The sequence below is a fragment of the Phacochoerus africanus genome, chromosome 4 (genome assembly GCF_016906955.1).
Source record: "Phacochoerus africanus isolate WHEZ1 chromosome 4, ROS_Pafr_v1, whole genome shotgun sequence".
Taxonomy (NCBI): Eukaryota; Metazoa; Chordata; class Mammalia; order Artiodactyla; family Suidae; genus Phacochoerus; species Phacochoerus africanus.
Window position 1 is genome coordinate 58,969,824 of NC_062547.1, and position 72,089 is coordinate 59,041,912.

The 72,089-nt window shown below is 40.4% G+C and overlaps 1 protein-coding gene across 2 annotated transcripts; it reads right to left on the reverse strand.

The window, feature by feature from the left end:
* Window positions 1–21,033: 21,033 nt before the first annotated feature.
* On the reverse strand, window positions 21,034–37,427 carry BTNL9 (butyrophilin like 9). 2 transcript variants are annotated; one of them, XM_047776399.1, is made up of 12 exons: window positions 37,238–37,427; window positions 37,064–37,122; window positions 33,201–33,320; window positions 30,953–31,297; window positions 29,381–29,662; window positions 26,779–26,907; window positions 26,594–26,626; window positions 26,286–26,306; window positions 25,480–25,500; window positions 25,221–25,247; window positions 22,824–22,850; window positions 21,034–21,953 (listed from the first exon to the last, which is right to left on the reverse strand). In XM_047776399.1, the coding sequence occupies exons 3-12, from the start codon at window positions 33,295–33,297 to the stop codon at window positions 21,382–21,384; spliced, it is 1,554 nt and encodes a 517-aa protein (XP_047632355.1). In that variant the 5' UTR covers window positions 33,298–33,320; window positions 37,064–37,122; window positions 37,238–37,427; the 3' UTR covers window positions 21,034–21,381. The 2 variants fall into 2 exon arrangements, with proteins under 2 accessions (XP_047632355.1, XP_047632356.1); XM_047776400.1 differs by lacking the exon at window positions 30,953–31,297 and having other exon boundaries at window positions 21,143–21,953; window positions 37,064–37,427.
* Window positions 37,428–72,089: the final 34,662 nt, after the last annotated feature.

Here is a 72,089-nt window from a genome sequence, read left to right on the forward strand (position 1 = left end):
TTTCTAGAGAATCTGTCCATTGATGGGAGTGGGGTGTTAAAGTCTCCTACTCTGATTGTATTCCCATCCACTTCTCCTTTTATGTCTGTTAGTATTTGTTGTAGGTATCTGGGTGCTCCTATATTAGGGGCTTATGTATTGACAATTGTAATATCCTCTTCTTGTATGATCCTTTAACCTTTAAATAGTGCCCTTCTTTTTCTTTATACCCTTCATTTTAAAGTCTATTTTGTCTGATATGAGTATTGAAACTCCCGCTTTCCTATCTTGTCCATTGGCATGAAATATCTTTTCCCATCCCCTCACTTTCAATCTATATGTGTCCTTTGCCCTACGTGAGTTTCTTGTAGGCAGCAGATTGAAGTTTCTTGCTTTTTTATCCAATCTGCCACTCTGTGTCTTTTGATTGGAGCCTTCAGTCCATTGACATTTAAGGTGATTATTGATAGATTTTTTTTATTGCCATTTAAAGCTTGTTTTCCTGTTTATTCTATATTTCTCTTTTGTTCTTTTCTTTATTTGGTTGGTTGGTTTCCATTTATTTTATGCTTGAGTACTTTTCTTTTTGGTTTTTGTAAAAGTAATGTTTGGTTTTGATTTGTGGTTGCCCTTTTTTTAAGTACGTTATTCCCTTCCTGTATCTGCTGGCTCTCACCTGATAGTCATATAGGTTTGAACACATCATTAAAATAAAAAAGAATCTATAATTTCTTACTTTTCTTCCCCTCATTGAATTATTTTGATGTCTTTTTTTAACATCTTCATGCTTAGTTCTGTATGCTGGCTTATTTAAGTGACTACTTTCCAATTATGGTTTCCTCCATCCTAGTTCTTCCTGTGTTTTTTTTTTTTAATTTAGAGAAGCCCTTTCAGTATTTCCTTTTGACTAGGTTTCGTATGGCTGTACTCTTTTAGCTTTTGTTTGTTGGAGAAATTCTTTATTTCCCCTTCTATGTTAAATGATATTCCTGTTGGGTAGAATATTCCAGGTCGCATTTTTTTTTCCTTTCAGCATTTTAAACATATCTTGCCATTCTCTCTTGGCCTGTAGTGTTTCTATAGAGAAATCAGCTGTGGCATTTTCCTTATAATTAATGCTTCACTTTTCTCTTGCTGCCTTTAGAATCCTATCTTTATCTTTTGCCATTTTTTTTTTATAATATGTCTTGTGCCTGTTCAGGTTCAATATGTTTGGGGCCCTCTGTGCTTCTTGTACCTTGATATCAGTATCCTCTAGATTCAGAAAGTTTTCAGCCATAATTTCTTCAAATATATTTTCAATACCCTTTTCTTTTTCTTCTCCTACTTGAATTCCTATTATGCATAGATTGGCCTGCTTTATAGTATCCCATAGATCTCTTATATTGCTTTCATGTCTTTTCATTTGGTTACCTGCCTGCTGTCCTGACTGGGTGATTTCCATTATTCTATCTACCATGTCACTAATTCGTTCCTCTGCATTATTCATTCTGGTCTTTTTAGCTCACGTTGTATCTCTGTACATGAATTTTATAGTTTTTCTTGGCTCCTCCTTATATTTTCTAGTTCCTTTCTGAGGGAATCTGCATTACTGTTCATATCCTCTCTTAATTCATTCAATATTTTCACTATCTCCCTTTTGAATTGAAAGTCTGTCTGACCACAGAGGTCTGTTTCATGGTTGACTGCTTTAGGTGACTCCTCCTGTTACTTTAACTGGAAATGGTTTCTGAGCTTCTTCATCTTGCTTGTGTTTTTCTTTTTCTGTGAATTTGGGGAAGCCAAACTGTAGTTTGGCACAGTCCAGGGTGGGCTGGTGGGTGGTTTCCTGTGGGTGGGCAGGGGTGCCTGGAGCACAGCGGGCTGGTGGTGAGCTTCCTGCCAGCGTGGTTGGGGGCGGTCCATGGTGGTTGGCCAGTGGCTTCTGGATGCAGGGGGTGGGTGTGATGTGCCGGGAATGCTCTGCTCTCTCTGAGCTGGCAGTGAAGTGTTCACTCTGGGGAGCAAGGAGTTTTCCATGGTGGCCCACCCCTCCTACTCTCCCCTCCCCAGCAATAGCATCTTGTCTCTCCTGTGGGTCCAAACCTTCTCCTGGGGTCACTTTGTCATGTCTTTCCACTCCCAAGCCCTTAGCATATTGCTCTCCCCACCTGTGGTGCACTGCTCCCTAGTCCCTTAGGCTGTCTCCACACTGTCAACCCCAACCCGCTCCCAGGGACTGACCCCTGGAGCCTAAGTCTCAGTTCCCAGCCCCCATCTGAGCATCTCAGGCTGTGGTGTCTGTGCCAGTGGTTCAGATGATCTGTTCATCTCTCACTCTGCTTTTCCATTCTCAGACCTGCTGTTTCACTTTTCTCAGCTTCTCGGAGATCCCTCTGACTCAACTAATCTTTCCATCAGTTAGGTGGCTTCCAAGGGCATGGGTTACCTACTCCTTCACAGCTCCCTCTCACGAATGCTAGTCCCATCCTGATTCCTTTTCTTTATATATATATATTTTTTCTTTCGTTCTACCCAGTTATGTCAAGAGTTTATTACCCTTTTTGGAGGTTTAAGTTCTTCTGCCAGCATTCAGTTGATGTACTTTGCAAGGAGTTTTACATGTAGATATGTTTTTTTGATGTGTTTGTGGGAGAAGGTGAGCATGGCCTCTTACCCCTCTGCCATCTTGCCTCCTCCCTCTGAAATAATTATTATAAATCAACTATAGTTAAACACAAAATAAATAAATAAAAGGTATTCATGTAATTATGATGGTAGCTAAAGTTTGGAACCATTGCCTGCAATGACCTCTTCCCCACTCCCCTCAAATCCTGGGTCAAGGAGAACAAAGTGAAATGACCCACTAATTCATCTGGGAAAACAGCAGATTGCAGTGTAGCCTTCTCTTTCCAGGACACTGTTAACAAACTGGAGAAAGGCCCAGACACTCTCTAGGTCTTGATCAGTGACTTACTTAAAATTCATCCATGGGAGTTCCCACTGCGGCTCAGCAGGTTAAGAACATAGTGTCTGGGAGGTTCAGGTTTGATCCCTGGCCTCACTCAGTGGGTTGAGGATCTGGCATTGCTACAAGATGGAGCATAGATCACAGAGAAGGCTCAGATCTGGTGTTGCCATTGCTGTTGTATAGACTGGCAGCTGCAGCTCTGATTCTGCCCCTGGCCTGGGAACTTCCACATGCCACAGATGCAGCCATAAAAAGAAAAAGGAAAAAAAAGTCACCCAGGATGATTTTGGTGGAGAATATTTAAGGGTCTACCTCCAGAGGTAGACTCCCTCAGGCAGGGAGTCAGGAAGTCATTTTCCAAAAAGCTCCCAGGAGACAGTGACGCAAACGAGCCCCCCACATTTGAAGAAGCACCAATTTGAGGTGCTGTTCTCTCTACATGTTTAGTTGGGTCCCCTGGCAAAACCTGCCCCAGTGCCTTCTCAGTAAGTAAGCACTTTTTGGTCTCTCTTTAAAGCTGACTTGGCCATGCTGACTCAGTTGTCTATCAACAGCTTTCAGCTGCCTTGTGGTATGGGGTGCCTAGAGAAAGGAAAAGTAATAAATCCCAAGGGAAAAACTTCAGTTACCACCTCTTACTTCTGGTAAGAACAAACAAAGGTACAAAACTAAATTCTTCCATCTTTTGACTTCTCCCTAGCCCACCTGACCAGTCCTTAGCCTCCAGCCTCTTCCATCTCCAGGCCTTGACCCAGTGATAACTCCACCCTCTTCCTTGAGGCCATTTTCTACCCTCCTCTGCCCTCTTTGTAACTGTTACCTGTTTTTTACCCTGCATTTCCAGTCAGTGACTTTAGTTTCCTCCACCTTTATCTTACTTTACATTTTGTGGCTTCAGAGCCATGTTCCCCCTGCTGATTTAGCAGGAGAAGTTGGCATCTTTTCTCAATTATTTCTTGAAGCAGAAAAATCATCAATGGAGCAGTAGAAGTGGGGAGGGGAGGAGTCAGGTACTATCTCTGGAGTTTGACATACATCAGCCTTCAACATGACCTAGCCCTAGAGGAACTGCTGAGATTTTTCTGTTCATTGTTCTAGAACTCTCCATACAGGTTATTAAAAAAAAGCTTTGTTTTGTTTTTAAGCTTTTAACTCTAATCCCCAAGGGCCATCCTCTGCCTGTGTTCCTCTTGTAGCTCAAAGGAGCAGTAGTTGATGGTTCTAAGGGTGAGGCAGGACAAAATTTGAAAGACAGGGAGACTCTCGCTTGTGCTACAGTTGGGAAGCTGGTACAAATGGAGAGCTAATGGGAACTTGGCACTGGACTGTCAGGCCCCAAAAAGGAGGGACGTGAAGGAACAATTAAACTGTTCTAGAGAAGTGATTGGGAGATCAGGTGTCACTCAACTAAGTCTCTTTTGGAAGGTACACAGCACCTTCACTCCCAGAAAACATCGGACCTATTGCAGGACCTCTGTTGAGCACAGCTGCCCTTTAGCCTCACTTGTCCTTTTCCACCTATATACTCCTTGCATACCCCATATCCAGCCCAACAGAACTGCTAGGAAATATACTGGGACCCCAAAATTTCCCTGCCAGTTGTAGTGACCATCACCCCATTGCTCCCCTCCCCACAACAGTCTGATCTTCTAAAGTAGATCCGCCTGAGTCAGAATCACCATGACCCTGTTAAACCTGCAGGCTCCAGGGCTCCTCTCCTGACCTCCTGATTCAGGGTGTGTTTGGGGGGTGGGGCTCATGGATCTGCATTTATGACAAGCCCTTGGGAAGTTCTGAAGCATCAAAGGATAAAGACTAGCTCCAGCACTACTTGCTGTGGTGGCTCCCGAAGCTCTTCCCACGCTGCCTGTTCCCTTGCTTCACCTGGCCCAGGGCCTTTCTTACTTATTTGCCATTGTTTCCAGCTGTGTTTTTGTAACTTGGACTTCTTGAGACTAGCATTCATCTCTGGTCTGCAGTGCATGGTCCTTAGTGAGCTCTGGTCTGTGCTCTTCCTTCTGGCCACACCAAGAGCAAATGCCTGATAAAGCCTTTCATGAAGGCTTGTGGAGGAGGTGGGGAGAAAGGGCTGCAAAAGAAGCACAGGCTGCTGTGTTTATAACAAGGTGGATCTACGCCATGGCTCAGGGTCCCTCTGGGGTGGAATATCCAACAGCCCTATACACTTCCACAGTCTGGAGGATCTGCTGAACCTGCAAATTAAACATGTGAGTGACCGCACCTGGAATGGGCAGGGGCCCTCTCAAAAGAAGATATTGAATTACTCGTGAAAATTGTTCAAGTTGGACATGAATGTGATAGGATTCAGTCTGAGGGTCTGCATGGCCAAAAACCACCCAAACATCTCCAGGGTGGTGGGAAGGTGGAAAAAAGTGGCCAGGGTAAGATTTGATATTCAAGCTCTAATTGAGCTAGGTGACATTTACTGTTCCCCAAACAAAACATAAAATTCCTCAATGTAAATCCGGCTGCATTGTCCAGAGCACATTCTGAATGGTTTTGGAATGAGATGATGGTGATCCTACTTCATTCTAGAGGACAAAATAGACAAGTCCTAAAATGGGCTGGGAGATTAGGAGGAAGTTAATACCACAATTCAGGTGCCAGTGATGGTGTCTCAGACCAGGTGATAAGATGTGGTGCAATTCTGGGTTTATTTGGGAGGTAAAGCTGGTAGAGTTTTCAGACAGGCTAGGCTGAAAGGTGACAAAGAGGAGTTAAAGCTGGCACTGAGTTCTTGAGTGATGGGAAAAATGGAGTCAGAATTACCTGCAAGGGTGGGGAGCAAGCTGGTTGGCAAGAGGGTGGGACGTCAGATGTTCACTTGTCTCCAGATCACCTTTGGAGTGCCTCTTAGACATCCTGGTTAGTCTCACTGCCCATCCAAGCCACCATTCCCTTTTGCCTTAACCTGAGAAATGAATTTATGACCTGCCTCCCTACCTTCACCTTTAAAAAAGATTTATTTACAGTGTTGTATTAATTTCAGGTGCACAGCACAGTGATTCAGTGATTATATATATATATATATATAATTTCTCATATTTTCTTTCAGATTCTTTCAGATTTCTGTATAGGTTATTACAAAATATTGAATATGGTTTCCAGTGCTATAGAGTTGGTCCTTGTTATGTGTTAATCTCAACCTCCTAATTTAACCTTTCCCTCCTTAACACTTTGGTAACCGTAAGTTTGTTTTCTATGTCTGCGGCCTAGTCTCGCTTTTCATTCTCTAACTTCTGTATCCTGAAAGAATATTGAAAAGTGAAAAATCTGATTTGAATTGTGGTTGTGACCCAACCGCCATGGCCTCCTCTTGCCCTTTGGGGAACATCTGACTCTCTTCTTGTGTTCCCAAAGCCTCCCTGTCCTGCCCACAGACCTCCTCCAGCCACTCATCTTACCCCAACCCTGCTATAAATTTCAGGTTCTAGGGAGCTTCCTTGGTTCTGTGGTATGGACTGGACCTTTCCTTGCCAACACCTATTATCTCTTATCTTTTTTTTCTTTTAATGGCTTCACCCAAAGTATATGGAAGTTGGACCAGGGATTGAATCTGAGCCACAGCTATGACCTGTTCTGTAGCTGTGGGAAGGCCAGATCCTTTATCCTACTGTACCAGGCCAGGGATCAAAATCATACTTCCACAGTGACCAGAACCCCTGCATTTGGATTCTTAACCCACTGTGCCACAGTCATAGCAGGAACATTTTTAATTGGCTTTTTTTTGTCTTTTTAGGGCAGCACCCATGGGATATGGAGGTTCCCAGGTGAGGGGTCGAATTGGAGCTGTAGCTTCCAGCCTACACCAGAGTCACTGCAACCAGATCTAAGCTGCATCTGCTACCTACAGCATAGCTCATGGCAACGCTGGATCCTCAACCCACCGAAGGAGGCCAGGGATTGAATCCATGTCCTCATGAATATTAGTTGGGTTCATTACTGCTGAACAACGATGGTAAATCCTGGATCGTTGTTGTTTTTAAGTTAATTTTGGATGTTAACCCCTTATCCAATATATGGCTTGCAAAATTTCTCTCCCATTCTATAGCTTGTCTTCTCCTCCTGTTAATTGTTTGTTTTGATGGGCAAAATTTTTTGAGTTTGATGGTTTTGCTTTTCTTTGTCCTTTTGATGTCATGGAGCTTCTTCCCTACACTATTTATTCCCCAGGAGTTTTGTGGTATCAGGTTTTTTCATTTTTCTTTTCCTTTTTGGCTGTCCCTTAGGATATGGAGTTCTTATGCCAGTGATAAGATCCCAGGTACAGCTGCTACCTAAGCCACAGCTGAGGCAACACCAGCTCCTTAACCCACACTGCTGGGCCAGGGATCGAACCTGTGTCCCATTGCTTCCAAAACTGATCTCATTTGGTGCTGATTTCATTGCACCAAATCGGGAACTCTGGCATCAAGTTTTATGTTTAGGTCTTTGATCCATTTTGTGAATAATGTGAGATAAGGGTCCAAATTTATTGTTTTGCATGTGTTTCTCTGTTTTCTCCAGAATAATTTGTTGAAGAGATTGGATACAAGTCCTTTATCAGATATGTGTTATCCAAATATTTGCTACCAGTCTGTGACTTATTTTTTTTAACAGTGCCTTTCACATAGAAGTTTTTAATGAAATCCAGTGTAAATTTTTTTTCTTTTATAGATCATGCTTTTGGTGTGTATCTATTACCAAACCAATGTCTCCTAGACTTTCCCCTATGTTATCATCTAGAAGTTTCATAGTTTTGCATTTTAAATTTAAGTCTATGATCTATTTTTAGTATTTGTGAAAGGTGCAAGGTCAGTGTCTAAATTCCTCCTCCTTCTCTTTCTCCTTTTTTTTAACATGTGGATGTCCAGTATCTTTGCTTGTCAAAGTTCATTTGGCTATATTTGTGTGGGTTTATCTTGGGCTCTCTATCCCTTCCATTGATTTATTTATTATTTTGCCAATATCAAACCATCATATTTACTGTAACTTTATAGCAGATCTTGAAACTGAATAGTGTCAGTCATCTGACTTTAGCAATTATTATTGTGTTGGTTACTCTGGGCCTTTTGTTTTTCTATATAAACTTTAGGATCAGTTTATTGATATTCACAAAATAGCTTTTTGGCATTTTGGCTGGGATAGCATTGAATCTATATATCAATAGGGAGAACTGACAGTTGAACAATATTGAGTCTTCCTATCTATGTACATGGCATATCTCTTCATTTATTTAGAAGCTGTCCAATTTCTTTTATTAAACTTCTTAAATTTCTTCATATAGATCTTATATCTATTTTGATAGGTTCATTTCTAAGTACTTTGTGTGCACTAATGTAAATTGTATTGTTATTTTAGTTTCAAATCCAGCTTTTTATTGCTGGTATATAGGAAAGTAATCAGTTTATTTATATTAACCTTGCATCCTGTAATCCTTCTTTATAATCACTCATTATTTTCAGGAGTTTTTTGCCAGTTCTTTGGGATTTTCTACATAGATAATTATGTCATCCTTGAACAAAGACTTTTTTTTCACAATCCGTGTGCCTTTTATTTCCTTTTCTTGTCATTATTACATTAGATAATTTCACTGGTTATAGGTCTCTAGGTTGGTGGTTTTTTTCCTTTCAATACTTTTAATATTTCACTCAATTCTTGCTTACATGGTTTGTGACAAGAATTCCGATGTAATATCAATTTTTGTTCATCTATAGGTAAGGTGTTTTTTTTCTCTTCTGATTTCTTTTTCTTTTTCTTTTCTTTTCTTTTTTTTTTCTTTTGACCATGTTATTGGCATGCAGAAGTTCCTGGGCCAGGGATCAAAACTGCACCAGAGCTGTAACCAGAGCCATAGCAATGACAATGCCAGATCCTTAACCAGCTAAACCATGGAGGAACTCTTTTTCTGGCTCCTTTCAAGATTTTCCTTTATGTTTTGATTTTCTTCAATTTGAATATGACATGCTTATGTGGATTTTTATTGTTTTATCCTGCATGGTGTTCTATGAGCTTCCTGGATTTGTAGTTTGTTGTCTGTTATTTGAAGAAAATTTCAACCATTGTTACTCCAAATACTTCTTCTGTTCTCTTCTCTCTGTCTCCTCCTTTTGGTATTTTTATTATGTATATATTATACCTTTTGTAATTGTCCTACAGTTATTGAATATTCTGTTCTGTTCATCTTTTTCTACTTTTTCTCTTTTTATTTCATTTTGGAAAGTTTCTTTTCACATATTCTCAAGCTCAAAGATTCTTTCCATAGTCTTGCCAGTATACTAGTAAGCCCATCAAAGCCATTCTGCATTTCTCTTTATAGTTTTTTTTATTCCTAGCAATCCTTTTTGATTCTTTCTTAGAGTTTCAATCTCTCTATTTACATTATTAATTGTTCTTGTATTGTTGTCCACTTTTTCTCTTCTGTTAAGAATTCTAGCATATCAATCACTATTATTTTAAATTACTGGTTCCATCATTCCAAAAATCATTTCTATATCTGAATTTAATTCTGTTGCTCTCTTTTATCTCTTCAGACTCTTTTTTTTCCATGTCTTTTAGAATGCATTATAATTTTTGTTGAAAACTGAACACAATATGTTGGGTAATAGAAATCAGGTAAATTGCCTTTCATGTGATGCTTTATGTTGATCTGACCAGGAATTACATTGTGTTTGCTGTTTGCTTTAGCTGTAACTATCTGACATATAAGTTTCCTCTAATGTCTTTATTTTTGTTTCCCCTGGAAAGTCCTTCTTAAATAGAGTCTGAGCCTTTCCATTTTTCCAACTATAATCCTCTGTTACTGTGCAGGAGTTCTGTTATTGTATTGGAGAGAAAGAACATTCTACGGTGCTATGATTATGAGTCTTTTTGAGGACCTGGGCCCCTCAGATAGGATCTTCACAAGTGCTTCTCAGCTTCCCCCCTTCTGTTTGACGGGAAGCTAGAGGGGGCCAGAGCTGACTAACTGCCCATCCCTAGGTCAGATAAAGTAGTTTCCCTTGAGTATTGGCCTTTGTTACAGAGAATTGGAGGAAGAACAGAGTGCTTTGGCTGATTTCAAAATGGTTGTTTTTACATTGTTCCTGCTGGAAGTGTGAGGGGATTTTCCTGTAATCTTCACTGTGAGAACTTAGTGTGGCTCCTGGAGGTAAAACTCCAGAAGGTGCGGGAAAGGCATTAAAACTGGTCCCTCCCCCACACCCCAGGGTTTTGAACTCTCAAGCTAGTCCACACTGTCTCTAGCTGTTGGTGAGTTACAGTTTATATTCCTACTGGTACTGGCTCTACCAGCAGCCTTCTTCTCTTGGGCTCCCTGTAAGCTGTTGTTTTCTGTATCTGCCTCTCTCTCCATTTTTCAGGGTAACAGTTTGCCTATGTCTTCAGTTCTCTCTCTGACGGATCTCAGAAGAGATATTGTTTTATTCAGTTTACTCAGTTATTTTCTTATTATAAGAATGGGAGTGATGCTTCTAAGCTTTTTATATTGCAGAGCAGAAATTAAAGTCTAGGTTACTATGCCAGAGCTTCCCTACTATGCCTGCCAACAGAAGGACCTAATTTCACCTTAAATGACCCATTTATTTTCAATGACTGTGGGATTTTTTCATGCTATAGATGTCTTCTCTTCCTTCTTTGACTTACTGAGAGCAGAAAGACAGTGATAGTTAAAATTGTGGTCAATACCTGGTCCTACAATGAGGTTGTGAACTTCCAGATTTGTAAAAGGCAGAACACAGGTGGGCCCCAGCTTGTGTGGGGTGCAACATTCTAAAACCAGCTTCAGGACCAACAAAGACTCTGGACAGTGCCTCTGTGCTGCCCAGCTCACCTGCTGCTTCTCTGTTTCCCAGTCTTAGGGCTCTAGCAGGTCTGTCAGTGACCAGCTCTTCTCCAAAGGCCATCTACAGGGAGAGTCTATAGAACATCCTGAGAAACAGCAGCAGTGACATTTATGGAGTGCCAGCAATTATGTGGTTTGGGACATCTATACAAAATCTTCTCAAAATTGTTTCTGGGAAATACCACAGTGAGAGTTCCTCAGCCTGATGCAGACTGTGGCAACAAGTATACAGGGGTCCGCTGGCTGGAGGAAAAAAAAACCCTGAGACTCATCAATGTTGGGGAGGTCCTGAGTCTTGGCCCCTGTGGGAGTGAGTTTCAGTTCAAGACTGGGAGCAGGCACAGTGACCAGACACAACGCTGACTAGGGTCAGGGTGGAGCTGCCAGTTGGAGAACTGGGGAAGGAAGCAGCAGAGTGGTGAGAATATGGTGAAGTCCCTACCCAGGGGTATAGATACAGAACTAGAGACACACATGCTGGGTAAGGCTGAGAGAGCACAAGCATTAATGTTTGCAAAAATTCTTTTAAGTTATTTTCAAAGATACCTTTTTTAAGAATCAGAATAGTTAACATTTGGAACACTTTCTGTATCAGTTTTTAGATGTCAAAACTGGCATGAAGCCTGAGAGGTGGCTCAATTCTGGAAAGTATCTTTTACAACTGGTTCAATGTGACAAATATTTTTAGAAATGAATTTGGGCTCACATGGTGAACACACACTGATAAGCTGAGGTATTCCAACATATGATATGACCAAAGTCTTAAAACGAAAAAGCAAACACTCACTGTCCTTAAAACATGCTATATCTATGTTATTGTATATTCACAAGTGAACCTGCTTTTTTTTTTAACCTGCTTTTATGTTTGCATTTCTTGTCTTGAATTTGTATGATTATGCTTTAGCTCTTCATAATTTCTCATTTTATAGAATTGATTTGTGTTGACCATAAACTATAAATAAAAGAAATAAAAGTGTGATATAAGTGGTTAAAAGAGGTCATTCCCTTTGGGGTGTGGGGGATGGGAAGGAAACTTGAGAGGGGATCACCAAGGTCTGGGAAGTTTGAATGCATCTAGTTAGGGCAATTATCCTCTCTAGAGGCGGGGTATTTGCCAATCCCTAAGCCAACTCTCAAAGAATCAGGTGTTTTTTAGTGATGCCTGCAAGAAGAGCTTGCCATCTTGTTTGATAGGATTGTTGCTCTACTCAGAGAAAAGGAAACTGGGAAATGCGGTCCTTGAAGAGATCATACCCAGCCTGTGCTCAGCAGGGCACACACATGAGTTTCCCATGAGCCAAAAGAACTTCTGGGAAGCTAGCCATATTGAGGCACTTTCCTGCATCCTTCCTAAGCATGCTCTTTTCCAGGTGAAAGGATCTAGAATTAAGGGAGTATTGGGCTATCCTGGCATGAACAGGGTGAAGCAGATGTTAGGGGTTTGGACAAAGCTGGGAGAACTAAGAATAGGGAGGATCCAGGGGAAGTTTTGGCTGCACCATAACTCTCACCACTTTTTCTTGCCTCAGTGCTGAAGGAGTGGGAGAAGACTGTGAAAGGGAGCAAAAGGAGGTCTCCATAGGCAGAATGGCCCCCTCCCACAGTAGGTCCCCAACTTGCTAGGGGTCAGAATTGGATATGACGTAAAATTTGCAAACTGAACAGGTCATTTAATAATCAAATTTGTGTGAACACAATGTGCTCTGTTCAAGACGCTATTGAGGGACAAGAAGGAAAGATTCCACAGAGGCAATCAAAGGCAGTGATTTTTTAATTAAAGTATAGTTGATTTACAGTGTTATATCAATTTCGCTGTATAGAAAGTGACCCAGGCATACACATATATACATTTTTTCTTAAATTATCTTCCATAATGTTCTATCCCAAGAGATTTGATGTAATACACTGTGCTATACAGTAGGGTCTCCATTCCAAATGCAATACTTTGTATCCATTCACCTCAAATTCCCCACCTACCCAACTCCCTCCACCCTCTGCTTGACATCCACAAGTCCGTTCTCTAATACTAAATGAAGTAAGTCAGAAAGAAAAACACCATATATCACTTATATGTGGAATCTAAAATATGGCACAAATGAGCATGCCTACAAAACAGAAACAGACTCAAAGGCAGTTCAGTGATTTGAAAACTATAACAGACTTGACAATATGTCATGTTATTACCCCATGGGCTTAAGATTGTTCAATCAGATGGTTTCAATTATACATTTCAAAAAGATTTTCTTGCTATTTTTTCCAATTTAGATGATGTGGAAGGAAAAGAGTCAGCAGCTTACTTTTTAAATTACAGAAGCAGTATATGTTCTTTGTAAATATTTATGTGTACCATAAAAGTTTACAGTGTCATAAATGCCCTGTGGTATGAATAACCATGCTAATTGTTCTCCTAGCAGCAAGTAGATGGTTCCAAACCTCTGCTTTCACATGGCTGCAGTGAGTGTCCTCTTGTATCTTTAGGTATTGGTATGAACATTTCTGTAGAAAGATTCCTGGATGTGGAACTGTTGGTCAGAGTATGTTCACATTTAGAAGCTGGTAGTCTTTACAAAAATTGACTTCCAAATGGCTGTGCCAATTCATAAGCCCTCAAAAATATGCCTAATCTCTGTGAATCTTTGTTTTGCTATTTAAGATTCCTGTGGAACCAATGATGACTTGTACATTGCTTTCAGTGTCTAAATACTCTTTCAGCTCTGGCAGTCTTTGTGAGTTAACTATCACAAAGTCTGCTTCAAGCAGGGGAAGCCTCACATCACAGGTGTGTTTTGTACATTGGATTGAGATCCATGCATAAGTGCTGTTTTCACCCTGTCTCATTGTAAATCCTGATCTCATTGTAAATCCATTCCAAGAGCAATAGTTTGCATCCATTTGAGGGATAGCTGCATGGACAATGTGAACATTGGGAAGAAGTGGAATATACCATGCGTATTTTTAGAAGCTTTCCATAGGGTCACTATTTATGGGCTAGAATTAGATGGGTGTGTATTCTGAATATTCCAGCCTTCTAGGTGGCTTCCAGCATGGCCTTTTGGTTCACAAAATATGTAGCTGAATGTCTAAGATTCCTTTCAATCTTAAGGCTGGGCTTCTCCATTATTTAAAATGTGTTGATGTCATATGGTATTTGTCTTTCTCTTTCTGACTTACTTCACTTAGTATGAGAGTCTCTAGTTCCATCCATGTTGCTGCAAATGTCATTATGAGAGAGGATAATGTGAGAAAAAGATTATCTATCTATCTATGTATCTATCTATCTATCTATATGTGTCACTTTGCTGTGCAGTATAAATTGACAGAACACTGTAAACCAACTATAATAGAAAAAATAAAAAACATTATTAAAAAATGTGCTGATGGAAATACTGGATTTTTTAGACAATTTATGTGGCCTTTCGTATCAGTTATATATTTGCTTTTGTTATTTAATACACGTGAATCATTTTTAAATTTGTTTTTCCACTGTACAGCATGGGAACCAAGATACACATACATGTATACATAATTTTTCCTCCCATTGTTGTGTTGCAATGTAAGTATCTAGACATATTTCTCAATGCTACACAGCAGGATCTCATTGTAAATCCATTCCAAGAGCAATAGTTTGTATCCGTTAACACTAAGCTCCTGATCCCTCCCTCTCTGCCCAGGGAAGCCACAAGTCTATTCTTCAAGTCTATGATTTTCTTTTCTGTGGAAACATTCATTTGTGCTGTATATTAGATTCCAGTTATAAGTGATATCATATGGTATTTGTCTTTCTCTTTCTGACTTATTTCACTCAGGATGAGAGTCTCTAGTTCCATCCATGTTGCTGCAAATGGCATTATTTTGTTCTTTTTTATGGATGAGTGTATATACACCACATGTTCCTAATCCATTCATCTGTCGATGGACATTTGGGTTGTTTCCTTGTCTTGGCTATTGTGAACAGTGCTGCAATGAACATGTGGGTGCATGTGTCTTTTTCAAGGAAATTTTGTCCAGATATATGCCCAAGAGTGGGATTGCTGGGTCATATGGTAGTTCTATGTATAGATTTCTAAGGTACCTCCATACTGTTCTCCATAGTGGTTATACCAGCTTACATTCCCACCAACAGTGCAGGAGGGTTCCCATTTATCCACAACCCCTCCAGCACTTATTTCTGGAATTATTAATGATGGCCATTTTGACTGGTGTGAAATGGTATCTCATGGTAGTTTGGATTTGCATTTCTCTAATAATCAGTGATGTTGAGCATTGTTTCATGTTCTTATTGGCCATCTCTATATCTTCCTTGGAGAATGGTCTAGTCAGGTCTTTTGCCCATTTTTCCATTGGGTGGTTGGCTTTTTTACTATTGAGTTGTATAAGTTGCTTGTATATTCTAGAGATTAAGCCGTTGTCCATTGCATCATTTGAAATTTTCTCCCATTCTGTAAGTTGTCTTTTTGTTTTCTTTTTGGTTTCCTTTGCTGTGCAAAAGCTTGTCAGTTTGATTAGGTCCCATTGGTTTATTTTTGCTTTTGTTTCTGTTGCCTTGGGAGAATGACTGGAGAAAACATTTGTCAGGTTGACATCTGAGAATGTTTTGCCTAAGTTCTCTTCCAGGAGTTTGATGATGTCTTATCTTTTTTTTTTTTTTTTGTCTTTTTGCCTTTTCTAGGGCTGCTCCCGTGGCATAGGGAGGTTCCCAGGCTAAGGGTCCAATCAGAGCTGTAGCTGCCGGCCTACACCAGAGCCACAGCAACACGAGATTTGAGCGGCGTCTGTGACCTACACCACAGCTCACAGCAAAGCTGGATCTTTAACCCACTGAGCAAGGCCAGGGATCGAACCCGCAACCTCAAGGTTCCTAGTCAGATTCGTTAACCACTGAGCCACGACAGGAACTCCGATGTCTTATATTTAAGTTTTTCAGCCATTTTGAGTTTATTTTGGTGCATAGTGTGATGGTGTGTTCTAGTTTCACTGACTTGCATGCAGCTGTCCAGGTTTTCCAGCAATTGTTGCTGAATAGACTTTCTTTTTCCTGTTTTATGTTCTTGCCTCCTTTGTCAAAGATTAATTGACCGTAGGTGTCTGGGTTTATTTCTGGGTTCTCTATTCTGTTCCATTGGTCTGTATGTCTGTTTTGATACCAGTTCCACACTGTTTTGATGACTGTGGCTTTGTAGTATTTCTTGAAGTCTGGGAGAGTTATGCCTCCTGCTTGGTTTTTGTTTCTCAGGATTGCTTTGGCAATTCTGGGTCTTTTGTGGTTCCATATAAATTTTTGGATTGCTTTTTGTAGTTCTGTGGAAAATGTCATGGGTAATTTCATAGGGATTGCATTGAATCTGTAGATTTCTTTGGGTAGTATGGCCATCTTTACAATATTTTTCCAATCCAGGATCATGGAATATCTTTCCATTTCTTTACATCTTCTTTAATTTCTTTGATTCATGTTTTATATTTCTCGGCATATAGGTCCTTTGCCTCCTTGGTCAGGTGTACTCCCAGGTATTTGATATTTTGGGGGTGCAATTTTAAAAGAATACACACAAATCTTAAAGGAATAGATAATCACTGTATATAGTCAAGGAACATGTTTTTAATGGTGTCACAAAACTTCGGTGAGTAGGACCCCAAAATATCTGCAAGCTCAGGCAAGCGATTATAGAAAATAAAACTCCTTTTCTCTGAATATCATTCATGGTAGATAAATAAGGCTATAATTTTATCATTATAGGTGGCCAAGCATATTCTCATAAGCCCAAAAATGTTTTATTTGTTAAAGAAGACACAATAGATGTCCAAATGACCTATGTAAAACTATGAAAATTCAGGTATGTGGAATTCCCACTGCAGTGCAATTAGATCAGCAGCATCTCTGCAGAGTCCAACACAGGTTGGATCCCCAGTCCCACACCGTGGGTTAAAGGATCTGGCATTGGAAAAAAAAGAGAGAGAGAGAGAGAGCAAGTTGCTGTCATGGCTCAGTAGAAACAAATCTAAGGATGAGGATTTGGGTTCAATCCCTGGCCTTGCTCAGTGGGTTAAGGATCTGGTGTTGCCATGAGCTGTGGCGTAGGTCACAGAATTAGCTCGGATCTGGTATTGCTGTGGCTGTGGTGTATGCCAGCAGCTGTAGCTCCGATATGACCCTTAGCCTGGGAACCTCCATATGCTGTGCACACAGCCCTAAAAAGAAAAAAAAAGGGGTCTGGCATTGACACATATGTAGCAGCTGTGGCATATGTAGCAACTGTGACTCAGATCTGATCCCTAGCCTGGGAACTACATATGCCTCATTATGGCCAAAAAGGGGGGAAAAAACCTCAGTGATGTGCTTGAGCTAGTGTCTCATGAGAGCTGATCCCGGGCATCTCTTCCCACTCTATCAATGAAGTCACATCAGCAGTCTGAAATCAGCCATAGTGGGAATATTTATACCATGGAAGTCAGAAAATGCTACAGATTTTTTCCCTAGAAAGTCAGTTATGAAATATTTTAAGGCATTCCCTAGGGCTCAGCAGGTTAAGGATCTAGTGTTGTTACTGCTGCGGTTCAGGTAACTGTAGTGGCACAGATTTGATCTCTGGCCTGGGAACTTCTGTATGCTGCAAACATGGCCAATATATATACACACACACACACATATATATATGCACACATGTGTGTGTATACATATATATATACACACACACATATGTATATATATTTACTTATCAGACACCACTACATTCATTTTTCAGTCTCTCTATTACTATATATTTGAATAAACCATTTGAGAATGATCTTCATGTCCCATTTATTACTCCTTAATATATTATTGTGTATTTTCTCAAAATTAGGACATTCCCATACATCAAAATCATGAAATTAACATTTATTCAACACTACGATATGATCCAGAGCCATTTTTCAAAATTTCTCTTTTTCTCCAAATAATGTCTCATGTAGATCTAGGATCCCATCCAAGGTCACCTATTACATTTGGTTCTCATGTCTCTTTAGCCTCCTTCAATCTGAAACAGCTCTTTAGTCTTGCTGTATCTTTTTTTTAATGACCCTGACATTTTTGAAGAGCACCAGGCAGTTTGTCTGATATATCCCCCTGATTTATTAATGGGGGGAAGGAATATCTTGAAAGTAATACTGTTGTGTTCTTCTCATTGTATTTTATCAGGAAATCACATAAATTTATGTCATATCTAATGATGCTGTGTTTTGTACTTCTAAAATAACTAGCATTTTTTTTTTTTATTTTTAGGGCTGCACATGTGGCATATGGAAGTTCCCAGGCAAGGGGGTCAAAAGAGATCTGCAGCTCCTAGCCTACACAACAGCCACAGCAACACCAGATCTGAGCCACATCTGTGACCTATGCTGCAGCCTGTGGCAATGCTGTATCCTTAACCCACTGAGTGAGGCCAGGGATTGAACCTGCAACCTCATGTCTTAACTTGCCAAGTCACAACAGGAATTCACAAATTAGTATTTCTTGTTAAGATACTTTGAGACTTCTGTTGTAGGGTAGAGCTTTCTCATCTCCCACATTTATTTGTTCATCATTAATTTATAAATGGGTATCTATATCAGTATATATAAAAACATAATCTCGGGTTCCTATTTTACTCAATCTGTAAGTTCCATTAATTACTTTGATGTTCAAATCTGGCTACTGGGAGTCCCTTCAAGCTGGCTTTTCTGTCCAACGGACATCTCCTCTCTATTCTTTGAGGACTTCCTTACATTCTGGTAATAGATGGTTTTTTATGCTATGTGTTTTTTTCAATACCCTCAAGTTTTTAACTCAATTCTCACACTGTTTACCTAGAAATAGTGTCAGATTTCACAGGTTAAGGGCTCAGTCATATAAGAATCCCCTGCTCTGTGCTTCTGGCCAACCCACTGTAAATTAGAAATTTCCAAGATTCACAAGACCCCTGCCTTGCGTTCTGTTAATTTGTTAGAGCAGCTCACAGAACTCAGGAAGAGTACTAACTAAATTACTAGTTTTTTATAAAATGACATAGCTCAGGAACCAGATGGAAGAGATGCATAGAGGAAGATGTACAGGAAGAGCCACAGAGATGGCTTTCTCTCTCTGAGCAGCTCTCCCTGCATCTCCATGTGTTCACCAACCTGAAAGTTCTCTGAACATCGTCCTTTGGGGGCTTATGGAAAGGCTTTATCGCATTTTCATAGTTTTTTAAATCATTGGCCCTTGGTGATTGAACTCAATCTCCAGCTCCTCTCCCCTCCCTGAAGTAAAGGTTAGGGTGTGGGACTAAGTTACAACCCTCTGATCACAGAGTTGTTTTCACTAGCAACCAGCCCCATCCTCAATGGCTTTCCAAAAGTTATCTCATTAATATAAGCTCAGGTGTGATTGAAAGTAGTTTGTTATGAATATCAAAAGAGATCCTTATCACTCAGGAAATTCCAAGGATTTAGGAGCTCTATTCTAAAATATAGGTCAAAGGCCAAGTAAATATTTCTTAGTATAACTCAGAATACCACACCCATCTTGTATTTTCTCTCCCCCAGACCTGGAGTCCACCATTTCTCCAAGGAGCCTTGGTTCCTTTCAGTGGTAAATAGTATCTAGTGGTTGTTAGATGTGCTCATTGGTATCAGGGTGTTATTGTTTCTAAGCCCTCAAAGCAAATGGAAGTAAGAACAATATGTATGTGCACTATCTATCTATTTATCTATCATCTATCATGGGTCTTCCATCTATTACATGGTAAAAGCCCTGAGTTCATAGTTTTTTCTTCATTCTCTCCTTTCCCTTTTCTGTATTTTTTGTATTTCTTCTCTCTACTGAAGAAAACTCTCATACACTTAGTGCATTTTCTTCTTTGCTCAACCCTTTGTTTAGCAATTCTTGTCATTATTCATTTTAATGTTCAAATTGTTCCATAATTGGTCAATGGAGCCCCTTTGACCTAGATCTTATGTCTTCTTGTTATGTCCCCATAGTTTTTGAGTACATGTTTGTACATTAAAGTAAAAGATGTTCCAGATTTACCCATACTTTCTCTGCTACAGCCCTGAAACCCATCATTTCTCTAACTTCATTTTAGTGGGGATTGACATTAAAAACTAGGATATATGGAGTTCCTGTCATGGCTCAGTGGTTAATGAATCTGACTAGGAACCATGGGGTTGCAGGTTTCATCCCTGGCCTTCCTCAGTGGGTTAGGGATCCAGCGTTGCCATGAGCTGTGGTTTAGGTTGCAGACACGGCATGGATCCTGCGTTGCTGTGGTTCTGGTGTAGGCCAGTGGCTACAACTCTGATTCGACCCCTAGCCTGGGAATCTCCATATGCTGCGGGAGCAGCCCAAGAAATGGCAAAAAGACCAAAAAAAATAAAATAAAATAAAAAAATAAAAATAAAATAAAATAACTAGGATATGAGCCCCCCGGTGAACACATTGTTTATGAAGTGTCATTGTTTCTAAATCTTTTCAGAGCTAGAATATATATACAAAAATATTAAAATATAAAAATCAACTAATACCTATAATCTTATCCAGTAAAATTTCTCCTCTTTCCCCTTTTCCAGTTTCTTTCATTTCTTCCATGTGAACACTCTGGCTCCAAACAATACTGAAATGGAGCAGGACTTTATGGTTCTACCCACCAATGTCCTATGCCCACATTTTGTCTGTAGAAAAACATTAACAAAAGAATAAGTTTAGCCAGAGAAGTGAGAAAATGCAGAAACAAAGGAAAACAGTCAAATAAGACCAAATAATAATAGTATAGCCATTGGATAAAGTCAAGGACCTTAGGTTCTTTCTCAAGAGCTATAGACAATATTCTGAGCCATGTCCATTGAGCTGTTTTGTAGATGCTGAAACCCCCACCATATGGAAGAAGTTAACTACATGATGACCAGTCTGTATTCATGACACAAGGTGCCACAATTCTGAGAACTGGCTTCAGAGAAATGGGGAGAAACTGACCCTGGAACTAAAAATTAACTGTACTTAAAACATTCAAGATGACGTTGATCAGAAGCCATGACCAGTTTCAAGATGACTTTCAGAGCTTACTGTGCTTCTGCATGTAGCCCCTCCCACCATCTCTATACCTCTGAAACTCCCCTTTAAACCTCTTGCCCACTGACTGTCAGTGGGAAGAGTCGACCTTTGGGCTTGAGCTGCCCCACTCTCTTCCCCCTCCCCCCTGGCCAGTTGCCAACCTTCCTTCCACCAAACTTGTCTCTTTATTGCTCTAGAGTGAGGAGCAGCCAGGTACACTTTCAGTAACAACATGAATATATTTTTATTCATTTGCTCAATCCTAAAACACACACAAATGAGGTTTAGAATTTCTTTAAAAAAAAAAAGAAAAGAAAATCATATCCATATAAGTACACATACATGTCTACATAGGGAAATATATTTCTTTGCCCCTTTTCTGTTTCACCAAGGCTTTTACAGCCTTTGCTGACATTTTGTCAGGGAACACTGAGGTTGGTGTATTTTTTCCGCTCTAGAGGAAGCGGAAGAGCAAAGCATTGGCTGTTATGCAGGAAGCTTCTCAGGACCCAAGCCTATAGCCATGAGAGTGCCTCACCATAGGCACAGGGAAGAATGTGCGGGCCCTTAGGATTGTAACCAGTTGTCACTGGACTCTCTAACTGGCAATGGGCAGATGGTGAGTGGATCTGGGTGTTTGCTGCCATCGTGGGCTCTAGGCCTAAAATATGCACAGAGTGTCTCGCTGAAGGTGTCAGTGAAGGTGAAGATGTGGGAGCCATCGGTCACGTTGAAGAAGGAAAGCTTTCCTGCATCACAGTCCAGAAAGATGCCCACGCACCGGGGTGGCACGTTCACGGTGAGCGCCACGCGGTGCGGGTCCAGAACAAAGTACTCGCAACCATTCCACAGCCCCATCACCCAGTAGCCATTGGCAGGGCTCAAGAGCACCGGACCTGAGCACTGCACCTTTGCCAGGCACACACCTAGGAACCAACGGCTGCGGTGGCCCACATGCACTTCCCAGTAGTGGCGGCCAGCAGAGAAGCGCTGCTGGCTCAGAACGCATGTCTGCTCCAGGAACTGCTGATGGTGGCCAGCCGCCGAGTCTGGTGCCATCCTGCGGGAGGACACGCGCTTGCCATCTTCTGAGACCTCCAGGCTGGGGTGGGCAGACCCAGGATCCAGGGTCACCTCCACTGCACAGAGGCACAGCGTTAGTGCCTGTGTAGCACAGTTCTGCCCCCAGGTACCCACCCGGTCCCCTCCCCTGACAGGCAAACCTATAGTTCTCTCTTTGGAGCAATCTGTAGAATAGTCACCCCCTCTCCTGGAATACCCCCTCTCCCCACTATGATACTGAAGGGGCATATAAGTCACTCCTTAGCTTTTGAAAGTGATAAGAGGAGTTCCATTTCATTCTTGAACCAGAAGGTTCCTGAATTCCATGATGCCTTGCAGAGCAGAGATGGAAATGCAATAGGTTTGGGGGATGGAGGCAGGCTGACTTTCCCCAACATCTGGTCAATGAGGAACTCAGGGCTGGTTCTGTTCCCAGTTGGTCTCTCCACTCTGTGTGACTTTAACATCACCAGTGAGCTCTGAGCCTCAGTTTTACAGCAATATTAGGATTTTAAGACTGAAGGAGATCTCTGAGATCATCTAGTCCATGACCCTGTACTCTGGCACCCTACCCCCGCAGAAAGCACACCCATTTGGTGGATGAGAATCCTGAGGATTCCTGTTAGATGATCTGGGAGGTTACTTACAAACTCTCTATACTCTTCTGTAGACAAGCCCTAGTAGCAGCCTTTTTCTTGGGAAATAAACCTAGCAAACCCCAGAAAGCTATGTATGTTGGGGAGCACGTGTGTGTGCACAAACATGTGCATGTCTGAGTGCATGCAAGCATGTACATGTACAGTCATATGTTGTGTGTGTGTCTGTGTGAAGGCTTCATACTTGGCTCCTGGGCAGGCCCTACCTCTAATCTCAGATCTGGATTCCTCCCTTTTGATTAAAATCCAGCCAACCTAATTCACAAGACACAGTTCCTCAGCTTCAGTTACCTGCATATTGTTGGGCTGCTCTCCACTCTGAAACCAAATAGAAAGGGAAAAGAGGATCAGAGATCTGATTCAATAACTCTGGAACCTTGAGGAAGGTTTAAGATTCATGATATAGGCTTCCAAACCAAATAATCTCATTCCCACCACGGTAGCTGGTTTGGATCCAAACTGGCCTGGTTCCACCATAGCATCTTCCTGGGAATTTGGGATCGGATTAGGGGGCTGGTGTCAGTGCTGGGTTATACCAAAGCTGTGTGCAGGCTGAGTTTGTACTGGGAAAGGTGGGATGACAGACACACAAGCAAAGAGAACAAATAAAACTGGGATACCTTGAAGGACGGAAACAAGGCCTCACTTTCTGACTGGCTTAGATCCCAAGAGGCCAAGCAGAGCTCAGCTCCTGTCCTAAGATGTCCTCAAGACAATCTGTGTTGTCCTTTTTCTTAACATGAGCCATTCTGTGTGGATTTCTGTTTTGTTTCATCTTGCATTTTACAATAGAGATCACCAAAGTCAAAAAATGCAAAAGCAACAGAAGATGTTTTCAGAGCTCCATAAATTTACAGCAAAGCCTTTCAAAACATATTTTGCACCAATAACCAGTAGAACTTTAAAAATACGCAGTTCTTAGAAATTGGCACAGCATTGTAAATCAACCGTACTTTAATAAAAAAAAAATATATAGTTCTTACATAGAGTAACTCAATTCTATAAAGATGTCAGTTCTCCCTAAATTTGCCTTTAAATTAAAAGCAACCCCATGTAAAACTACTTTTGGATCTTTTAGGAACTTCACAAATTTATCCTAAAATTTGTACATTAAAATGGAAGAGGAAATGGAGGCGAGCTTGTACTTTCAGGAACTTTAAAAGCCATAGCAGTAAAAACAACGAAGTAAGGTGGCCAAAAGACAAACCCATTAAGACATGGAGACTGAATATGCACTAAAGGTGATACCCACATCAATGGGGAAATAACAGATGATGTAGTAGATAGCATTGGGAAAACTGACTCTTTATATGGAGAAAAATTACTGGATTTTCACCTAACACCACATAAAATGGTGAATTTCAGGTGGACTAAAAACCTATGCATAATACATATAAAGTGAATAGAAGAACACATAAGAGAATATCTTCGTGACCTAAATGTGAGGAACATCTTTGACAAACATTCAAAAACACAGGCCATAAGGTAAAAATGTGATGATTAGATTTTATCAAAATAAATTTTCTTTTTAATAAGGGGCACTATTGGATAAAGCAAATAGCAGGTGACACAAGAGAAGGAATTCGTAATGTAAGAGTGAGGAGTTAATATCCTATATATCATATTACATAAAATAATAATAATATCACATGAGGGGATGACTACAAACCAAAAGACTCCATTCCCCAGCACTGACACCAGCTCCCTCCTACGAACCAATAAGAAAAAGTGATGCCATATGAAAAACTGGCAAAGAACATCAACTATCAATTTTCAGAAGAGAAAGCTCATAAATCTAGCTAGCATATAAGAAGATGCTTAAACTTCTTAGTGTTCAGAACAGTACAAACCAAAAGAATAATTACTCATCCTCATTTGACTGCCAAACAGAAATCTGGCTCTCATGGGATATAGGCTCATGGAGGCTTCATGCACTGCTGGTGCAGGATGATGGCACTACCTTCACAGGATCCTTTTATCCCACTTAGTGACATATCCCCCATGGGCCAGCAATTCCCCTCTTAGGTAAACATTCCAGAGAGCTCTCCACATAGGGCCAGGGGCAGTATGTTTGAGGCTATTCATTCAGCATTGTTTGTGGTGATGTGATGTTAGAAACAGGCTAGATGTCTACTCCAGCAAAGTGGCTGGCTAAGATGGAGTGCTCTGCAGCAAGTGGATACAGACCAGATTTAAATGGATATTAAAACACAATGATAAGTGAGAAAAGCAAGGAGCAGCATGAGACTGTAAATATCATTAAGTGCATGTGCACAAAACAGAAATTCACATTTTGCAAGAACACATACCAAATAAAGATACACAGACTGTTCACTTTCTGGGAAAAATGAAGGAAGGGTACAGGGAGAAATAGCTACATACAAGGTAACATGTCCACTCTAGAACCATGAATGAGAATTTTTGAGGGTGGGCACCAGGAATCCAGGTGATTCTGAGAATGTGCAATTACAACTGGCACCAATGATTTACCGTATGCTTATACCTCAGGACAATATAAAAATGAACATAATAGTAAAACTCAAATATAATGTACACCAGGTGACACAGATTAATACATGTGTGTAGCTGTGGAGTTAACCAGGATGAAGTGTAGCTGGTTAGTCAGAGTAGGTGACTGGGATGCTGAGATGTAAAGTGAACAGTGGAAAGAAAATAGACTTAACTCACCAGCCTGGCCTTCAGCTCTTCTCCAGTCTAAAGCAACCAAAGAAAAACAGAATTAGAATACCAGGTCCCTGCAGATTCCCTGCTCACATATCAAATTTTGTACCCACCCCTGATTCTCTCCCCTTTCTTCTTCCACCCACATAGCCATCAGAGTTCCAGTCTGGCCATCATACCTGGTTGAGAGATGAGAAGAACATACCTGGATAACCAGATGCTAAAAGGTGGACAAGAAGAAATATTTATAAGAGGGGTCACGTACCTAGCTCCACTTGAAGCTTCCCTGGAAACAGAACACATGAAGAAAACATCAGCCTTTGGATGGGAGAACCACTTTCCCAAGGAATTAGGCCACTAAGAAGAGGTTTCGTAGTCTTAAACCACTGCTCACCCCCAAACCCCATCCTAGCTGGAGCATCACCCATCTGCAGGATTCTTACACCACATCCTAGTCTTTGCTCTAAGGCAGAAATATACATAGGGCTGGGAAGAGAAAATAGGTATTGATACTGAGGAGCCTCTTTCAAGGGCTTAAGAGGCTACTGCTCAATTGCCCTGAAATTACAAGCTTTTCCAGCGGAGGAAGTAATGTGTAAGTTCTCTTCTCTTCCTTTGGATTCACTCTTCCCTCCGCCCCCCGTGCTTTCAAGGTGCTAACTTCCTCTGGGGAGAAAATTAGATTTGATAAATTACTTTCACTTTGGTGCAAATTAAGGATGCCTTCCTTCTCAGTGACATTTGCATTCAAAAGAGAAGGATATCCCAGGAAGATGAACCAAAAGGAGTAGACTTTTAATGGTGGAATTGTAACTGAATGGTATAACTCGCAGGAGAGGGCCTGGCAGAGTCTAACCAGAGGGTCTTAGGTCAGACTTCCTTAGCAGGTGCACAAGTCCGTTTGGGAGGGGAAAAGCACAAAGCTCAGATGGATGGATTTAGAATTAGATCACTGTCATCCATCGCTCTCCAAAGGAGGCCTAGTATCACTGAACCCCTGCTTCCACTGTGCACTGTATTACTCCTCCCTAGCCCATGGCCAGTACTGTGGGCATGGCCCCGAGAACTTACCCAGCTCTGCTCTGAGTTTCCCTGGAGAAAAAAAAAAGAAGAAAAGAGGAAAATCTCAATTGATCATGAGGCCTCATTCCTCCAAAGTGCAGACCTGGAACACCGTTTGCTCTGGAGAACCAGTCTGAGCTAAACGCAGAGGGAAAGCGGGCTCCAACGCAGGAGAATTGGCAGAAAATCTCCGCCACATTCCCTCTCTGCCCTGCTTCCAAGCCTCCCGGAAGTGACATACTTGTCTTCTTGACCCAGCACCCTTACTTCTGCTAGTCATAGATGTGGGTGAAGAGCATGTCTTTCACCTTGCTTACCTTTGTCCTTCTCTGCCTGCTTCTTCAATTTTTCTGAAAAGGAAGAAAGAAGGGGAGCGGACATGAGTGTGCACGCTGCCACTGGGCAGGATGGCCACTCCACGCTGCCCTCCTACAGCCACCTGCACCACTTTCCTCTTGAGCAAAGCTAGCTCCAGGAGAGCAGCTCCAGGACTGCTTGGTACCTTGGGATCTCCGTTGCTTCTGAAATATGTACAGCACCAGTTTCAAGAGAAGAGCCAGGAGGAGCAGCAGTCCCACCAGAGTCCCGAGGAAAGCTCTCTTCCAGGGAGAGGTTCTGGGTAAAAACACATCTGGAAAACATCCCACATGGAGTTGACTCAATTTAGTCTTCACTAAGCACTAAGTGACAAGACTAGTCTGGACTCTGTGTCCCAGATAACCTTCCAAGTGACTGGGTGGTCCTTCCTGGGCCCCACCATAGCCATCTGTAAAATGAGAGCCACTGTCAGACACCCTTGAAAGGTAACATCTGAGGAACAGTGGGGGACTTGAACTTGGCTAGGGTAAAGAGGAAAATACTGCAAACAGACTATGAAAGGAAGGGGTTGATGGGCCCTGCCCAGTCCTCCAGCTTAGAACTTCTGTGACCATGGCTCTGACCTCCCTCTACTTCTTCCTACTCTTGCTTTACGTCTGAAGGATATGAGAATCCAAGGTGTTGACATATGAAACCCAGTGAATAATTGCTGTCTACTGCCTGATGATTCCACGTGTCATCTCCCACTTCTTGCAAACACTTGGCTTCTACTTCTTATCACACCTTTGGAAGAAACATTACAAAGCCCTGTGGGGCTGACTCGCAGTTCCCCTCTTCATTCTCCAGGCCCCCTAGGGAGGATCTGCTCTGAGGTAGGATATGGCACAAGGGCAGTGGTCAGACAGTAAAGGAAAATGTGAACAAATGGAGTAGCTCTTTAGAAACTACTGTAACAATTTAATAGAATAATTATAAGAAATTGGTGCTTTTATCCCAGTGGTCTTTATTTTTTTTAATTTTTTTTTATCATGGTAAAACATACCTAACATAAAATTTTAAGCTTAAGGTTCAGTGACATTAAGAACATTAACATTGTTGTGCAACCATCACCGCCAGAACTTTTTAAATTTTCCTAAACTGAGACTCTGTACCCACTAAATACTAGCTTCCCATTCCCCTCACCTCCAGCCCCTGGTAACTTCTATTCTATTTTCTCTCTCTATGAATTGACTATTCTGGGTACCTTATAGAGAGAGAAATTATGCAATATTTGTCCTTTTGTATCTGGCTTATTTCACTTAGTAAAAGGTGTTCTTTTGGTGTTTAATTTTACTTTTCTAGCAGTGAATTCTTAGTGTCTTGGTCAAAAGTATTGTGCCACAAAGAATTGGTCCTTCACCACAGATGGTTTTTGAAGCATTGACCTAGAGGTTAAAGAGCTCAGAGTCCTATGCCTCCCTGACCTGTAGTCTCCACCTTGTCTCTCTGTTCTAGCCTCTCCCACATCCTTTCAGCTCCTCCAATAGCTACACACATTTCCACCTCAGGACCTTTGCACTTGCTGTTTCCTCTACCTAAATGGCCTCTACCTGAATGGACTCCCTGCAGATAACCACGTGATTCATACCTTTTGTCAAGGATAAACCCAAATTTAAAAATTGGATTTCCTCTGGTGCAAAGAGATGCCCCTTTCCCTTCTCTTAGAGTACTTCCTTTAGAAAATTTGTAAATTCTTTCTGTATCCCTTTGAGATATATATGAATCTTTTTGAGAGTTAAGTAACCTTCTTGCCATATTTACAACCCAGGGATGTTTTTCTTAGGCGCTCATAGCCATCTTTTTGAAATTGAAAGATCAAGGAGAAAGTGCCCTTATCCTCACACCCTCTGTTAGTTTTATATAGGCACCTGGCCCCAAGTCGTAACTTCATGTTGGTCATAGAGATAAGAGATAGTGTATTTCTCCTTTGGATAAAGACAATTAACTAAACTTTGTTACAAGTTACCTAATTACCAAGGTGAATTTTAGGTGAACTATGTGTAACATACACACGGTATTGTTAGGTCCTCTTACCTGAGGACAAGTTATCACTTATCAGGGTGAGATTTCTTTCCGTTATGATAATATAACGATTGATTTGGACCAATGTGAAACATGGCCCATAGGTAGGTTAATCCTCAAGACTTAAAAAAATTAGAACCACGAACATTAAATCCTTTAGTGGGTGCCTCATAACAAAATCTTGCTCCTAGAAAGTGGCCTCACTTTCAACTCATTGCCTAGTGGTCTTTTTCCCTGATCCACTACTTTCAAATCCATACATCCCCCAACCTGCCTTAGCTCTCTTCCCTGACTCATGTTTCTCTGGCTCACCTAACACTTTCTAATGTGTGCTCTAATTTAACCCTATGTGTGTCTGTTTCCCCCACTGGAATATGAACCTGAGGTTGGGGAATATTGTGGGTGTTCAATAAATACTGTTCGAGGGATTGAAATTAGGAACACATGGGTTCTCATGATGACCTCTAATAAGTAGAGTTTCTAGATTTCAGTGCATGGGCTTTGGTTCATTATGTTGGCTTTTGGAGCCCTCTCCCAATTACTATTTGTCACTTGTACTCTTAGTAAGCTCCTGATATCATTGCTGACTTTTTAGGTATCAGGTTCAGCCTACCCCATACACAGCCAGGACCCAGTGCCACTGTGTTCTAATAGATGATCTTTGGGATAATAGACATGGAGGACCTGAAGACTAGGAAGATAAGGGTGAGCTGTCATCCACCAACCTGCTATCTGGACCGCAAACTCTTTCTTCTGGCCCAGAAGTGGGTTCTGGATGGAGCAAGACACATTGCTCTGGGTGCCCCCTTGGATGACCACAGATGTTTCCAAACTGAATAGGCTTTGGGCATCCTGGATGATGTCTTCAGTCTCCGGAGGCAAGCATCGTCCATGATGGTCTCTCCACTGAGCCAGCGGCATGGGGTACCAGCCACTGGAGCTGCACCTTAGCTGAATGCCTCCCTCTTTGAAGCCCTCAAGGGAGATGTGAGGGTCTGAGCCCATCCCTGGGAGAGGCAGGAGAGGTGAGAAAGATCAGGCACCTTCCCAGAAGTTGTATGCAAAGTCCATGCCACCATTCATTATTTGCAGTCACCATAAGGCATCATGACAGTGACTGCTCTTAACACACTTGCAGTCCTCCACATACAGACTATAAATGATAGTCTAAATCATTAGTGGTATTTGGGGACCATACAAACTCTGACAGGCATTTGAAAATATGGAGAGGGCCATTTGTCCAAGAAAGACTACTGGTAGATGGTCATATAATACAAGGGACAGCCCCCTTAGAATTAATAATCATCCCACTCCAAATTTCAATAGATCGTCTTTTCTCTCTCTTGAGTCCCACCAGAGCTCAAGTGCCTTTGTTATATATCCTTCTTTATCTCTCTATCTAAGTAGAGATACCTTTATATTTTGAATGTACAAAACATTTTATGGTTTAAATGTTAATATTGTAAAAAAAAAAGTATATAAAAAAGCCCCAGATTTTCTCCATCCTTTCCATCCCACTGTACCCTCTCTTCTAAGTACCAATTTTGTTAGCTTCTGGTTTATCCTACCTGTGTTTCTTTTTTTCCCCTCCTTTCTTACACAAAAGTTGATATGCTATTGAGCTTCTTTTGCATCTTGCTTTTTTCTCTTAAAAACATCCTAGAAATCACTCCACATCAGCTTAGAGCTCTTCCTCATTTTTTTCAGGTGCATAGTGTGATGGACCATACTTAGCACCTATGCTTGGATGTTTAAGCAGTTTTCATAGTTGTACAATAAAAATGCCATAAAAATTTATTTATACATATGCCTGTTTCATTTTAGAGCTGTGGATGATGTGTCTTCAGGGTTAGCTCCAAGAGGTGGGATTTTGGTTCAAAAGGTAAATACACAGACAGTTCTATTAGCTATTGCCAGCACCCCCTGCACTGAAGCTTCACAACATTGAATTCCATCAACAAGCTAGGAGGGGTCTTGCTCCCCAACACCTCTACCAAGAATGTGTGGTCCAACATTGAATTTTTCCAACTTGATAGGTTAAAAAATTGTATTTCTGTAGCTTTAATTTACTTTTTTATCACTATGAGTAAAAGTAATCATCTTCTCATATAGTTAAGGGCCATTTGAGTATCTTTTTTTGTGAGCATTTCTTTAGTTCATTTTCTAATGAATCTTTCCTTCTAATCTTTTTTTAATTAGATATATGTTCTCTTTCTCTGTGCTTCTCTATCTACTCTTGAGCTCTGTCCAAATGTACCCTTTTCTCCTTTCTGCTGGGGCTTGACTAGGTCACATACCTACTACCTCCAGCTCCCAGGTTGCTTCCCCAGAGAAGTCACTGGAGAGGAAGCGGCACCCATAAGGACCCTCATCAGCAGGGATGACGCTGTAGAGATGCAGGGTCACGCTGCCATCAGCGATATCATCCTTGACCAGTTCAGTCCTGTTCTGGAACTGTTTCATCTGCTGATCGTAGAGTTCCTGCCCCTCCTGGTACAGGTGCACCACATCCGAGGCTTGGCTCCGGAACCAGCGGATCTCCATGTCCTCAGCATCCCGGTAGGATGACAGGTGGCACAGAAATTCCACCTCATCCCCAATGTGAGCCAGGATGGAGTCCCCAGGGCCTACCACACTAACCTCTAGAAAGAGAACCCAATGGCCAAAATCAGCTCTCCTCAAATGCACTTGTTGCAGCTCAAAAATCTATAGTAAACCATTCAAATGACAAAGGTGAGACACTCTACAGGAACTGGTCCAGTTTCTTGAACAAGTAATTGCCATGAAAAAGCTGACTGTGCTACATTAAAAAACATACAAGGAACATTATAACCAGATACAAATTGTGGTGCTGGACTGGTAACTGGTTTGAACCAATCAGCTGCCAATATTATTTTGGGGACAGTTATGTAAATATGGCCAGGGCATTACATGAAATGGAATCTTTGGCAAAAAAAAAAAAAAAGGATTTCAAAACCATACGTATACTATGCTCTTATTTGATTAAAAATGGTGTATTTGCACAAATGCACAGAATAAAAGATCTGAGAAGAAATAGATGAAATTGGGGCTTTGGGGTGTTTTGTTTTTGTGTGTGTGTGTGTGTGTGTGTGTTTAGGGCCACACCCACAGCATATGGAGGTTCCCAGGCTAGGGGTCTAATCGGAGCTGCAACTGCCAGCCTACACCACCAGCAACACCAGGTCCAAGCTGCATCTGTGACCTATACCACAGTTCATGGCAACACTGGACCCTTAACCCCTGAGCAAGGCCAGGGATTGAACCTGCAACCTCATGGTTCCTAGTCGGATTTGTTTCCTCTGTGCCGCAATGGGAACTCCTAGACCAAATTGTTGATGGAGATAATTAGTACATGGTGGGAATAGATGTTTTCTCACTTTCCTTTGTCTGATTTTCTAGTATTTTATAATGTACATGTAATACTTTTGTAATAACAAAGGATATTAAAATAATCTATGGGGGCTCCTTGCTTCATGGGTTTTCCTAAGTAAGACCAAATCCTGCCTTCAAGATTATTATTCCTCAGGATCTTTTATTTGATCATATTCTTCATGGGTGTCTCTATATGATTACTCTCCTCCCTGTTTTCTACCATTTCCATGAGAGTTTCTATTCCTGCTGCAATGCCTTTCTACCTGGCATGTATTCATTCTTCTCTCTGGTTTCTATGCACCTCTTTTTCTTCTTTCAAAGCTCAGCCCAAATTCTTCCTTTATAAATCCCTTCCATCCCTTCCTACCAGTTTCCCTCTCCAGGTTCTCTCCAGCTGTCACTGCCCCCACACCTAAAGCCTGACCCTCTTCCTAGGCACACCCTGCCTCAATTTACTCTTCATCTGTTATCTTCCTAGATAATGTGCTTCCTGCAAATTTCTACTGAAATAATGCTCCTATCTACTTCCCTCCTTGGATTTCCAGGGGGAAAAAAATGGGCCTCTTAGCTGTGCTCCCAAATAAGGAGCTGTGCTCCTTGTTTCTCTTGCAGCTCTGGTTTCACTGCTGGACAGCTGTCTATGTCATGGCCACTGTCCTCCCCTAAATTGCTTGAGGATCTGGGCTATGCCTAGTCACCTTGGTATTCCTGGTTTCCAGCTCAGGGAATCAGGGAAGTACATTTGCCTGAGTTTACACTCTCTGTTAGTTGATTCTTTCTTGAGAAATGGTAAGACCAGGATCCTTCCTGCCCTTCAAAAGCTAAGGCTTGTATGCAAGAGTGCAGTTAAAAATATTTTCCTGCTGGTTCAGCCTGAGAATTTCCTGGCCCCCTTCTGTTCTACTGTCTGCCATGCTTGTGAGCTGTAGGGTTGTGGACGGCTGGCTGGTTGGTTCTGGAGTACTGTGGGGCTGGTAGGTGCTCAGAGGCAGTGGCTTTTTAAAAACTGAAATGGAAATTTTGCATTTTAGCCCCTCGCACAGCTTGGTATGAGGCTACAAAATCTCAGCCCTGGGATCACCTGCTGGAAGGGTGGATGGAAGCTGAGGTGTTCACATCCTGGCTGTCTGGACTGCAGATTATACATGTTACCTGAGTGCAGCTCCCCATACTGAAGGAGAAGGAGAAGGTGAGTGAGGAAGAAGAGACTGCTGGGCAGAGAGTCCTGGGAGACTGGAAAATCCACCATTTTTCCTCAGCAGTAAGGGCCACCTGGCGAGAGACACAAAGAGTTACTGGAGTGACTCAGGAGAGACGAAACTTCATGCATCAGGCCTGACTTTTGCCATTGTCTCAATTATTTTTTTGTCTGGTTCTTATCAGCTCCAGTGCCTGGCTTCTTTTCAATCATAGCCAGATGTGAGATTTGCTTCTAAATTTAACAGGCAAAACTGCTCATGATGTTGTTGGCCTTACTTGGGTTCACAGAGCCGAGAGAACAAGGCTGAAGTGTCCCAAAGGAAGGAGCTTTGAGCTTTGCATTGTTTAGAGTCAGAAATAGAGCCATGCATTGTGTGAGGGCTCAGCTAGGATTTAGTGACTTTTCCCAAACAAAGGGAAACCTATAAGGACTCCCAGGTGCATTTTCCTTCTCTGCACGACCTTGTTCCCAGTTCCCTTTGTTCTGGAACATCAGGTCCACAAAACAGAGGAACAAACACAGAGTTCTAATCTTTCTGAAGTGGGATGCATGCCTGACTGCCTTTTAACTGCAGCCACATTTAGGGCACCTTCTTCTATCCCTGAGACCTTAGACGCAGCTCCCAGGAGGTCAGCTGGTGACGGATCCTGAGTCAATAGCATTTTTGAAGCCACAGAGAAGAGGCTGTCCCATCTAGTCCTCTGCATACCCCATCTGTGGCCCAGGATACCTAGCCCCAGCACAAGCAACACCTGATCTCACTTCTGATCCCTTTTGGGATCTACCATGATGCCTCACACTCTGAGTGCCAGTGAGCCTGGGCAGCAGGTATATCTTGGAATATATACAAGCCTCTCCACTTTTCTCCTCTATTTAGTTGTGGGACTTTAGAGAGATTATGTAACTTGCTGAATCTTAATTTCTTTGCCTGAACAATGAAAGAAACCAATCCAACTCAGGGTTGTTAAGCCTCCCATGGGTGGACTGGGTGCTCGCTAAATAAAAGTCAGCTCTTCCCTCTGCTTTCACCTTCCCAACATCTGCTCTCTGCTCTCCATCGACTTCCAGGGACTGCATCCCTCTCCTTTCACTCCATTATTGCACCCCCATGGCAGTTTCTATTCTCCAACCCCTCAGTCTCCCTTCTCCCCCCATCTACCACCCTACTCCACTGTTTGGTTTCCTTTTCCCACATACCTGAAAGGCAGCATGTGCCCCTGGGGCCCTGTAGCTACAGTCCAGTGCCAACCACACCATCAGCAATATCACCAGTGGGGTGCAGATGAAGTACCTTAAAAATTGCTGGTGTCCACAGAAGAGCAGTCTGAGGAGGTATGTGGATGAATTTATGGGGGAGAGGCTCCCTGAGTGACCTGTACTGGAAGGACCTTGGCTGACAGGACCAGTGGGAGGGAGGGGCGGTGGCCTGTGGGTCAAGTTGGTCATAAACTACGTACCCTGCCCCCCTGGAGCTCACATGCAGGTAAGCCAACAGAAGAGCGAGGTGGGGTGGCTCCATTCATGCTCAGATCAGAGTCCCTTTCACTGGGGACCTGGCTGTTTTAATAGCCAACAGCTATTGGAATCACTATTCACACAATAACCATCAGAACAGAGGCCTCTTTGACCAGTGTCCAGGCTCTGGCTGGACAGTCTGGTCTCTAGCCCTTTTGGCTAATGGCAGGAAAGTGTCTGTGACAGGCCCAGAAACTGGAAGCAAAGGACCCTAGATCAGGGACTTCTCACTGGCTTTGTGTTTTCTCTCTATTCTTCTGCTCCCTTTCCTCTTTTCCTCTGGACTCTTGACAGAGAATCCCATGGGGGTGAAGCCAGGAGGGTATCAGCACCAGTTAACACCTTCCAAAATAAGAGGGGCTCAGAGACTGTTTATTGATCCATTTGGATCAGCTGGACTCCGAGAAATTAATCAAGACGCGTTAAGTGGTAACTTGAGTGTTCTGAGGCAGCAGTGGGGCATTATACAGGCCCACAGCTGGGGGTAGTGGCTCCTCACAGCAGGAGAATGTGACCCAATATTCCCAGGCAGGGGGAGCTGGCCACCTGCAAGTCAATATGTTCCAGATGCTGGAATGACTCTCAGGATGGTAGTTCTCTATTGTGATACATTCATGTGATTTCGGTCACTGAGTCTGCAAAGGAAGTTCACTCTCACATACGGGTATCCACAGTAATAAAAACTAATATGAATTGAGTGCTTACTATTTACCAAGCACTTACCTATATCAGAAAGATTATTACTATTATGATAAGTCCAAATTTCAAACAAGGCAACTGAGGCACAGGGAGGCCAAGTGACTTGACCTGCACACACAGCTAGAAGGTGGTGGAGTGAGAGTTCCTCTCAAGCTCTGTACTTCTCTACAGATTCCTCACCAGCGATGTTGTATGCCAAGGCTGGATGTACCCTCAGTTCTCCTGTCCCCCAACCACTGACCCCTGTTAGGGACCATCTGGTCAAAGACTACAGTGCTCACCCTGACAGCATCTCATATGCACTGAAGAAGTGGCTTGAGTCACTAGATGTCAACCACAGGACCAACCAAGCAACAAATGAATAAAAATAGAAAAAATCCACTTCTGATAAAACAGCTTAAAACCAGAGTGTCCCCTCACACCTTGTCAACAGCATGTTCTCCAGCAGGAGGTAATGCCCTGGAGTCCCTTTGCTTCCAGCACTCAAGGACCTTCCTTGAAAGCCTTAATTGGAGGGAAACAGTCTGGCAATTTCCTGAAGTGACTTCAGAGGGGTCAAATGCCCCTTCCTGTTCTAAAGGGCATCCTTCTCCCCACTTTCTTCCTGCAGTTCATCTTCTCTAACATCCCTCTGCAGTTGCAAGACTCTGATCCCCCCAAAACATTTTCTGATTTCAGCTGTTCACACCACAGTATAAATGGATTTCAGATTCTTTTTCTGATGAGAAGGGTTTACTGGGGAACGGAGAGAGACCGGACACATTGCCTATTTGAGGAAGATGGAGGTACCAGTGAGGGGAAGGATGGCCATAAAGTGGGTCTCAGGCAAAAGTGAAGCTTTGCTGGTGGGGTACATACTTGGTACTCCCCAGGGAGGCTCTGAAGACGCAAGGGGAATAAGGGTCACACAACTGACACCAAAGAAATGCTGCTGAAATACTGCTATCCTTAGCCCAAGCCTACCTTCCTTCTTTCTTCTTCTCATTTTCTCTCTGGCTCCATTCCAACCCCATTCTTGCATTTCCAATTCCTGAAGAACACATGTTCTCTTGCTTCCCAGTCCTTCAGCTCTTAAGTCTCTCTTTAAAAATGATTATTTTGTTGTTGTTGTTTTGTTACTTTTTTAAGCTTGGGTTGTGTGTGCTTTGCCCTTTTCCTATTCCCCATGTCCTAAGCTATAAGCCCCCAGGGTTAGAGCTTTTGCAGTATTGCACCTCTCCCCTTCCCAAACCCACTGCAATGCTTTGCCCTCCACAAGCTGTCAATTAATGCTCATTGGCTTACTTTGGTGATTTCAACAGACACACAAGAGAGTTTCCACCCCCAGTCTCTAAGTGAAATGAATTGTCCCAAGGAGGGACTCTGAGAGAGGCTTCAAATAGCTTGAGGGGAAATGGGATGCATCAGAATCCTTCCCCTTCAGGTGGAGCTGCCTGAATGGGCATTCCCCCCTTGGTCACACTGACATCCCTATTCTGCAGTCAGGCTCAAGATATTAGACAGTACCAAACTATCTTGTGCTCTTTCCTAAGCCCTCATTTTCTGAATTCCATTTATGAAAGGTGGAGGTTTAGGCAGGCATTGAGAATGAGCCACATACCTGGCAGGCAGCAGTAAAGGGTCCAAAATGGCAGGTGAGTCCTGGTGATCTCAATTCTTCTGCAAAGCAGATAATTGTTATGAAGTTCCAGATGCTAAGGTCTGCAGACGTGGACCAGAAGCTCAGTTGAGGGGGGTGGGGGGCAGCTCATCTGTAACAGAATTACCCACTCACCTTCCACCTTAAGACAAGCAGTGCTTGCTCTGCCCTTTGCTATAAAACACCAAGATAGATAGAACAAAACGAGGAAGTCTCTGTCACATCCTGTCAGTGTGAGGAAAATTATGAATTGAATTTCCACGGAAAATGTTCTTCCAAGGTCTTAGGAGGGGAAAGGTATCTGGGAGTTTTGTAGAGACTGGAAACTAGAGAGGCTCAGAGCAGGGAGGAAGTGCTCCAGGGGCGGCCCAGGATCTCTGAGGCTCCAGGGAGTCAGGATGGCCACGCCTGGCTAGCCCCTCTCTCTTTACCATCACAGCAAAAGATACAAAGACTGGACAAGCATAACCACTAATTAAGAGTTAGGAAATGTCTGCTGCTTAACTCTTAACCAACTTTACATTCCTGTGCAAGGTAAAGACAATAAGAGAAATAGTATTGTAGGTAAAACCTGCAAGAGCTATTCATATACAATTTGGAAATACAATGTAGTGGTGTACCAGGATTTCTTCAATGGAGTAGAGCTCAAAAAAGAACTAACCACTACCCCCACTGCACCCCATTTTGACACATGCCACTGTGCAGCTGATATTAATGGGAGAGAAGCACAGTGGACCAAAGTGCCAGCCACTTGGCTGTATCCCCACACTGACATTCTTCCTAGGGAACAAACTAGAGCTGTGGCTTGGGGTAACTCAAGCACATGGAGGACTCCCAGAAGTGCCTTATGTTTGTGGAGGGATTTGAGTAGAGGTTAGGACTCTGCGTTAGTGGATGGAGGTGAAAACAGTGAGTTTGGGGACACCAACTTGAAAGTGGCTCTCCATATTCAGGCAGGCTAATGGATGCATCCCAGGCTTATGAATGCATAAAAACATCCCAGGACAGCAAAGGGGGTGAGCTCATTGTGGGTTCAGTTCCATGTGGCTAGGGAGATAGAAAAGAGCTCAGGGACAGAGTAAACATAACATTGGCACTGAATAAAGAACAGGATCAGGGAAATTATGGGGGCAAGGGGAGGGGGACAGATACTATGAGTGTAGGGATGTGGTTAACATGCCTAGGGCAGAAAAAGGCTATGAACTTGCCATGAGAGTTTATGAAACCTATCAGTGGAAGGGGAGGCTGGACAAAAATAGATGGGACTATAGTTCCCTAATATCCTAGTGGTTAAAGATCCAGCATTGTCACTGCTATGACCCTGGTCACTGATATGGCACAGGTTCAATCCCTGGCCCAGGAACTTCCAAATGTCCCAGGCATGGCCAAATATATATACACATACATACACACACAAATACAGAGGACCAAATTGCAAAGCATTTCTCATTCCACACAGGGGAAGTGGAAGATTGTCCTACTGGGCAGCCGAGAGCCATTTGGAAATTTAAAGGACCTGAAATGATTCAGGCTAGAGAAGAAAAATGGCAGTTGTACAGAGGAGCTTTTCACTAGACTTCCTTTGTCATCCTCCACACCACCTGGAAAGAGGTGAGAATGTCTCAGCAGAAATGTAAAGGTAGCAGAAAGAGTCAACTTCTGTGACTCCCAGATATGGCCCTGCTGGGACATGGGAAGGAGATGCCACCATCCACTGCCTGTACCTCATGGTGCATTCCCCAGCAGGGACAGAGCCCTGTGTGCCCATCCTATCTGCTGTATTGGTACTTCCATTCCAAGGCCTCAAGAAACCCATCAATGGCCATATCCAAAAAGAGGATGGGTGCTGGACTCATGGAATTTATAAAGTGAAAAGGGAAGTGTTAAATTTTCCAAGGGAGGAATGCACAAGGCCAGGTCAGAAAAGCAAGAGAAATTTATTAGGGCATCCGAAATGGAAGGGGTCAGATCAAGATGGAATCAGCAACAATTGTGAGGAGGCATTCTGCTTATAAAGGACTGGTGGGTGTAATGGGAACATTGCGTGGGGAATCAGTGCGGCAAAGGAGTAGTGTCTCCTCTCCATGTCTCATGTCTGGATAAGTGTTGCAACTGCCCTGTCAAGGGAAGGGATAGATGTAAGGAGGCACAGTATTCAATCCTGTGTCAATCATATCTCATGACCTACCTTCCATATGTTATCTTGTGTTGCTCAACCCAAACAATCACATCTGCCATCCTCCTGGGAACCTACTAGGAAGGAACTTCACCTGCCCTTGAACAGCGGGGAACCCACCTGAAACAGCCACTCCATTGTGTTCCTTAGACCACTTCTCCTTGGTGTATACCAGTCCTCACCACGAAATTGTCTGATAGCATTCGGGGGTTTGGGAGTAGGAGAACACCCCAGCACAATGGCCATTCTTACACATAACATGGGGAGATGGAACAAAAAATCATGCCAGACCCACAAGTAAATTAATTAATCTGTCTCTTCTCCTAAGGAAAGACAACAAAAGAAATATCAGTAAGAGCAGCTTAAGATAAATCTGTGAGCAGATGTGGGCTTGGTGGAGGTGGAGATCACATTTTCTGCTGAGTTTGAAATATGTAAAATGCTTTCCCTCATCTTCAAAGGCCATGCAGGACTCCACTTTTTAGTGCTCATCCTAGCTTTTCCAACCTCCTCTCTTTTTATTCTTAACTCCTAATTTTCACCAGCCAAGCACCTCCAGCAGTCACTTCTACCCCTGTGCTTTTCCTATCCACCTCTTCTCTCTGCCAATCTCTTTCCCCAGGTTCCTGCTCAAAACATCTTCTTCCAATGTCTTCATGGATAAACTCCACCTCTCTCTGTATACACACTTCTTTCTTTTTTTTCTTCAAGCTGTCCCATGTAGTTTGAACTTGTATAAATGTACTTGGAGCCACATTTGCAAATGTCTCTATGTGACTGTATTTTCTTTTCCTCTATAATTTGGGCTCCTGGTATTCATGACCAAATCTCCTTGATCCTTGGCATAGTCTTGGGTGCCTGCAGAGATCCCTCCTTACAAAGAATGCTAGCCAATAACATAGGTTGACACACAAAAGCAAGACAGTCACTAAGAGAGATATTTGCTCTGCACGGCTCAAGGGCAGAAAGATTTGCTAGCTTCTCACCAACCTTCCCCCAGCCCAAAGCATGGGCCCCTAACCTTTCCCCATTACATACCTTATTTTTTTTTTTTTCTAGGAAACTCAGAATGTCCTGTGCCTGACAGCTGGCAGGGTGCCCACCATTGTGATTTTGCTACACACATGCATTGAAAGAAAGGAAGAAGCACACAACTTGAGCAGGGTCCCTGGGGAGGTAAGGGGCTGCAGAGGCTACACATACTATTCCACTGCCCAAGCACCAGTCTTCAAGGTGAACAGGCATTTCTGGAGTGATGTGAAAAGTTTTGCCCAAAGGCGTCTGGATTGATCAATCTCACCTCATAGAAATTCCTTTGTAGTAAAGAGACAGTATCAATGAAGTCCTACTGTACAGCACAGGGAACTACATCCAGTCTCTTGGGATAGAGCTTGATGGAAGATAATATAAGAAAGGCAATGTGTATACAGACACCCATGAGGGCAGTAGGTGGTCCCTTCCCAAATTTGAAAACAAGAATCAAGCTGTTTTGAGTTAACTGCCTAAGGGTAAAAAAGGGCAGGAGGAAATATCATTCAGAGTAGTTCTTTAGTGACTACTGAAATGTTTATCCAGTACTGGGTTGCAGGCGGGGAGGAGGTGGCTGGGAGGTGGGAAAGCTGAGGATGGATTTGGATGGCCAGCTGAGGCCCTTTCCTCTGCATGTGAGCTGGTTTCCTCAATAACAATAGCTGGAGAAACATACCAACTCCTGAGCAGACCCCAGGAGAGAAAACGGAGGAGGAAAGGAAGAGACTGGAGAGGTAAGATCCCCCACAGAATGTAGGAGACAGAACATATTAGAGCTTACCTCTCTCAAACCCCTCATTACACAATCCAGAATTCAAGCTGCCAAGTGTAAGTGATTCTACCAGCCTAATACAGAAACAGAGTTTCTGTGACACCACATGCCTGGGGAAGTAGACACGCTACAGCCTGGGCGCAATTCTAAGAATCATCCCCAAATGGTCATGGGCACGGTATCTTTGTTCAGACGTGGCTCTGAAGCCTTCAAGGAATGTGTCACATCATCCCACTCTCATTGCTCTGTGTACCATTTCCATCTTGTCTGTCTTGCTTTTGATGTGCAGAAATTCATTGTTGCACACAAAAAATCCACATTGTATGCATTCTGTGCATTTTTATAATTATTTCCTGAGAATAGAAGAGGATTTCTGGATGACAGGGAACATGCAATTAAGGTTTTGATGACTACCCTAAAAAATGTGCCTATTGGTACTTTTAACAGCAGAGTATAATGGTGCCCATTTCTGTGCATATTTTTAATAAATACATGTCTCTTGCACTTTGCTAAACTGTTTTATTTTATTTTATTTTATTTTTACTTTTTAGGGCCACACCTGAGGCATATGGAAGTTCCTGGGCTTGGGGTCGAATTGGAGCTACAGCTGCTAGCCTATACCCCAGCCACGGTAATTCGGGATCCCAGCTGCATCTGTGACCTACACAACAGCTCACTGCAATGTCAGATCCCTGACCCACTGAGCGAGTCCAGGGATTGAACCTGTATCCTCATGGATACTAGTCAGATTCATTTCCACTGTGACTAAAATTTATATTAGGTGCCTTCTCCTATCTGTAGTTCATGTTTATGGTCTACTTTTCTTTCAAGTCTGTGAGTTGTCTGTCTTATCTTATTAATACTGGATTGTTTACCTTTTCGTATCAGTTTGTAAGTTCTTTAGATATTTTGGATATTGACAGGAATTTTTTTACTCATCATTTGTGTTTTAACTTTATGGCATCTTTCAGCTTAAGAGAGAAGTAAAATTTTAATGTATATAAATAGGCCACTAATTTATAGCTTCTGAGGTCTATTTCATGTTTTGGTTTGAAGTAAGATTGTAAATGATAAACACATGGTATCTAGTGTTTCTAGTATCTTCTAATAATCATATAGATTTTGTTTCATTTATATTCTTTAGGAGTGTACTTTGATATGTGTGTGGGGAAATACAAAGTTTCCAATAGGAAGTGAAAGTCACATCACTTGTTAGAGAAAAACCAGAGTTTCCCCCTGATTGAAGTGGCATCTTTATCACTTCCTACATTTCCATATAGTATTGGGTCTGTTGCTGAAGCCTCTGTTCTGTTCTGTTGACCTACTTATCTCTTCCCACACCAAAACACACTGTTTTAGTAACATATTGATAACTGAAGGGCATATCACTTCTGATTATGCTTCCTCTTCTAAAGTGTCTTAGGTATATTTACATATTTGCTTCTCCATATGAGCTTCAGAATCATCTTCTCTATTTTTCAAAATAAACATCTTGGGATTTGTGGTGGACTAACCCACATCATTATAATATGTTAATCTTCCACCCAAGAATATCATCCACTTTTGTACTTCAATATAATCATTTAGTTTTCTTCTTCAGGTGTATTGTTAAGATTTTTCCTCCTAGATTTCATTTCATAGATTGTGTGGCTGTAATGAAAGGGATATTTTCTTAAAGTATTCTTATTCCCTATTACTAATGTATGGCGGGAAAATCATTGTCTTCTTGTTTATATCTTGCACTTGATCACCCTTTAAAGCTCTCTTATCAGTTCAAATGCTTTTTTCAGTGGATTCCCTTGGGTTTTCTACGGAGAAAACTTCATCATCTGCAAGAAACAAATTTTTCTTTATATTTAAATATTTATGTCTTTAAAAATAATATTTGTATTCAAAACATGAAACAGATCCCATAAATTGTAAGATAAATTATTAGCATATTTATCAAAATTAGAATTTTACATCTAAGATGAAAGATACTACAAATAAATTAAATTAGAACACAAACAATGAGTAATGTATCTGCCACAAGATAAAAATCTCTGTATTTTAATAGTACCTACTTTGTCACATTTATTGTGGTTACTTATTTGCTTTGACTTATTCTTATCCTCTTATTTCATGTTGCTATGAAACATGCTTTCTCCTTGTATATTTTCTTTCCTGACTGGGTGGAATATTGTTTTCTTTCTTTGTGACCTCTCTAGTGGTTTTAAAGTTCTATAGCCTATATCTATTTATCACTATTTGTAAATACATATGCATATTTATAAACCTGTACCTTTTTTTCCTCAGTGGTCTGGAAATGCCCATCACTTCTGAATGAGACAAAATATCGAGGACGCTTTTACTCTTCTTCCCTTCCTTTCTACTCATCCCCCTCAAACTCCCAGGTTTGATTGAAATAATCTGGAGGAGTTCCCATTGTGGCTCAGTGGGTTACAAACCTGACTAGTATCCATCAGGATTCACATTCGATCCCTGACTTCAATCATTGGGTTAAGGATCCAGTATACCTTTAGCTGTGGTGTAGGTCACAGATATGGCTTGGATCCCATGTTGCTGGTCGCTGTACCTGTGGAGTAGGTGGCAGCTCAGCTCCAATTCGACCTGTAACCTGGGAACTTCCATGTGCCCTAAAAAGCAAAAAAGAAAAAAAAAAGAATGAAATGAAGAAATAATCTGGAGTTTTTGTTTCAGACACTATTTTTTTTCTTTTTTAATTTTAATTTCTTTCTTTTTTGGCCACTCTGAAGTATATGGAGTTCCCTGTTCCCTGGGTGGCAATGCCAAATACTTTAACCCACTGTGCTGGGCTGGGGTTCTAATCTGGGGATGGAACCTGCATTCTGGTGTGGCAGAGACTCCACCTGATTCCTTTGTGCCACAGCAGGAGCACCTCATATGCTTTTAAATGCAATGTTTCCTTCTACTCTAGGAGCTATTTTCTAAAAATTACATTAAGAATCATGGGTGCATTGGCAGCAGCTATAGTAACAATAGCTAATTTTGGCAACTTTAATCATATGACAGTTTCTTTTTTATTATTATTACTCAAGTGAATTTATCACATCTGTAGTTGTATAAAGATCATAACAATCTGCTTTCACAGGATTTCCGTCCCACAGCCCAAGCACATACCACGACCCCCCAAACTGTCTCTTCTGGAGACCATAAGTATTTCAATGTCTGTGAGTCAGCATCTGTTCTGCAAAGAAGTTCAGTCTGTCCTATTTTCAGATTCCACATGTCAGTGAAAGCATTTGATGTTGGCGTCTCATCATATGGCTGACTTCACTTAGCATGATAATTTCTAGGTCCATCCATGTTGCAAAAAAATGCTGGTATTTCGTTCATTTTAATGGCTGAGTAATATTCCATTGTGTATATTTACCACCTCTTCTTGATCCACTCCTCTGTCGATGGACATTTAGGTTGTTTCCATGTTTTGGCTATTGTAAATAGTGCTGCAATGAACATTGAAGTAAATGTGTCTTTGCGAGTCATGGTTTTCTCTGGGTAGATGCCCAGGAGTGGGATTGCTGGATCAAATGGGAGTTCTATGTTTAGTTTTCTGAGGCATCTCCATACTGTTTTCCACAGTGGTTGCACCAATTTACACTCCCACCAACAGTGTACTAGGGTTCCTTTTTCTCCACACTCTCTCCAGGACTTATTGTTTGTAGAGTTTTGGATGATGGCCATTCTGGGTGGTGTAAGGTGGTACCTCATAGTGGTTGATTTGCATCTCCCTAATAATGAGTGATGTTGAACATCTTTTCATGTGTTTCTCGGCCATCTGTATGTCTTCTTTGGAGAACTGTCTGGTTAGGTCTTCTGCCCATTTCTTGATAGGGTTGTTTGCTTTTTTAGTACTGAGCTGCAGGAGGCATTTATAAATTTTGGACATAAACCCCTTGTCAGTGGATTCACTTGCAAAGATTTTCTCCCATTCTGTGGGTTGTCTTTTTGTGTTGTTTAGGGTTTCCTTTGCTGTGCAGAAACTTTTAAGTTTGATTAGGTCCCATTTGTTTATTTTTCTTTTTATTGTCAATACTCTAAGAAGGGGACCTGAGAAGATGTTGCTGTCATTTCTGTCAGAGAATGTTTGGCCTATGTTTTCCTCTGAGAGTTTTATAGTGTCTGGTTCTATATCTAGGTCTTTAATCCATTTGGAGTTTATTTTTGTGTATGGTGTTAGGAAGTGTTCTAATTTCATTCTTTTCCATGTGGCTGGCCAGTTTTCCCAGCACCACTTATTGAACAAGCTGTCCTTTCTCCATTGTATATTCTTGCCTCCTTTGTCATAGATTAGTTGGCTGTAGGTGCATGGGTTGAATTCTGGACTTTTGATCCTGTTCCACTGATCTATATTTCTGTCTTTGTGCCAGTACCATGCAGTTTTGACGACTGTTGCTTTGTAGTATAGTCTGAAGTCCGGGAGCCTGATTCCTCCAGCTCCATTTTTCTTTCTCAGGATGGCTTTTGCTATTCTGGGTCTTTTGTGCTTCCAAACAAACGTTAAAATATTTTGTTCAAGTTCTGCGAAAAATGTCCTTGGTAATTTGATAGGGATTGCATTGAATCTATAGATTGCCTTGGGTAGTATAGTCATTTTGATAATATTAACTCTTCCAATCCACGAGCATGGTATGTCTTTCCATCTATTTGTGTCATCTTTGATTTCTTTCGTCAGTGTCTTATACTTTTCAGGGTACAGTTCTTTTGTCTCTTTAGGTAGGTTTACTCCTAGGTATTTTATTCTTTTGGATGCAATGGTAAACAGGATTGCTTCCCTAATTTCATTTTCTGCTCTTTCATTGTTAGTATATAGAAACGCTGTTGATTTCTGTGAATTGATTTTGTATCCTGCAATGTTGCCAAATTCGTGGATGAGTTCTAACAGTTTTCTGGTGGAGTCTTTAGGATTCTCTAGGTATAGTATCATGTCATCTGCAAATAGCAATAGTTTTACTTCTTCCTTTCCAATTCAAATTCCTTTTATTTCTTTTACTTCTCTGATTGCTGGGGCTAGGACTTCCAGAACTATGTTGAGGAGTAGTGGCGAGAGCGGACATCCTTGTCTTGTTCCTGATCTCAGTGGGAATTCTTTCAGCTTTTCACCATTGAGAATGATGTTCACTGTGGGTTTGTCATATATGGCCTTTTTTATGTTGAGGTAGGTTCCCGTTATGCCCACTTTCTGAAGGGTTTTTATCAGAAATGGGTGTTGCATTTTGTCAAAGGCTTTTTCCGTGTCTATTGAGAAGATCATGTGGTTTTGATTCTTCAGTGTTTTATTGTGGAGTATCACACTGATGGAATTGTGGATATTGAAGAACCCTTGTATCCCTGGGATAAATCCCACTCAATCATGATGTACAATCCTTTTAACATATTGTTGGATGTGGTTTGCTAGTATTTTGTTGAGGATTTTTGCATCGATGTTCATCAGTGAAATTGGCCTGTAGTTTTCTTTTTTTGTGGAATCTTTGTCTGGTTTTGGTACCAGGGTGATGGTGGCCTCATAGAATGAGTTTGGGAGTATCCCTTCCTCTGCAATTTTTTGAAATAGTTTCAGAAGGAGAGGTGTTAGCTCTTCTCTAAGTGTTTGATAGAATTCGCCTGTGAAGCCATCTGGTCCTGGACTTTTGTTTGTTGGAAGTTTTTTAATCACAGATTCAATTTCAGTTCTTGTGATGGGTCCATTCATCTTTTCTATTGCATCTCGGTTTAGTCTTGGAAGATTGTGCTTTTCTAAGAATTTGTCCATTTCTTCTAGGTTTCCCATTTTATTGGCATATAGTTGCATATAATAGTCTCTTACAATCCTTTGTATTTCTGTGATATCCGTTGTTACGTCTTCTTTTTCATTTCTAATTTTATTGATTTGAGTGCTCTCTATATTTTGCTTGATAAGTCTGGACAGGGGTTTATCAATTTTGTTGATCTTTTCAAAGAACCAGCTTTTCGTTTCATTGATCTTTTCTATGGTTTTCTTTGTTTCTAGTTCACTTATTTCTGCTCTGATCTTTATGATTTCTTTCCTTCTACTAACTTTAGGTCTTGTCTGTTCTTCTCTCTCGAGCAGCTTTAGATGTAAAGTTAGCTTGTTTATTTGGGCTTTTTCTTGTTTCCTGAGGTGGGCTTGTATTGCTATAAACTTTCCTCTTAGAACAGCTTTTGCTGCATCCCATAGGTTTTGGAGTGTCGTATCTTTGTTGTCATTTGCTTCTAGGTATTTTTTAATTTCCTCTTTGATTTCTTCAGTGATCCATTGGTTGTTTAGTAGCATGTTGTTTAGTCTCTATGTGTTTGTGTTTTTTGCAGTTTTTTTCTTGTTCTTGATTTCCAGTCATATAGCATTGTGGTCGGAAAAGATGCTTGATATGATTTTAATTTTCTTAAGTTGCTGAGGTTGGACTTATAGCCCAGGATGTGATCCATCTTAGAGAATGTTCCTTGTGCACTTGAGAAGAATGTGTATTCTGTTGCTTTTGGGTGGAATGTCCTATAAATATCTATTAAGTCCATCTGGTTTAGTGCATCATTCAGGGCCTGTATTTCCTTATTGATTTTCTGTCTGGTTGATCTGTCCATTGCTGTAAGTGGGTTGTTAAAGTCCCTGACAATGATTGTGTTATTGTTGATTTCTCCTTTTAAGGTTGTTAGCAGTTGCCTTATATATTGTGGTGAACCTATGTTGGGTGGGTAGATATTTAAAATTGTTATATCATCTTCTTGGATTGATCCTTTGCTCATTATGTAATGTCCTTCTTTGTCCCTTAAAATATTCTTCATTTTAAAGTCTATTTTGTCTGATATGAGTATTGCTACTCCAGCTTTCTTTTGATTCCCATTTTCATGAAATATTTTCTCAATCCTCTCACTTTCAATTTGTATGTGTCCCTAGAAGTGAAGTGGGTCTGTTGAAGACAGCATATATATGGGTCTTGTTTTTGTATCCATTCAGCCAGTCTATGTCTTTTGGTTGGGGTGTTTAGTCCATTCACATTTAAGGTAATTATTGATATGTATGTTCTTAATTACTTTGAATTTGTTTTTGCTGCTCTTTTTTCTTTCCCTCTTCTCTTGTTCTTTTCTGCCTATAGAAGTTCCTTTAGTATTTGTTGTAAGGCTGGTTTAGTGTTGCTGAATTCTCTCAGCTTTTGCTTATCTGTGAAGGTTTTGATTTCTCCTTCAAATCTGTAGGAGAGCCTTGCTGGGTAAAGTAATCTTAGTTGGAGGTGTTCTCCTTTCATCACGTTAAGTATACCTTGTCACTCCCTTCTGGCCTGCATAGTTTCTGCTGAAAAATCTGCCAATAACCTTATTGGGGTTCCCTTGTATGTTATTTGTTTCTTTTCCCTAGTTGCTTTCAAGATTTTCTCTTTGCCTTTAATTTTGGTCAGTTTGATTAATATGTGTCTTGGGGTATTCCTCCTTGGGTTTATTTTATATGGTACTCGTTGTGCTTCCCAGATTTGAGTGGGTTGTTTCTTTCCCATGTTAGGGAAGTTTTCGGCTATTATCTCTGGGAATATTTTTTCTGTCCCCTTCTCTCTCTCTCTTCGCCTTCTGGCACTCCTATAATATGGATGTTGATGCATTTAATGTTGTCCCAGAGTTCTCTGAGACTCTCTTCATGTGTTTGCAATCTTTTTCTCTTTTCCGTTCTGCATTTGTAATTTCCACTAATTTGTCCTCCACCTTGCTTATTCATTCTTCTGCCTCCTGTCTTCTGCTGTTAGCTGCTTCTAGTGAATTTTTTATTTCAGTTATTGTATTTTGCATCTCTTCTTATTTAAGTTTTATATATTGTATCTCTTTGGTCAGTGTTTCCTGTAAATTATCCATCTCTGCCTCCAGTTTATTTTCAATGTCTTGCATCATCTTCAGCATCAACAATCTAAAGTCTTTTTCCTGGAGACTAAGAATCTCCTCCTTGCTTAGCTGTTTTTCAGGGTTTTTTCCTTTCTCCCTCATCTGAGTTATAGTTCTCTGTCTTTTCATTTTTATAGGTTTTTGGTGTGGTGACCTTTTTACAGGTAATCGAGTTGTAGCCTCTGTTACTTCCAATGTCTGCCCCCCTTGTGGATGAAGTCAGTATGGGGGCTTGCTGTAGGCTTCCTGATGGGAGGGGCTGATGCCTGCCCACTGGTGGGTGGAGCCGATTCCTATCCCTCTGGTGGGTGGGGCTGAGTCTCTGGATGGGATTAGAGGCAGCTGTGTGCCTGAGGGGATTTTAAGTATCCTGTTTACTGAGGGGTGGGGCTGTGATCCCACCTGGGTTGTTGTTTGCCCTGGGGCTTGTCAGCAGCTGAGTGAGGGGTGGGGCCAGATTTTCCCAAAATGGCCACTTCCAGAGAAGGGCAAGCCTGCTGAATATTCCCAAGAGCTTTGCTTTCAATGTCCTTCCCTCACAACAAGCCATGTTCACCCCTGTTTTCCCAGGATGTCCTCCAAGAACTGCAGTCAGGTTTGACCCAGATTCCCATGGAGTCTTTGCTCTGTCCTAGGACTCAGTGCACGTGAAAATCTGTGTGTGCCTTTTAAGAATGGGGTCTCTGTTTCCCCCAGTCCCATGGAGCTTCTGCACACAAGACCTGCTGGCCTTCAATGCCAGATGCTCCGGAGCTCTTTCTCCCCGTGCCAGATCCCCACACGTGAGAGTTTGATGTGTGGCTCAGAACTCTCACTCCTGTAGGTGAGTCTCTGTGAACCAGTTAGTTTCCAGTCTGTGGAGCTTCCCACCCAGGAGGTATGGGGTTGTTTATATCGTGAAATCGCCCCTCCTACCTCTTGATGTGTCCTCCTCTTTTTCTTCTGGAGTAGGATATCTTTTTTAAGGTTTCTGGTCCATTTGGGTGAAGAGTGGTCAGTCTTTAGTTGTGAATTTTGTTGTTTTAGGAGAGAAGTTGAGCTCCAGTCCTGCTATTCTGCCATCTTAATCCCGTCTCAAAATGATTAAAGCTCTTACATGATTGTTTCTTATGTTATCTGTCTCATCTACTTTATCGTTCCTTAGGTTCATTTATGCTTGAAATATCTTGCTGTATTTCATTTCTGTAAGTGTCTGACGGTATTATAATTTCTCTGATTCCCTTCACTCCTGGAGATCTTCTTTTACTTTCTTAGTTGAAAGATGATCCTTCAAAAATGTACATGTGCTTATGGGAGGAAATGAAACTGTAACTGTCATGGGGGAAGAATAATGAGGAGATAGAGGGTGGGGTAAATGACTTAATCCTGACCCCTCCAATAGACAGGGACTGGGGATATAAATACGTAATAATTTATTTTTTCCCTTTTTTCTTTTTTACAAATTTGCATTGAAATATAGTTGATTTACAACTTTGTGTTAGTTTCAAGTGTACCACATAGTGATTCAGCTATACACACATATATGTATTATAATATGTGTATACATATTCTTTTAAGATTCTTTTCCATTATAGATTATTACAAGATATTGAGTATAGTTCCCTGTGCTATACAGTAGGTTCCTATTGTTTATCTATTTTATGCATATTAATATGTATATTTTAATCCCAAGCTCCTAATTTATCTACCTCATTTCTCCTTTGTTACCCATAAGTTTGTTTTCTATGTATGAGTCTACTCCTAAGATCCTGGATATATTCTAAATGCCGAATTAGAATCAAACCCAGTCAAACAGAGGCTGTTAGAGTTCTAGACTTCTCTGTTCATAAGACATGAAGCCTCAGTTAAAGGCAGGCTTCTTTGTTTGCAAAGTACCATTAGCTAAGAACATAGGAGATTTTCAGTCAACTGAACCACATGCCCCCCTTTCAAACACTTGCAGCCTATATGTTTCACCCCAATGCCATTCATTGTGTTCATGTCCTTTCTTGTAGACATGACTTTACTAAGGCTAATTTGGAATTTCAATGGCTTCTTTGGGAAACTTCTTATCTCCCCAAATGCACTTAAGATGTATCTTTCTCCACCACCTCTGATTCTTCATTTCTTTACCACCTTCAACCTTCCCCTCTGCTACCTTAAATCTCTTGATTTGTCTCCCCTCAAACCTTTACCTCCTGTATCCCTCTGTTCACCACTTAGACCTTCCCTTTCCATTCTAGCTTCTTACTTTCCTGTCCCTCCAACTTTAGGCCCCTTTCTCCCACATCAGAGGTTCTCAAGGAACCCAGGGACCCCAAAAGCAACCACTTGAGGTTGAACTGGATGCAGACCAGATATTTTATCTTCTCATACAGGATTTGGGGATACCCAGATGGCCATTTACAGCATCCTCAGTGCCTCACCCCAAATTTTGCCCATAGTCTCTGTAAGATTATATATCAGGGCAAAAGAAAATCTTGAAAGTTGCCCCCCACCCTGCCAAAATATGGTGAAACATTTTAGCCCCCACAACTGAGCAGATAAACTTTTTTTCCATCTGCCAGAAACATAATTATGATAAAAATATAAAGTGGACAGAAATGAGGACCAACTCTTAAACTAGTGAGTTTTGTATAATTTTTATTCCTGATTCATTGCTAAATTTTTAGAAAGAAAGCCACAAGATTTCTATTTGCATCTGTATGTTTATGCATGTATGTTATGTAAATGTGATATTTTCCTACCTGCAGATGGCATTAAAAAATTAATTTATAAAATCTCTTAAAGAAAGCATTTTCAAAAGCTTAAAAGGAAGTGCTTCTATAAATTAATTGTTCCTAAAACTCTCAGAAATATAAAAATATTTATTAAGTTCACTTGATTTAGGTAAGTCTTTGATACATAAGACTAGTTAGACATTGTAGGCTTAACTTTTTAAAAATGCATGTCTTCATAATTGTTAATATTAAATGTAATGGCCATACATTTTTATTCTACTTGAGTTTACTAATCAAATAATCCACAATTATATTTACTAGATGTATAAGATTATAAAAACTATAAATTTGATTGTAATCAAATTGAGTCATTTTTCTGACAAACTTTATTTTAACAATAATTACATTTTATAATGTTTGTTTAAAAGTAATTTCCAGGAGTTCCCATCGTGTCTCAGTGGTTATCGAATCTGACTAGGAACCTTGAGGTTGCGGGTTCAATCCCTGGCCTCATTCAGTGGGTTAAGGATCTGGCATTGCCGTGAGCTGTGGTGTAGGTCACAGACACAGCTCGGATCCCACATTGCTGTGGCTGTGGGGTAGCCTGGCGGCTACAGCTCTGATTAGACCCCTAGCCTGGGAATCTCCATATGCCATGGGTGCGGCCATAGAAAAAGACAAAAAAAAAGTCATTTCCAAAATTTTTGTCATAACTTGCAACATTAAATTTATGACATTAAATCAAATAACACATATTCATTAAATACACAGATCTTTTTTTTTGTCTTTTTGTCTTTTTTTTTTTTTTTTTTTTTTTTGCTATTTCTTGGGCCGTTCCCACGGCATATGGAGGTTCCCAGGCTAGGGGTTGAATCGGAGCTGTAGCCACCGGCCTATGCCAGAGCCACAGCAACACGGGATCTGAGCCGCGTCTGCAACCTACACCACAGCTCACGGCAACGCCGGATCGTTAACCCACTGAGCAAGGGCAGGGACCAAACCCGCAACCTCATGGTTCCTAGTCGGATTCGTTAACCACTGTGCCACGACGGGAACTCCTAAATACACAGATCTTTTCTAAGCAAGGTAAAATACTGAAACATTCATTATTAAACATAAGTTAGTTTACATATTTTTTACTTCTTTTACAATTTTATATGTTACTGAAAGGCTAAAAATACCTGGGTCTGTTAATAAACATGGTTTTTTGCCACGCTAAAAAAATTGCTCTGTGAAGAAACATATATCTATAAAAAATTTGGGATGATAAATTTATAAAATTGCTGGTCTTCTGTGGTGATATATGACAGGGTTTTTTTGATATTTATTTTTTAAAATTAAAGTGTAGTTGATTACAGTGCTGTTGCCAATTTCTGCTGTACAGCAAAGTGACCCTGTCATACATACATATAAATTTTTTCTCATATTATCCTCCATCATATTCTATCCCAAGAGACTGGATATAGTTCCCTGTGCTGTGCGGTGGGAACTCATTTCTTATCCACTTCCGACCTAAGGGAGTGGGATGACATTCATTTACAATTGTCTACTTACTAGTTTTCTATGTAAAGTGAAGCTTACTAATGATTAAAATTATAATTAATATAATAAGTAAAACTAATGGAAACAATAAGGATGAAGTAAATCAATTTTACATGAAACTATAAGGATGTAGGATATGTTTTGTTAAGAAAAAAAAGAATAATTTTAGGGGAGTTCCTGTCGTGGCACAGTGGTTAACGAATCTGACTAGGAACCATGAGGTTGAGGGTTTGGTCCCTGCCCTTGCTCAGTGGGTTAACGACCTGGCATTGCTGTGAGCTGTGGTGTAGGTTGCAGATGTAGGTCGGATCCCACGTTGCTGTGGCTCTGGCATAGGCCGGTGGCTACAGCTCCAATTGGACCCCTAGCCTAGGAACCTCCATATGCCACAGGAGCGGCCCAAGAAATAGCAAAAAGACCAAAAAAAAAAAGAATAATTTTGTCCTAAAATGAAATAACTGATTGCTCCAGAATGAGAAAGGAGTGTAAGACAAACCCTGAATATGTATGGGAAGTTTTAGAAGGCTTGTGAAAAAAGGAATCTTATCTTTCATGTGGCTCAAGCTGGCTAAGATTGGATGGATTTATTTATAAGGATTTTTAAAAATTATCTTTAGTATCACTACTGAGACCAAGCTAGAGTTTCCTTTTCCTCTGTTATTATAACAAAGTTTTCTTTAATTATTGGTCTGCTCTTAAAAGCTTGTAAAAGCTTTTTCTTTGTTTTTTTAAGTAATCTGCCTAGGAAACAAAGGTTCTGTGCCATAACATTATTTCTGGTGTTGGCATTATTACATCCTTGATTACTTAAGAGAACCAAGTTTTCTCACTTTTGAAAGAACTGAATTTTTTTTAATCATATTAATTCCCATATTTACTTTTTGGAATATTCTGCTGTTACTTTTGTTAAATAGGTAGCTTCACATTGTTTCATGATGTCTTATCCTATTTATCCAAGTATTCAACATTTTTGACATCTTTGACCACTTTGCTTTCCAAAATCAAATTCTAAATAACATCTTCTTGATCTCAGGCTGACTTTGAGATTCCCCAGAGGTTCCCTAGAAAATCACAAAGGATTTGTTCTTTTACCATGTAAAAAAAAAGATGTTAAACATAATTAGGTTCACTTGATACATTAAATTACATAAGAAGCATTGTCAAGAAGAGTTGCTTAGGAGTTCCCTGGTGGCCTAGTGACAATACAGCATTGTCACTGCTGTGGTATGGGTTTGATCCCTGGCTTGGGAATTTCCATATTCCATGGACACAGCTGAAAAAAAAAGAGAGAGATTCTTAATCTTCCCTAGGTTATGTTTATATAGGTAAAATATTATCAATATAAGTATTTAGAATTGTACAAAATTCCTAGAAATTTTTCAGGTCTCTTGCTGTCCTATGAAACATCCTAGTGCTCTTTTGCCTAGTACAGAACAACATGTACTATTATCTGTTATAATTCAAGTTACTATTTTAAAATGTTTTATGTCACAGGAACAACCAAATTTCCTTGTCAATTGTATTTTTATAATAAATTTGCATGTGATTTTAAAACACATACTTTTAAAGTCTTTTTTTTTTTCATTCTCAGATGGTTATTGCTTTACTCTGATGTTTCACTGAGAGTGTCTGCAGTTACAAGCCAGAGTACTTCAACAGAAAAAAAATTTAAATGAAAAAAAAGAAACTCAGAGACCCATGGAAAAGCACTAGGTGAGTGTACAACTCAGGTGCAGGATTTTGCTGGAATAACTTAAATAACTTGCAATCATACCACTGGAATTAGTCAAGATTTCCAAAATGGAAGTGATGATTGATTCATATAACTTACAATTCAACATCAGCCAAGACAAAAGTTAGTTACATGGGTCTAAATGAACAAAAGGATGATTATAGATCTTGATGATTTTATTTGGAATATTGATGGTTCTTAAATGTTTTTTTTTCTATATACAATGAACCCCTTTCCCTTTTCTTTTAATCTATCTAAAGTTCATAACAATCTAGAAACTTGTAAATTTGTAAATAGAAATGAAACATGAATCTTTTTCTCTCTGCTTGATACTTCCAAATTTAAAAAAACTCTGATTATTCTTATTTTCATCACAATATTATTATTTGCATAGTGTCCATAAGAATATCCTCCTTGTAACGGGACATGATTAGGAAAATTGGTTACATAGCCAAGGCTTTTGTTGGCATATCTTATTTTAAAATGATGTATAGAGGGGCAGAGCAAGAAGGCAGAAGAGTAAGAGGCCGTGCTCACCTTCTCCCACAAATACATCAAAAAAACACATCTACATGTAAAACTAATCACACAGAACATCAATTGAATGCTGGCAGAAGAATTTAAACCTCAAAAAAGGGCAAGAAACTCTTGATATAACTGGCTAGAACAAAGGAAAAAAAGAGAGAGAGAAAAAAGGAATCAGGATGCAACTAGCATTCCTGAGAGGGAGCTATGAAAGAGAAAAGGAACCCACATCCTGGGAAGCCACCTAACTGACAGAAAGATCAGCCAAGTTGGTGGGACCTCAAAGTCACCAAGAAAAGTGCAGCAGCTGGACTGAGAACAGCAAAGCATAGTGAGAGCCACACAGATCATCTGAACTACCAGCCTGGACACCACAGCCTAAGATGCTCAGTTGGGGGCTGGGGGCTGAGACTCAGGCTCCAGAGGTCAGTCCTGGGGAGATAACTGGGCTGGCTGTGTGGGGCCAGCCTGAGGGGCTAAAGAGCAGTGCACCATGGGTGGGGGAGCAATACACCACAGGCTGAGGAAGGGAATGGCCATGGCAGAGGGAACCTAGGAGAATGTCTGGACCTTCAGGAGAGGCAAGGCACCATTGTTGAGGAGGGTGAGAGGAAGAGGGGTGGACCACCATAGGAAACTCCTTTCACTGGAGCATGTGCATGCCTGAGGGCTTAGAGGGCCAGGGGCTCTAGCGCAGGCCACAGGTGATGAGAATCCTCTTGCTTATTTATGGGAGATTGGGCACTTCTTGTGCAGGCTAATGTTGGCTAGGCACCTCTTGTGTGGGATAAGGGCATCAGGGGGCTAAGTGTGATGTGGTGCCTCTTGCATGATCTACAGTGGTAGAGACAGACCGTGGTGGTCATCTCAGAGGCCAGAGGAAGGTATGGCTTGCTGCCACTCAAGCCTGTGAATGGGCTCCACCTGTGACCCCAGTCACCTCAGGGGTTGGCAAAAAAGAAAAAAAGAGGGCACTGCAACCAAGTACCATATACTGTTGTTCTCACTCCCCTGGGAACACACCTGCCTTGCAGCTGCCACTGCCAAATGCTCTGGGCAGCATGCAAACACTAGGTCACTGTCCCTTCCCAAGACCCTACAACTAGAAGCAGCTTGTGCAGCACCTCCTGCATGAGCTAAGTGGGACAGGGTGCTTCTTGCATGGTCTGCAGGCAGGAGGAGCAAACTTTCACAGTTATCCCTGATTGCAGAGGTGGACATGGCCCACTGCCACTGGGGATACCTGAACAAAAATCACTTGCAGTCCTATTCACCTCAAGGGTACCACAGAGGAGGGCATTGTGACAGAACACCACTTGGTGTACTTACACCCCTGGGAACACATCAGTCCTGCTGTTGCCACTTCCAAACATTCCAGGCAGGACCCACATGCCTGGTCTCTGTCACTTCCCAGGATCCTGCCACCAGGAGCAGCCTGTGAAGCACCTCCTATGTGGGCTAAGTGAGACAGGTTGCTTCATGCATGGTCTACAGAGTGTGGGGGCAAACCACCACAGTTATCTCTGACTCTAGAAATAGTCATGACCAACTCCCACTAGGGGTCCCTGAACAGGCATGACCTGCAGTTCCAATAACCTCAGAGGAGGGCATTGCAATTGAACACAAGCTGTTGTTGCTCTCACTCCCCTGGGAACTCACACACACTGCTGTTGCTACTGCCAAATGCTCTGGTCACATTGAAGATCTGCCTACAGCTTATTACCACTTCCCAGGGCCCTGCAACTATGAGTAGCCTGTGCTACCTTCCTGCAGGTCCTTGCTGCTGTTGAGAGCCCAACAACCAGGCACTGACTGCTGGCCCTATGCATTGCCTCTTCCTCACTGGAAAGACACTGAGTATCCTGGGAATAACAGCCTGTTCACACCAAAGAAAGAGACAGCAAATATTCAAACTCCCACACCAAAAATAAATAGTAACCCCTCAAAAAATACAAAGGGGTATTCTTGCATAGAAGTAGCCTTACAAGACTACAGTTTGGCTTCCCCAAATTCACAGAAAAAGAAAAACACAAGCAAGATGAAGAAGCACAGAAACCATTCCCAGTTAAAGCAACAGGAGAATTCACCTAAAGCAGTCAACCATGAAACAGACCTCTGTGGTCAGACAGACTTTCAATTCAAAAGGGAGATAGTGAAAATACTGAAGAAATTAAGAGAGGATATGAACAGTAATGCAGATTTTTTTTCCTTTAGAAAGAAACTAGAGAATATAAGGAGGAGCCATGAAAAACTAGAAAATTCATTTGCAGAGATACAAACTGAACTAAAGGCAATAAAGACCAGAATGAATAATGCAGAGGAATGAATTAGTAATATGGAAGATAGAATAATGGAAATAACCCAATCAGGACAGCAGACACAAAACCAAGTGAAAAAAACATGAAAGCAATATAAGAGACCTAAGGGATAATATAAAGCAGGCCAATGTACACATAATAGGAATTCAAGTAGGAGAAGAAAAAGAAAAGGGTATTGAAAATATATTTGTAGAAATTATGGCTGAAAACTTTCCAAATCTAAAGGAAATAGATATCAAGATACAGGAAGCACACAGGGCCCCAAACAAGTTAAACACAAACAGGCCCACACCAAGACATATTACAATAAAAGTGGCAAAAGTTAAAGAGAGGATTCTAAAGGCCACAAGAGAAAAAGTAAGCATTAATTATAAGGTAACCCCCATAAGGCTACCAGCTGATTTCTCTACAGAAATACTACAGGTCAGAAGGGAGTGGCAAGATATATTTAAAGTGCTGAAAGGAAAAAAATGCAACCTAGACCACTCTATCCAGCAAGAATATCATTTAAAATAGAAGGGGAAATGAAGAATTTTTCCAACAAACAAAAGCTAAAAGAGGACAACAATACGAAACCCATTCTAAAAGAAATACTGAAAGGGCTTCTCTAAATTTAAAAAGAGAGAGAGAGAGAAAAGAAAAAAAGAATTAGGATGGAGGAAACCACAACAGGAAAGCTGTCACTTAAATAAGCCAGCATACAGATCTAAACATGAAGATGTTGGCAAAAAAAAAAAAAAAAAAAAACAACAGACATCAAAAATAATGCCATGAGGGGAAGGAAAGTAAGAAATTATAGATTCTTTTTTATTTTAATGATGTGTTTGAGCCTATATGTCTATCAGGCTAAAGCAAGCAGATACAGGAAGGGGTTAACATACTTAAAAAACAGGCAACCACAAATCAAAACTGAACGTTACATTCACAAAAACTGAAAAGAAAAATACGAATTAAATAAATGGTTTTGAGATTTTTCTTCTTTTTTGAGGAAGGCCTATATTGCTATGAATTTCCCTCTGAGCACTGCTTTTGTTGTATCCCATTGATTTTGAGTGGTCGTGTCTTCATTATCATTTGCCTCTAGGTATATTTGAATTTCCTTCTTGGTTTGCTCATCAAAACATTGGTTTTTTAGCAGCATGCTGTTTAGTCTCCACGTAGTAATTTTTCATAAATCATCCAACCAAAAAAAGAAAAGAAGAATTAGAATCAGGAGTTCCCATCGTGGCGCAGTGGTTAACGAATCTGACTAGGAACCATGAGGTTGTGGGTTCGATCCCTGCCCTTCCTCAGTGGGTTAATGATCCGGCATTGCTGTGAGCTGTGGCATAATTCGCAGATGCAGCTCACATCCCGTGTTGCTGTGGCTCTGGCGTAGACTGGCAGCTACAGCTCCAATTAGACCCCTAGCCTGGGAACCTCCATGTGCTGTGGGAGTGGCCCAAGAAATGGCAAAAAGACAAAAAAAAAGAATTAGAATCAACTGGAAAACAAGGTTTAAAATGGCAATAAATATATATCTAACAATATCACCTTAAATGTTAATGGGCTGAATGCTCCAATCAAAAGACAGAGTGGCTGAGTGGATAAAAGAGCAAAAACCTTCAATCTGCTGTCTACAAGAAACTCATCTGGCAAAGGACAGATATAGATTGAAAGTGAGGGGGTGGGAAAATATATTTCATGCCAATGGACAAGACAGGAAAGCATGAGTTGCAATCCTCTTATCAGACAAAATAGACTTTAAAATGAAGGCCATAAAGAAAGACCAAGAAGGACACTATTTAATGGTTAAAGGACCCATTAAAGAAGAAGATATTAAAATCGTCAATATATATGCCCCTAATACAGAGCACCCAGATACCTACAAAAATACTAACAGATATAAAAGGAGGAAAGATGGGAATACAATCAGAGTAGGAGACTTTAACACCCCATTCATGTCAATGGGCAGATCCTCTAGAGAGAAAATCAACAAGGCAAAAGAGATCCTAAAGGACACAATAGAAAAGTTAGACTTCATAGACATTTTCAGGATATTACATCTAAAAAAATCAGAATACACATTCTTCTCAACTGCACATGGAACATTCTCAAGAATTGATCACACACTGGGGCACAAAGCTAACGTCAACAAATTTAAGAGCATAGAAATTATTTCCAGTATCTTCTCTGATCACATGGCATGAAACTAGAAATCAAGCACAGGAAAAGAAGTGAGAAAAAACTGAGTACATGAAGACAAAACAACATGCTACTAAAAACCAATGGGTCAATGAGGAAATCAAGAAAGTAATTAAAAAATACTTTGAGACAAATGATAATGAAGGCAAAACCACTCAAAATCTATGGAATACAAAAGCAGTACTCAGATTGAACTTCATAGCAATAGAGGCCTTCATCAAAGGAGAAGAAAAATCTCAAATCAAAAACATACCCAACCACCTAAATGAATTAGAAAAGAACAAGAAAATCCTAAAGTCAGCAGAAGGAAGGAAATAATAAAAATTAAAGAGGTAATCAATAAAATAGAGATAAAAAAAGATGAAAATCAATAAAATCAAGAGCTTGTTCTTTGAGAAGGTAAACAAAATTGACAAACCTCTGGCCAGACTCACCAAGAAGAGGAGAGAAAAAAAACCCAAATAAACAAAATAGGAAATGACAAAGGAGAAGTCACAACGGATACCACAGAAATACAAAAAAAAAAATGAGAGAATGCTATGAACAATTTTATGCCAACAAATTTGACAACCTAGAATAAATGGACAACTTTCTAGAGACTTACAGCCTGCTGAAAACGAATCAAGAAGAAATAGATCAACTGAACAGACCAATCACTAGAAGTGAAATTGAATATATCATAAATACACTCCCTATAAATAAAAGTCTAGGACCAGCTGGCTTCACAGGTGAATTCTACCAAACTTACAAACAGGAACTTATACCCATCTTCCTTAAACTTTTCCAAAAGATTGAAGAAGAAGGAACACTCCGAAAGATGTTCTATGATGCCACCATCATCCCAATTCCAAAATCAGACAAAGATACCACCAAAAAAGAAAACTATAGGCCAATATCTTTGATGATAAGATATCCTTTCATGATAAAAAAAAAACTATCACCAAAGTGGGTATAGAGGGAACATTCCTTTACAAAATCAAAGCCTTTTACAACAAAGCCAAAACAAATATAATACTCAATGGAGAAATGCTGAAAGCCTTCCCACTAAAATCTGGAACAAGACAGGGTGCCCACTCTCACCACTCTTATTCAACATAGTTTTGGAAGTCCTAGCTACAGCAATCAGACAAATAAAAGAAATAAAAGGTATCCAAATAGGAAGAGAAGAGGTAAAACTGTCATTGTATGCAGATGACATGGCACTATATATAGAAAACACTAAGGACTCAACCCAAAAACTACTTGAACTGATCAAAAAATTCAGCCAAGTAGCAGCATATAAGATTAACATTCAGAAATCAGTCGCATTGTGTATACTAACAAGGAAATATTAGAAAATGAATACAGAAATACAATACCTTTTAAAATTGAACCCCCCAAAATTGGAGTTCCTGTCGTGGCACAGTGGTTGACGAATCCGACTAGGAACCATGAGGTGGCGGGTTCGGTCCCTGCCCTTGCTCAGTGGGTTAGCAATCCGGTGTTGCCGTGAGCTGTGGTGTAAGTCTCAGACGGAGCTCGGATCCCGAGTTGCTGTGGCTCTGGCGTAGGCTGGCAGCTACAGCTCCGATTAGACCCCTAGCCTGGGAACCTCCATATGCCACGGGAGTGGCTCACATAAAGACAAAAAGACAAAAAATAAAATAAAATAAAAATTAAAAAAAATAAAATAAAATTCAAATACCTGGGAATACACCTGACCAAGCAGGTAAAAGACATATGCCGAGAACTATAAAACATTAATCAAGGAAATTAAAGAAGATGTAAAGAAATGGAAATATATTCCATGGTCCTGGGTTGGAAAAGCTAATATTGTAAAAATGGCCATACTACCCAAAGAAATCTACAGATTCAATGCAATCCCTATCAAATTACCCAGGATGTTTCTCACAGAAGTATAACAAACAATCCAAAAATTCATATGGAACCACAAAAGGCCCAGAATTGCCAAAGCAATCCTGAGAAACAAAAACCAAGCAGGAGGCATAACTCTCCCAGACTTCAGGCAATATTACAAAGCCACAGTCATCCAGACAATGTGGCACTGGTACCAAAACAGACAGACCAAGGGAAAAGAATAGAGAACCCAGAAATAAATCCAGATGCCTATGGTCAATTAATCTTTGAGAAAGGAGGCAAGAACATAAAATGGGAAAAAGAAAGTCTGTTCAGCAAGTATTGCTGGGAAACCTGAACAGCTGCATGCAAACCAATGAAACTAGAACATACCCTCACACCATGCACAAAAATAAACTCAAAATGGCTGAAAGACTTAAATATAAGACAAAACACCATCAAACTCCCAGAAGAGAACATAGGCAAAATATTCTCTGACATCAACCTTACAAATGTTTTCTCAGGTAAGTTTCCCAGAGCAGCAGAAATAAAAGCAAAAATAAACCAATGGGACCTTATCAAACTGACAAATTTGTGCACAGAAAAGGAAGCTATTAAATAAAACAAAAAGACAACTTACAGAATGGTAGAAAATAATTTCAAATGATGCAATGGACGAGGGTTTAATCTCTAAAATATAAAGCAACTTACACAACTCAACAGCATAAAAGCCAATCAACCAATGGAAAAATGGGCAAAAGACATGAATAGACTGTTCTCCAAGGAAGATATACAGATGGCCAATGAGCACATGAAAAAATGCACATCACTGATTATTAGAGAAATGCAAATCAAAACTACCATGAGGTACCACCTCGCACCAGTCAGAATGGCCATCAGTGATAAGTCCACAAATAACAAATGCTGGAAGAGGTGTGGAGAAAAGGAAACCCTCTGGCACTGTTGGTGGGAATGTAAGCTGGTACAATCACAATGGAGAACAGTGTAGAAATACCTTAGAAAAATATACATAGAACTACCATATGATCCAGCAATCCCACTCTTGGGCATATATCCAGACAAAACTTTCCTTATAAAGGACACATGTACCCACCTGTTCATTGCAGCACTATTCACAGTAGCCAAGACAAGGAAACAACGCAAATGTCCATCAAGAGGTATTTGGATTAGGAAGACGTTGTATATATACACAATGGAATACTACTCAGCCATAAAAAAGAATGACATAATGTCATTTGTAGCAACATGGATGGAACTAGAGACTCTCATACTGAGTTAAATAAATCAGAAAGAGAAAGACAAATACCATATGATATCACTCATATCTAATATACAGCACAAATGAACCTTTCCATAGAAAATAATATCATGGACTTGCAGATAGACTTGTGGTTGCCCAGGGGGAGGAGAAGGGAGTGGGATGGATTGGGAGCTTGGGGTTAGTAGATGCAAACTATTGCTTTTGTAATGGATTAGCAATGAGATCCTGCTGTGTAGCACCGAGAACCATATCTAGTCACTTATGATGAAACATGATAACGGGAGAAAAAAAGAATGTATATGTGTATGTGTAACTGGGTCACCATGCTGTGTGGTAGAAAAAATTTCATTGGGGTGATAATAATTTAAAAAATAGAAAAAACAAAATAATGTATGACCAGGCATTTTTAAGGAACTAAGATGGACTATATAGAGCCAACACTTATAAAGCCATCTTGGAAAAAAATGGCCTGATTCCCATCTTGCAGTGTTCTAAATCTTACAGATGAGTAAGGATGGTCACTTCCCAGCAGCCCTAGGAATATTAGAACATTTTGTGGGCCTCAAGAAAAAGACTGTTACCGAAATCTTTAGGTAATGCAGATTAAGCCTGGTGGCAAATCCTTGGTTTGGATTCCTTTCTTCAAGAGGTTTTAAATAGTGGAATTGGGGGTGGGGGCACTCCTGCTGCATATTGAAGTTCATAGGCCAGAGATGCAACCAATGCCACAGCAATGACAACACCAGAAACACTACATCCTTAACCCACTGTACCACAAGGAAACTCCAAGAATTCTTTTCTGTTATAAAAAAAATGGAAGCTCCCCCAAGGAATTTTTGTTTATGTGGCTTATAGAGATCAATGTTTACTTTATTAGAAATTATGATCTGGAGGATAATTCATTGGCTTTTTTTAAAAAAATCTTTTTTATTGAAGTATAGTTGATTTACGTGTCAATTTCTGCTGTATAGCAAGGTGACCCAGTCATACATAAATATACATTATTTTTCTCATATTATCTTCCATCATGTTCTATCCCAAGAAATTGGATACAGTTTCTTGTGCTATACACTACTAACCCCTAACTCCCAATCCATCCCACTCCCTCCACCTCCCCCTCCCCCACAAGTCTGTTCTCCAACTCTGTGAGTCTGTTTCTATGCTGCAGTTAGGTTCATTTGTGCCACATTTTAGATTTCATATATAAGTGATATCATATGGTATTTGCTATTCTCTTTCTGACTTCCTTCACTTAGTATGAGAATTTCTAGTTCCATTCATGTTGCTACAAATGGCATTATTCTGTTCTTTTTATGGCTGAGTACTATTCCACTGTATATGTGTACATCTTCTTAATCCATTCATCTGTTTATGGCCATTTAGGTTGTTTCCATGTCTTGGCTATCATGAATAGTGCTGTTATGAACATAAGGGTACATGAAACTTACTGAAGTGGTTTTTTGAGATATGTGGCCAGGTGTGGGAGTGCCAAATCATATTATAGTTCTATGCTTTGTTTTCTGAGGAACCTCCATAGTGTTTTCCATAGTGGTTGCACCAATTTACATTCCCACCAACACTGTAGGATGGTATCCTTTTCTTCACACCTTCTCCAGCATTTGTTATTTGTAGATTAATTATAGCCATTCTGACTGGTGTGAGGTGGTACCTCACTGTAGTTTTTGATTTGAATTTCCCTAATAATTAGTGATGTTGAGCATTTTTTAATGTGCCTACTGGCCATCTGTGTGTCTTCTTTATAGATATGTCTACTTTGGTCTTCTGACCATTTTTTGATTGAGTTGTCTGTTTTTGTTGTTGTTATTGTTGAGTTGTATGAATTGTTTGTATATTTTGGAGATTAAGCCTTTGTCATTTGCATTGTTTGCAACTATTTTCTCCCATTCAGAAGGTTGTCTTCTCATTTTTTTAGGGTGGCAGGTGTAGCAAATGGAAGTTTCCAGGCTAAGGGACTGGCGCCACAGCTGTTGGCCTATACCACAGCCACAGCAATGCCAGATCTGAGCCACATCTGTGACCTGCACCACAGCTCATGGAAACACCAGAGCCTTAACCCATTGAGTGGGGCTGGGAATCAAACCCACATCCTTATGGCTACTAGTCAGGTTTGTTACCACTGAGTCCCAACAGGAACTCCTGTCTTTTATTTTTTTTAATGGTTTCCTTTGTTGTGAAAAAACTTGAAAGTTTGATTAGGTCTCATTTTAAAATTTTTGTTGTTATTTTTTTGCCTTGAGAAACTGACCTAAAAAAAAATTTGTAAAACTTATGTCAGAGAAAGTTTTGCCTATGTTCTCTTCTAGGAGTTTTATGGTGTCTTGTCTATGTTTAAGTCTTTAAGCCATTTTGAGTTTATTTTTTCATGTTGTGAAGGTGTGTTCTGGTTTCACTGATTTACATGTAGCTGTCCAACTTTGCCAGCATCGCTTGCTGAAGAGACTGTCTTTTTCCCATTTTATATTGTTGTCTCCTTTGTCAAATATTAATTGACTATAGGTGTCTAGAATTATTTTAGAGCTCTCTATTCTGTTCCATTGGTCTGTATATCTGTTTTTGTGCTATTTCCACACTATCTTGATTATTGTAGCTTCATAATATTGTTTTGAAGCCTTGGAGGGTTGTGCCTCCTGCTTGGATTTTTGGGGTTTTTTTCCCTCAGGATTACTTCAGCAATTCAGTTCTTTTAAGATTCCATATAAATTTTTGTATTATTTGGTCTAGTTCTGTGAAAAATGTCATAGGTAGTTTACATGGATTAGATTAAAACTGTAGATTGCTTTGGGTAGTATGGCCATTTTAATAGTATTAATTCTCCCAATCCAGGAACATGGAATATCTTTCCATTTCATTGAATCATATTTAATTTCCTTGATTAATGTCTTATACTTTACATTATACATTCCTTGTATAATGTTTTATAATTCTAGCATATAAGTCTTTCACCTCCTTAGTCAGGTTTATTCCTAGGTATTTACATTTGGGGGAAGTGATTTTAAAAGGTATTTTTTTATTCCTTTTCTAATATTTCATTTTTAGTACACAGAAGTGCAACAGATTTCCAAATGCTAATCTTGTATCCAGCTACTTTGCTGAATTTGTTTATCAGTAGGAGTAGTTTTTGTGTGGAGTCCTGAGGGTTTTCTATATATATTATCATGTCATCTGCATAGAGTGACAATTTTATATCTTCAATTTGGAAATTTTTATTTCTTTTGTCTGATTGCTCTGGCTAGTATTTCCAATACTATGTTGAATAAAAGTGTTAAGAGTAGGCATTCATGCCTTGTTACGTATTTTAGCAGGAAGCAGTTAAGCTTTTCTCCATTGAGTATATTTTGGCTGTGATTTGTCATAAAAGACTTTTATTATGTTAAGATATGTTCCCTCTACACCCACTTTGGTTAAGGGTTTTTATGATGAATGGATGTTGGATTCTGTCAAATGCTTTTTCATCTATTGAAATAATCTTGTGGTTTTTTACTTATCTTTTGCTAATGTGGTGTATGACATTGGAGTATATTGAACCATCCTTTTGAACTTGGGATTAATCTCACTTGATTGTGGTGTATGATCTTTTTCATGTGTTTTTGGATTTGGTTGGCTAAAACTTTGTTGAGAATTTTTGTGTATATACTCATCAAAGGTATTGGCCTATAACTTTATTTTTTGGTAGTATCTTTGCTTTTAGTATTAGGGGGATGGTGGCTTCATAGAATGTCTTTGGAAGTGTTTTCTTCCTCTTCAATCTTTTGAAAAGTTTAAGAAGGATCAGTACAAGTTCTTCTTTGAATGTTTGGTAGAATTTGCCTATGAAGCCATCTGGTTCTGAACTTTGTAGGAAGTGGGGTTTTTTATTTCATATTCAATTTTATTTCTAGTGATTAGTCTATTCAAATTGCTTCTTCTTGATTCAGCTTTCATGGGCTATATGTCTCTAGAAAGTTGTCTGTTTTTTCTAGGTTGTCAAATTTGTTGACATGTAATTGTTCGTAGTATTCTCATGGTTTTTTTTTTTTTAGCAGTATCTATTGAGATTTCTCTTTTTCATTTCTTATTTTTTTATTTGGATTCTCTCCTCTTATTAGTGAGTCTTCCCAGAGGCTTGTTGATTTTGTTTATTCTTTCCAAGGACCAGATCTTGGTTTGATTGATTTTTTTCTATTGTTTTTTAATCTCTACTTTATTTATTTCCTCTCTGATTTTTATGACTTCCTTCCTGCTGCTGACTTTAGGTTTTGTTTGTTATTCTTTTTCTAATTCTTTCAGGTGATAGGTTAGGTTGTTGATTTTAGATTTTTCTTCTTTTTTGACCAAGGCCTGTATTGTTATGAACTTCCATATAAGGACTACTTTTGCAATATCCCATATATTTTTTTTTCTTCTTAGGGCCACATCTGTGGCATATGGAAGTTCCCAGGCTAGGGGTTTAACTGGAGCTGCAGCTTCCAGCCTATGCCACAGCCTCAGCAATGCAGGATCCAAGCTGCATCTCTGACCTACACCACAACTCACAGCAACCCTGGATTCTTAAAACACTGAGCAAGGCCAGGAATTGAACCAGCGTCCTCATGGCTGCAAGTCAGGTTCATTACTACTGAGCCATTCTGTTCCCATAGATTTTGTATGGTTGTGTTTTCATTGTAATAGGTCTAAAGGTATTTTTTCAATTTCTGTTTTGATTTCCTCATTGATCCATTAGTTTTGTTTTTGCATATTGTGTAGTCTCCATGTAGTCAGTTTTTTCTCATTTCCTTTCCTGTGGTTTATTTCTAGTTTCATGCCATTGTGGTCAGAGAAGATCCTTGAAATAATTTCTATACTCTTAAATTTGTTGAAGTTAGTTTTGGGCCCCAGTATATGGTCAATCCTTAAGAATGTTTTGCGTGCACTTGAAAAGAATATATATTCTAGTTTGGATGTAATGTCCTGAAAATACCATTTGAGTTTAAATGTTCTGTTGTGACATTTAGGATCTCTGTTGCATCATTTAGGATCTCTGTTGCCTTATTGGTTTTCTTTCTGGAGGATCTGTCCATTGATGGGAGTGTGGTGTTAAATATCCTACTATTACTGTATTCCCATCAATTTCTCCTTTTATGTCTGTTAGTATTTGTTAAATGTATTTGGGTGGTCCTATATTAGGGGCATACATATTGATTATTGTAATATCCTCTTATTTAATGGATAATTTTATCATTAAATAGTGTCCTTCTTTGTCTTTCTTTATGGCCTTCATTTTAAAGTCTATTTTGTCTGATATGAGTATTGTGACTCCTGCTTTCCTCTCATTTCCATACACATGAAATATCTTTTTCCATACCCTCACTTTCAACTTATGTATCCTTTGCCCTAAGGTGAGTCTCTTGTAGGCAGCATATTGTATGCTCTTGTTTTTGTAATCCATTCTGCCACTCTACGTCTATTGATTGGAGCATTCTGTCCTTTGACATTTAAGGTAATTATTGATAAATATGTATTTATTGCCATTTTAAATCTTGTTTTCCAGCTGATTCTATGCTTCTCCTTTCTTCCTTTCTTCCTTTTTTTTTTTTTTTTGGTTTGGATGATTTCCTTTTATTTTATGTTTGTGTCCTCTTCTTTTTAGTTTTTGTGAATGTACTTTTTGGTTTTAATTTGTGCTTTCCCAGTTTTTCAAGTATGTTAACTCCTTCCTATATCAGCTTGCTCAATAGTCATATAGGTTCAAAAACATTTTAAAAAAAGAGTCTAGATTTTCTTACTCTCCTTCCCCACATTTTATGATTCTGATGTCCTTTTATATATCTTCATATTTCTCCTTTTGTTGTTCCTTGTATTTATCATCATTTCTACAAATAGTTATTTTTTTCCTTTCTAATCTCTATACTGGTTCATTTAAGTGATAACTTTCCAATTGTGATTTCCTCTATCCTCTGCCTTCTTTCTTCTTTCCTACTTAGAGGAGCCCCTTCAGTATTTCTTTTTGATTAGGTTTAGTGTTGCTGTGTTTTAGTTTTTGTTTGTGGGATAAATTTTTTATTTCTCCTTCTATTTTAAATTATAGTATTGCTGGGTAGAGTATTCTAGGCTGCAATTTTTTCCCTTTTAGAACTTTAAATTTATCTTGTCACTCTCTTCTGGTCTATAGTGTTTCTGTAGAGAAATCAGCTGATAGCCTTATAGGGGTTCCCTTATAATTAACTATTTGTTTTTCTCCTGCTGCCTTTAGAATTTTCCCTTATATTTAATTTTTGCCATTTTTATTACAATATGTCTTGGTATAGGTCTGTTTGTGTTCAACTTGTTTGGGGCCCTCTATTCTTCCTGTATCTTGAAAGCTGTTTCCTTTAGATTTGAAAAGTTTTCAGCCATAATTTCTTCAAATATATTTTGAATCCCCTTTTCTTTTTCTTCTTATTCTGGAATCCATATTATGTGTTGATTAACCCACTTTATATTATTCTATTTATCTTTTATATTGCTTTCATGTGTTTTCATTTAGTTTTCTGTCTGCCTTCCTGATTGGGTGATTTCCATTATTCTATATTCCAAGTCACTAACTCATTCCTCTGCATTATTCATTCTGCTATTCAATGCCTTTAACTGAGCTTTCATCTCTGCCAGTGAATTTTCTAATTTTTCTTGGCTCTTCCTATATTTGCAAATTCTTTTCTGAATTAATCTGCATATCAATTATCCATCCTTAATTCATTTCATATTTTCACTACCTCCTTTTTGAACTTGGTGTCCTTTAGACTGCAGAGATCTGGTTTTTTGTTTACTCCTTCAGGGGAATTATCCTTTTCTTTTAACTGGGAATGGCTCCTGTGCTTCTTCATTTTGCTTATATTTTTATTATTCTGTGAGTTTAGAGAAAACAATTATCTAATGTAGCCTTGGAGGGCTATTTACATGCAGGAGCATCCCTATGTAGCTTGTGAAGGCTTACTGTTTTTATTTCTTTGGTGTAAGGGCTACTTTTGGTTTGTATACTTACTATGTCTTTCCTCAGTGTGTGCAGGCTTTTAGGGGTTCTACTGGTTTATGGACTGCAAAGTCCATGGGGGAAATGGGCAGTGCCTGTAGGTGGTATTTGATTGCTGGGACCTTGGCAGTGACGAGGACCCAGGGGGAGTTGGGGATGCAGGCTGCTTCTGGTAACAAGGCCCTGGGCAGTGGTAGTGACCCTCAGGGAGGTGAGGTGGTGCTCAGAGCATTTGGCAGCAGCAGCTATGTGTGTGCTTTCCTAGGGGTGGTGAGGGTAGTAAGCAGTGCTCAGTTGCAGGGCCCTCCACAGCAGTGATTCCTAAGGTGGGGTTGAATGCAGTGTCTGTTTATAGTGGTGGTTGGCCATGTCCACCTCAGAAGCATTCACCCTCCTAGCCCACCCAAGAGGTGCCTGCTGCTCAAGAGCCCATGTATGTACAAAGATGTTCCTGTGGTGGTCTCCCACCCCTCTTCTTTGCATCCTCCACAATAATAGCACTTTGCCTCTCTGGTGGGCCTAGGCCTTCTCTCTTGTTCCCCAGCCTGTGGTGCACTGCTCCCTAGCTACTGTTAAGCTATTTCCACTCAGCCAACCCCAGTCCTCTCCCTGGAGTTGACTTCTGAAGCCTAAGTCTCAGCATCCAGCCCCTGCCTAAATGTTTCAGGCTGTAGTGTCCAGGGCAGTGGTACTACTGGTCTGTGAGGCTCTCTCTCTCCTTTGTCCTCCTCAGTCCTGTTGCTGAACTTTTATCCAAGGCTTTGAGGTTCTCCTGCCATCCTAACTGATCACTCAATCAGTTGGATGGCCTCCCAGTGTTACTGGATACCAGGTTCTTGTTCACAGATCCAAAGAATAAACTTTGTGAACATATAAGCATCAAGCAAGCAAAAGCCTTTATTACAGGAAAGCAAAGAACTCCCAGCACAGACACTGCAAGGAGGAGGAAGAGTCCCCATCTCTATTGTTCTATAGGGGTTTTATCTCTTAAAGATGGGAGTACCAATGTGGGGTCCAGATATCAGTTCTTTTTCCCACTAACCTTGTCCAGTTTACCTATATCAGTCCTTGTCCAATAGGGGTCTTGCAGGTGGATATATCCCATAAGTCTTATGGTTCCTTTGTTCTTCTCTTCCCAAGACTGGAAGTTGCCATTCATCTAACACCTTTTCTATCAGCTGAGGAGTGGGTTAGAGATTAGCATTCACCTGGACATAAAACAGATATACTCCATATAGTAAACAAGGCCTGTAGGGATGTTAGTCCCTGGAACTCTTAAGTCATGGATGTTAATCAATGACCATATCAAAGAATATATCAAAGCTCATGTTCCTAAACTGAATACCTTAATTATTATTCTGCCTCACCAAGGGGTGGATTACTTTCCTCTGTCATAGCTCTCTCTCAGGAGTGCTGATCCCCTTCTGTTTCCTTTTTTTTCCTCTTCTCTCTACCCCTCTTACTTTTTTTTCCCCACTAAGTTATGCAGAGGATTTCTTGCTATTTTGAAGGTTTGAGGTCTTCTGCCAGTGTTCAATAGATGTTATGTTCATAGAGTTTTTTTAATTTTTTTATGTGTTTGTGGGAGCAGGGGAGCATCACATCCTACTCCTCTGCCATCTTGATTCTGACTGGTTGTTGTTGTTGTTGTTGTTGTGTGTGTGTGTGTGTGTGTGTGTGTGTGTGGGTGGGTGGGTGGGTGTGTGGGTGTTGAGCTTCATGAACTGTTTGTATATTTTGGAGATTAATCCCTTGTCTCTTGTTTCTTTTACAAATGCTTTCTCCCATTCTGTGGGTTATTTTTTCATTTTGTTTATGGTTTCCTTTGCTGTGCAAAAGCTTTTAAGTTTAATTAGATCCCATTTTGTTGTTTTTGGTTTTATTTTCATTACTCTAGGAGGTAGATCCAAAAATATTGTTGTGATTTATGTCAAAGAGTATTGTGCCTATGTTTTTCTCTAAGAGTTTCATAGTATCCAGTCTTACATTTAGGTCTTTAATCCATTTTGACTTTATTTTTGTG

What these genes read in the sequence shown, in the direction of transcription:
- BTNL9 (XM_047776399.1), bottom strand. Translation starts at nt 33,297, where the DNA reads ATGGTGGATTTTCCAGTCTCCCAGGACTCTCTGCCCAGCAGTCTCTTC. An exon ending in GTATGGGGAGCTGCACTCAG is followed by an intron (nt 31,298 to 33,200) that starts GTAACATGTATA and finishes TTCTCTTTCTAG; the next exon opens with AGGTTAGTGTGGTAGGCCCT. An exon ending in AAGAGCTGAAGGCCAGGCTG is followed by an intron (nt 22,851 to 25,220) that starts GTGAGTTAAGTC and finishes ATTTGGTTTCAG; the next exon opens with AGTGGAGAGCAGCCCAACAA.